Genomic DNA, 72089 nt, shown 5'->3' with positions numbered 1-72089 from the left:
TCTAGCAACAATCAGTCAATGCTACTATGCAAGTTCCTAATTGCAAATAAAAGGCAGGCAATGAACACCTACTTGGATTCCAACGCTACTGTTTGATGAAGAGACGTCGTTCTTGCTCCTTCGCTTTGGCCGGTCACGATCTTCCACGATCCCCGTAGATAGATACCTGCACACACGAAGAGAAACACAAACACAAGCGTGAAATCTAATAAATGCAATTATACATCAGTCAGAAAGGATGTAATTCACATTAACCATTACAAAGGCAAATGAGAATGGAACCATAATAGTAGTCATCTATTATTAATCAATAACAGAGAAGAGTACAACCAAAGTTCTGACGTTGAATCCTTCTCAAGAGGGTCCAGCCAGCAAGTCTCTTAAGCATTCACCCTTGGAGGTAGATCTCCCAAGACAAAAACTCTCTCTCACACAAGCAATACTTCACAACCTTCCTTAAACTCCCTAGCAAATCCACACTTGTCACACCAACTACCTACTAGCAGCAGCACTCTAAGCACTATCAATTCCACACTATCCAAACTAGCTGCTCATGGCAATGGTAGAGGCTTAAATAGGAGAAGGAGTCTCCATGAATGGTGGGAGGATGAGCTTATCTCCAAGGAAGGTGGCTCAAATGACGAAACAGACATGCCAGAGAAGGGAGGGCGACATTTACAAGGCCAACAACCAGGTCTGGAGTCATCTGGAAGGCCGGCTGTTAGAACAAACTCGCCCAAACTGGATCAGCGCGGGTGTATAACTGAACTGGAGCGCTGACGTCGCATCTGAATAACAGGGAAGGTTATGTCAGCGCGACTCAATATAAATAGAAGATGCGCTGGTTCATGAAATTCGACCAGCGCGGAAAACACGTGTGCTTCCGCGCTGGCAGCGCATTCGTTGTATTATGAGGCGCCAGTCAGCGCGGTTATTTTAATAACAGTCGCGATGATGGGAAAAACTTTGGCAAAGTGGGTCATTTGGCCACATTAGAGAACATGAGCATGATTGATTTGAACTCATGACACAGTAGGAAGACTGACAGGGAGACAGTGACAAATTACTGTGTAACAGATGCCCCCTAAAGCATGAAGCCCGAGAGAGTGGGAGGGGTGAAATGCTTTACAAAACTCGCTGAACTGGAACACCACCAGGAAGAACCTGCACGTATGTACAACTGATATCTCTATTACATGTAGTCTAGGCATGGACGCAGCCCTCCAAAAGACATAAGAAGAAGGTTTGTGGTATGGACGCAGCCACCCAGCTGAAGAGACCATGGTGATAATAAGGTATGGTCGCAGCCATCCCAAAAGACTCAGGTATGGGCGCAGCCATCCATCAATGAGTCATGTAATAATAATCCACAAAATCGCAACCTGGTTTGCAACAGACAAAAACCAGGGTCTTGCGCTCCAACCCGACCCGAACAAAGTACAAGTCCAAGCATGTGAATACATGAGCTGAAGTCGAACATGCATGAACATCGTCTGATTACCAGCCAATAATAAAAACTATTAACAGATGCGAGAGGTACCACCCATAATGACAATGGTCCTCAAGGTACTTATAGGTACAATCCGCGGCGTGTGAATCAATGAGCTGGTGTCGAACACCTGCAGAATCATTCGATCGGAGGCCAATGATGAAAACCTCACGTCGAACACGAAGAACCTGCCATTGAGGCATGCAGGCTCTAAGGCACCTAAAGGGAGTCTCTAAGTCACCTTCCTGGATAATGAGCTGAAGTCGACAGGAGGTAACCTTGATCGAAGGTAGGCCATAATGTTTCCCACATCATCGACACGAGACAGAGAAGGATAAATATTTTGTGCGAGGTATCAAAAGGAGGTTGCAAGCATGCAGAGGTCAACTTCTCTTGAACATATCGGCGGCACGACAGTGGATTTGGCAGTATCTGACGTCAAATGAGCAGAGGTCATGGTGACAAGGCAATGAGCAGATGAGAGGTCAAATAGGATAACCCAAACCCATGGAGGCTAGTGTAAAACAAGATGAGAAATCCCCACCCAGACATGAATGCAGACTAGTGCCATGTTCAAGAGCGACATACTGCCGACACGACAATTATTATAGTTCCATTTTCCCCACCATTTCCGGCAGGTACCCCGATTATTTTTGGATGACAAGCTTGACGGGGATAGCATATGCTTGGAAAGCATCATTTCGATGGTGTCCAATGTCATTAAGTTTTAACGAGTCTGACAAAGGAAGAACTCGGCGTCTTTTCTTAGTTAGAGAGTCTGAAAAGACAGCGAAAAAGAAAACTCCAGGGGGGTCCTTTTTCGTAAAGTTGTGTCTCTCGAGCCCGAAAAAGTATAAAACAATGCTCGAAAGAACCGTCCGACCAGTATGATCGAGGAGTACTTTTCGCAAGTAGTGACTTTGACCCGAAAAAGTAGAAAAGCGGTCAGAAGTACGTCGTTTTGGAGCCAGTAACGAGTGCGAAACAACAAACACCCGGCAATCTTTTTAGTTTAAACGGTCGAAAAAAGAGCTTTAAAGGCGACCGCCTCTCATTCCCTTTAACGAGTCGAGAGGGAGCTCGGCCATCTTTTCTTGCTTTACATTGAAAAAGAGCTTAAAGATGACGTTTTGGGACCATGCGTGTATAGGATTGTCGTGACCCCACCAGTTATGAGAATCTGCACAAGAACACCGCATGCGTAAACCTGTTCGACATGTTAAAAACATAGTAAAACATGCATAAAAACATAGCACAACGACATTGGCACTAAGTACATGGTAAAAACATGACAAAAAACCCACATTTATGAAAAATCATAGTCAATTATAATTTTTTACCATAAATAGGGGGGTAAAAGAAGATTTTTACCATTGTTACCATTTTGAGCCGTGGAGAACGTTGTGGAGCTGCGAGGTTGACGGAGCAAATTCCATCTCGTGCGGACACCAACCACCCTGCAATCTGTTCCAGGTAGGTTCTCCTTCTCCTGCGCTTCATTTTGAGTCATTTTAGCAGCATTTCCACGGTGGGAAGTGGTATTTTGGGCGAATTTTGTGAACTTCAATTCGCTCTCGGTCAGCGCGGATTTCCTCATCGGGTCCGCGCTGATCAAATGATATTTACACATGCCACCCCGGGATCAGCGCGGAAAACACGTGTGCTTCCGCGCTGACCCAAGGAAAAAAACACAGGGCGCCATTATCAGCGCGACTGTTTTAAAAACAATCGCGCTGACGCCGTGAAACTCAATTTTTAACAATTTGAACGTATAAATTTCAACGGTCAGGGCTCTAATGATTTTTTGTGGCCATGCAGGACAAAATGGCATTTGTTTGGCAAGAGAGAGCTCACGATAATGAGGATATAGCGGCATTCGCCGATGCTGGGTGCCGTAATGCAATGCGGGCATGCGGGTTACTCAAATTCTTCCTCACTCCGCGCCTGCGAGCACAGCCCGATCTCCTCGAGTTCCTAATCAGAGCCTGGAATCCTGTTGATGGAAAGTTTACGATTCGAGGCCGTGATATCGAGTTCGATCACACGGATATCTATTTTTTGACCGGGTTATCACGTCGAGGTGAGATGCCCATTCTGGAGGGGCAGCGACCCAGTGGTGAAACCCTAGATACGCTGATGGCTCGGGTGTGCCCACAGGCACGCAAAACACGGAGTGGGAAGGTAGGTATTCCCACGGTGGAGGACATCGTCCTTCGAACCATACTCTTCCTGGTGACCCGGGCAGCGGGTTCTTTGGCCAACCACGAGGCTTCGAAGACCAATCTCTTATTAGCTCTCGAGTGTTTGAATCCCACGGTATTCAACTGGGCAGCAGCAGTAACAACCAGCATGAAGAGACAGTTGAGCAACTGCCGACGCGGTGAGTCGAAGCAGTTTGGCTATGGGTCCATTTTAGTCCCGCTCATGCTGGAGCGGGTACCGGCATTACAGCTACAGGACATGGTCGTGGATCCACCCAGAGGTCCCCGAGAGACGAGGGCTAGTCGATGGGGCCATGTCATGCCGCGAGGAGGTGGCGGCCGACCAGTGGCATGGGGAGTGTATTTCCGAGAGTGGCTGGATCGGCAGGTTATTTTTGTAGAGGACTGGCCATATGCTGGCATAGACTTCCGCGGAGATCCAGACATGCCACTGCCTGCGGGAGAGCATTGGGACGATGGTGGTAAGCCACTTGATCTCTTTTTAATTTTTTATTTTTTGTAATGTTTTTTAATTTTTCATGTACATGTCTTTACGATGAATGCTATGGTATGCAGATGTAGGACCAACGAGACCCCTCGGTCTGGCCCCAGAGGCGCGGAGAGAGGCACAAGGCGCTGGAGTCCTGGCCCTGGCTCCTCCAGGAGTCAATACGACGGAGACTGTGATACAGAACCTCGAGGGCTTACTGGCGGGGGTTCCAGATTACCAGGGGATAGAGGAGGTCCCCATAGCATCTCAGATCCACACAGTGGGGGTAGAACCCAGGATGCACCGCCTTTTGAGGCGGGTGGCATGGGCAGTTGTATGCTACAGAGAGCATAACCCACCACAGTAGACATCTAGGTCTTATTTCCCACTGATGTTTTTTGAGAGACACGCGTCTCAGATGTACTGAGGACACCGGCCTTATCTAGACATATACACTTATTTTTGAGCGCCTTGGTGCGCCACACGATATATATATATACCGATTTTGGATGGATCTTTTACATATGATGATGTTTTTATATGCTATGCAAATGTCTAACACAAATGTAATCTAATGTATCAGTTGCATAACATACGACCCACATATTTAAATTATGCAAGCTTAAAAGCACACATGACAACACACATGCAAACTATGCTTGGAAAAGGATTTTATATATACACATGCTTATCCTATGGTCTTATTATGTTTTCTATGTCTTCTCGTATAATGTTTATCTGTTACGCAAATGTCTGTCTAATACATGGTTTGCCAATGCATCAGTTAATGTGTTTAATCGTCTCGGAATGTGTTGATATGTGATGTAATCAAAATTCCTTTCTAACAATCTTACACGTAAATACAACCTTAGAATGCGTTGGTCTCTGACGGAATATCGCCCGTTGAGTTGATGGACAACAAGTTGAGAGTCCAGGTTCACCACCAATGCATGAATGCCGAGATCAACTGCTTCGGCTAATAACTCAATTACAGCACTGTATTCGGCAACATTGTTAGTGGTACGACCCAAGCACACGCCTTGAAGATCTAGCAACTCGCCGTGAGGATCATAGATCGCCCACGCTGCAGAAGACAAATTGCAAGTGCTACGGCAGGCACCATCAGCGAAACCAACATAAGGTGCACTAGACATCTGCACAAGAAGCAGAAAACACAATAAGAGGCAAACACGCCTTCACACCAAAGCAAAACGTGAAATCATACACACATAACACACTTGCTAAAAACACACGTATGTACAAACTAGGTGCACGAAATCATGCATAGTATTTTTTCAAATAAAGCCCGTTACGGGGCTTATCGAGAGGATTTCCTTCATAGTCGATCAGCTCATATGCCCCCTTCTGCAAAACTCTCTTCACAATATAGGGGCCTAGCCACATGGATTCGAGTTTACCTACCCCTAGCTTATCCTTAGCTTGATCATAGAGCAGTACTAGATCTCCCTCAACAAAGGAACGAGGTTGAATGGTATTGTCGAAGTGAGCCTTAACTCTCTTCTTCTGTGCTTCGATAGCTAGAGAAGCTAAGCGACGGGTCTCGTCTAGCCGTTCTAAATAAAGAAGTCGTTCCTCCACCGGAGTGGTGTTGGGAAGCAACTCGACAGCTAACTTTAACGAAGGAATCTCACATTCAACAGGAAGGGTGGCCTCCAGTCCATAAACTAGCTGAAAAGGAGTGAAACCGGTGGCGTCCTTCACAGAGGTCCGGTAAGCCCACAAGGCAGGGAACAGCATCAGATGCCAATTAGACTTGTGTGTACCAACGGTACGTTGGAGCATTGTGATCAAAACTTTGTTCACAGCTTCAACTTGGCCATTGGATTGAGGGTAGTACGGCGTCGAACTATCTTGACGCAAGCCTAGTTGGGTCATTAGTTCTGTCATCATGTGATTACGGAAATGTTTTCCGTGATCCGTGACGATAGCCTGAGGGACTCCAAACCGAGTAATGACATGATTAAACAAAAACTGCGCCGCTATGTGACCGTCTTCATTCAATGTAGGCATCGCTTCGGCCCATTTGATGAAATAATACACGGAAACGATGATATACCCATGCCCCCCGGCCGAACGAGGGTTACAGGATGTATAATCGATGCCCCATTTGGGAAAAGGACCTACGGTAACAACAGGGTGTAGTGGTGCAGGAGGTGCACGCATTTTCCGGTGGTAGATCTGGCATTCATGGCATGAACGGATGGCAAGGATGCAATCTTTGAAGATGGAAGGCCAGAAATAACCAGCCCGGAGGATTTTCTGGGCGGTGGCATATCCAGACATGTGGCTGCCACAAGCACCGGAGTGGCAGTCATTCAACACCCGCTCAGCCTCCTCGAGAGTCAAACATCTGCGGAGAACAGAATCAACGCCGAGGCGGTACAGGGTATCGCCAATAATGCGATAGGGTTGAGATTGATGACGAATCCTCCGTCGAGCATCTTTCGATACATTGGGACAGAAGGAAGACGTCTGCAAATATACTATGATGTCCCCATACCAAGGGTCGAGGGTGCTGATTAGAAACAACGTTTCGTCCGGGATATGCTCTTCCGAAAGAGATGGTGCAGAAGGAGATGGCAAAGAACAGAGCAATTCAGCAAAGACCAGAGACTTCTTAGACTTGGCAGCAGTAAATTCCAAGTCAAACTCTTGGAGGATTACGATCCATTTCGAGTATTTGCCCCCCAGCAACTGACGTGACAAAATGTATGTCATGGGGTTGCAGTCAGAAATCACGGTCGTGGCGCGCAACAGGATATAATGCCGGAAACGTTGGACGGCGCAGACAGCAGCCAATGCCAACTTCTCGACATAAGCGTAGCGAGTTTCCGTATCCAAAAGGTTGCGGCTAAGGTAATAGATAACGTGCTCATTGCCGTCATCATCATCCTGCACTAGAACCATGCCGATAGTGGTATCGGCGGCAGCCAGATAGAGAGTGTAATCACGGTGGTAGTTCGGAGGTCTTAATAACGGAGCCGAGACAAGGAGGCCCTTGAGTCGCTCGAAAGACTCCTGAGCGATAGCATCCCAATGAAAGGGTGTGTCTCGCTTCAATAACCGTGTGAAACCCTTAGCCACCTCGGCATAATTCGGAATGAATCGTCTAAGGAAATTCGCTTTGCCCTGCAAGCTCTGCAACTGCTGCAAAGAAGCAGGGGGAGGAAGATTCAGGATGGCCTCGACTTTGAGGGGATCCAGATGGATGCCCTCTCGGGAGACGATAAACCCGAGTAGTCGGCCTGATTCCACGCAAAAGACACACTTATGAGGATTGAGCCTAATACGGTAGTGTCGACAACGGAGAAAAATTTCGCGAAGATGAGAGGGATGGTCCTGACACCTGACTGAATGAGCTGGGAGGTCATCCAGGTACGGCTGTACAATGTGACGAATATCATGAAAGGCATAAGACATTGCATGTTGGAATGTAGTGCCGGCATTCTTTAAACCGAAAGGGAGCTTCTTATAAGCAAAAGTGCCCCAAGGGTAGATAAAAGCCGTCTTATGTTGATCAGCGGGGGCAATGTTGATCTGGTTATACCCAGAGAAGCCGTCCATGAACGAGTAAATTTCGCTTCCTGCACACTCATCGATAAGCTGATCGATGAAGGGTGTAGGGAAGTTATCCTTAGGACAGGCACGATTGATATCTCGGTAATCAACACAGACTCGGATAGTGCCCTGTTTTTTGTTCACAGGGACTATATTAGAAACCCAATCCGTCAGTGGAATGGGGTAAATGAAACCAGCCTTGAGAAGCTTTTCGACTTCTGCTTTGATAGCTGCGGCCTTTCGGGGGTGCACAGGGCGTAAGCGCTGACGAACAGGCTTAGCACCTGGATACGTAGGTATTTCGTGCACCACTATACTAGGGTCGATGCCAGGCATTTCTTCATAGGACCATGCGAAGACATCACGAAATTCGCGAAATAAGTCAGTGTAGAGTTGAACTTCCTCTGGAGTGCAAGTGACTCCGATATGAATGTGCTCGACAATCCCCGGTTTCACAGAGATGTCGATGGGTTGGGTTTGCGTGATGTTTCCCATATTGCCCTCAGAAGACACTTGATAAAGCTGAATAGGTGTTTGAAGGGGCGGGGATGGGACACACGAAGCAAACCGCTCGAGACATGCGATCATTTCCGGATGGGGAGGGAGAAACGAAGAGCGGTGGTGATGATCTGACCAAGGGAGCTCTTCGAGAGACATGGTCTCTATGATGGCTTCATCGGAAGGAAATATTTCCTTTAATGGATCCGACGTAGCCTCATCTCCAAGCCAAGGGAAATGAACATATGAATCGGGAACACTGCTCGGAAGAGCAGGTTCAGTAGGGGGAGCCGATGCAGCGACGATTTCGACGTAGTTGAGCTTGGCAGGACTCAACGGCATCATATCACCCCAAGAGTCTATCTGATTAGCGGGAGGAAGGACCCACGGATCAGAACGTACAGAGATCATGTTGATAGGGGCGAGATTCGGAGGTGGGAGGGGAAAGACTCCCATTAAAGCGAGATCTTTGAAAAGTCCGGCACCCACGCTCTCGAATGACTTAGAGGTATGCTCCACAAACGGCACATTCCCTTCTGAAGAAGAGGCGAAGAAGGAGAGCTGGTCCACCGTGACAATCTTCCCCTGGTGGGGGAAGCGAATGACACGGAAAAGGGAGGAAGCCACGGCTTGCATGGCATATGTCCAGCTACGTCCGAGAAGGAGGTTGTAGGTAAGATTGGCGTCGACAACTTCGACCTCTACTTCCACCATCTTCCCTTCCAAAGAGATGGGCAAGCGTTGGAGGATACCGTAAGGACGTGACTCTCTTCCATCAAAGGCTTCTAACGTCATAGGAGACTGACTCAACGTAGGAGAACCAATAGCCTTCCAGCAAGCAACAGACATGATGCAAGTTGAGGCACCTTCATCAATGACTGTACGATGGATCGTTTTGCCACTGATGATGACTTGTATAAGGAAAGCGACTTGGTGAGGCAGTCTCAGTGTAAAGCCCTCGAGATCAAAAGAAATCAAATCTGAATCCGTCGGGTCTATGCCACCGATGGTCGATAGCAAGGACTTCCTCTAGGAGGGGCAGCTCTGGAGGACTTCTAGAGCGGACATAGCAGATGGAGCCTGAGCTAAGTCCTCAACAATGCTATAATGTTGGGCAGCACGAGCATTAGGGTTGTAAGATGACTTCCGGAGTACACTTTTCGGAGGGGGTCGGGGGATCGTCTCAGTGCTGGGCCTTTCGATGTGGAGAGGACCAGAACTGGACGGAGGAGCACTGGAGGGGACCTCCGGCTCTTTCCCGGCATGAGATGGATATTCTTTTGCTCGAGTAGAAACATGGATGGGAATTGTTCCAGCCATGAACACTTGAGAGCCAAACGAGGAAGAGGGTTGAGATGGCTCTACCACCATTTGAGTTTGCTGGGAAGGGAAAGGTTCTTTAAGCACGGCAGGAGTCCCAGGAGCACCTTTCAATAATCGACTAACTTCGGATCGCCTTGGGCAGTCCTTAGTGTAGTGATCCTCATCACAGATGAGACAAGGATACTTAGGTTTTCGTTTAGCTCCTTCCTCGGGTGGAGGCTTAGGGGAATCCTGCTTGGGCTGTCCGGATTTATCCTTAGCTTTCCCTTTCTTTTTCCCTTTTGAGGATTTATCTGCCGCGGTGGACTGAACAGCATTTACCTCGGAGGTACTCCCAAAATTAGATTGGCCCTGAGAAGCGTTTCCATTAGAAGCGTTCTGTTTTTGCTTCCCAGGGTTCGCGGCCGATTTCTTTGATGACGAGTTTACAGAGCCAATGACTCCGTCAACAGATGGTTTTGGCGGAGCCTTGGACTGTCCAGGCCTCGGGGCGTCTGGAAAATAATCATATAAAGTACCCGACTGAGAGTATACTAAGTCAAGGTACTAAGCACGCGCGATAGCTTGCTCTTCAGTTACACAAGCTCCCATGGCGATGTCTCGCGCAATCACAGGGACAAAGGAAGTCGTGAACCAATCGGTCAGGAGTTGATCAGGAATCCAGAATTTGATCAAGTGATGACGCCTTCTCCATTCGTGTATATGATTAGATATATGCGTAGCCGTGTCCTATTTAAGAGACGTGAGGAGGTGTGTCCCTGTCTCATACCGAATGGGTAACTGAAAATGAGTTAAGAATGCCATAGCCAGCGAGTTGAAATCTTGAAACGTGCCACGATTCAGCTCAATATACCACTTAGCGGCTGAGCCGGTGAGAGTTCTTTGAAAGAGGCGGAGCCGGATAGAGTCATCAAGCCATGAGTTCGATGAACACCAAAGGTGATAGGTCATGACATGGGCTTGAGGGTCTTCGCCAGCTTTGCCATCAAATTTCGGGCAATCACCGGGTATTTTAGTCGGAACTGGTGGCCAGTACGGATTATGAAGAATGGGATCATTCGTTAACTTGGACACATCTGGAAGTTCCAACGTCGCTAAGAAAGGCAACTGAGGGTTAAAGGACATTTGTCGCTGTGCAGTACCAGGGTTCCAACCAGGTGGTGGTTGCCCCCATGGACTCTGTCCAGACGGGCCTGGCCCATAGGGACTTTGCTCGTAGGGGTTCTGTCCATACGCAGACATTTGACCCTGGGTCTAGCCCCCGACACCCCATGGATTAGCAACTTGACCTGCAGGTGCAGCGTACTGATAATTCTGGTAAGGAGTGACCTGCATCTGTTGATAATTTTGATAAGGGGTAAACTGAGTTTGCCCCTAGGGTTGCTGGTAGCCATACATTTGCTGAGCTCCATACTGAGCCTGATAAGAAGGCTGCACTTGGTAAGAAGGTTGGGGCCGTGGCCCGCCTTGCATTTGATAACCCATTTGAGTTTGGGGCCCAGAAAAATGTCCTTGAACAGGTTGGGCTTGGACCATCTGGCCGGAAGGTTGGCCTGGTTGGGTTTGGGATAGACCTGTTTGCCTAGAAGGATGTACTTGCTGGGTGCCAGGTTGTCCTTGAGCAACCAAGGGTTGTCCTTGCGGAACAGACGGTCGAGCGGGCTGGACGGCCGGTTGACCTTGAGGTTGGCCAGCCTGTCCAGAAGGATGATTAAGGCGGGCAGTGGGTTGGCTTTGCTGCGTAGAAAGCTGGCCCATTTGCCCGGAAGGATGCATAGGCTGAGCAATGGGTTGGCCCTACTGTACATAGGGTTTCCCCCCTTGCCCAGAAGGATGCATAGGCTGAGCAGTGGGTTGGCCCTGCTGTACGTAGGGTTGCCCCCCTTGCCCAGAAGGATGCATAGGCTGAGCAGTGGGTTGGCCCTGCTGTACGTAAGGCTGCCCCCCTTGCCCAGAAGGATACCCCTGCTGGACTGCCGGTTGACCTTGTGGAATATAAGTTTGTCCAGCTTGTCCAGAGGGATAACCCTGCTGGAGACCAGGTTGGCCTTGTTGGATGTAAGGCTGTCCTGGTTGTCCAGACGGGTAACCTTGCTGGGTACCAGGTTGCCCCGGATAACCAGAAGGTTGACTCTGATAGGTAAACGATGGACCACCAACGGCCGAAGGTTGTCCCTGATAGGGTTGTCCTTGTGGGCCCCCAGATTGTCCTGGGTAAGACTGGCCATAAAGTGGCTGCCCTTGGGGGGCTTGCACATAAGGTGGCTGGCCTTGATTAGGCAGTCCTTGAGGCTGTGCAGGGATTGCTTGGCCTCCATGAAAAGAGTGAGTACTAGAGTCCCAAGCAATGGATAACGGTACCGAAACCTCAACGAAAGGTTGAAGAGGCAAGGTTTGAGAGAATTGGAGGTATTGACCAGTAGAATCGTAATAAAAAAGTGGACCTTGCGCGTTCGGATCCTGAACAGCTTGCCCATAGGCATCATATGGCCCCCCTCCTGGAACAGGACCAGAAGAGGGTGGAGCACTTTGTGCAGGGTGGACAACTCTAGGCGAGAGTTCCGGCTGGCCACTACTCACTTGACCGTGAGGGGGACCAGCACCAGTGTTCAAAGATGAGGATGCTGTTACGGCGCTAACGACCGGAGTTGAATGTGCTACACAAACAGTTGGATTTGTCGGAACTGAAGTAACAGGTGTGGTATGGGGTTGTGAAACAAAAGGTCCCGAGGTGGGAGTGACATGAGGATCCCACATGGTCGAAGTAGAAGTCCTGGCAGCTACCCTATCCCTCAACGACTGATAGCGTGGGGGAAGTGGAGAAGTAGCTGGGATGGGAGTGTCGATATTCGACACCACAGGTGTTTCACTCATGCTAGGAGATGTCTCATCCATGTGGGAGGTAGACATTGAAGACGAAACACCAGGGGGGGTAACAGGAATATCGTCGTCGTCAGGCTCCCAAATCGGGTTCCAATGAATTTCTTAACCTTCGTCGTCCGGAGTGCAAGAGTTGATCGGTTGGATACTCGGGATAACAGGAAGAGTATCACTTACAACTGGTACCTCGGGAGCAACGGAAGACGGAGACCCTTGATCACTTAGAACGGGAGTCGACGGTTCAGCCAGGATGACAAACTTCAAACAAGACCTAAGGGAGTCTAATGATAAAGGACCCTACTCAACTAACGCACACAAGATCTAACCAGGTGATGTTAACGTGGCCGAATAAATTTTTAAGACACAGGAACTAAACTTGAGCTTTTCATGTTTTAAGAGTCGAGAAAAGGATGAAAAGATGACTCTAGTCTCCTTTGAATGTTTAATGAGCACGAAGTGACAAGACGCTCACTGGCACCTTTTCTTTTAAGGAGTCCGAAAAGGATCAAAAGTCACTGCTCTGGAGACTCTAGGCAAAGGGTTTACCAAGCACTCCGTAAAACTGCTTATACACCTTGGCAATCGTATGAGAACCAAGGACTTTCCGTACTGCAGTCAATCTTCCCGAATGTTGTGTTCGGTGCGTTACGGTTCGCAAGGCGGCAGACTCGGCTTCCTATGGATCAAGGATAAAAGCCTAGTGGGGTCTCCCTATATACGCGACGGTACGTGGGAGCACAATCCGTGTTAGACCACTATCGAGTCACAGAAGGAGGAATCACCCAACCATAATGTGAAACAATAGTGACTATGTTTAAAGACGCCGGAACATGTCTCTAGCTTAGACCTCTAGATGTTTGCGTTAAGTTCCAATGCGTTTTTAGGTTTATTCAGTTTATTTTATGGTTGATCTTGAATTAAGTTTCGGTTTCAGGTCCTACCGTGTGATCTCTCACAATTGCCTAGATGCAAACTACATGCCAAAGAATACCATTTCGTTCGATGAATTCTAACTATGAGAGGGTTAAGAATTTTCAATCAAACAAAATGAACACAATCAATCAAACAATCTAATGCAGCTAATGGCAAGGAAATGAGACTTTTTCTTTTGAGAACACAAATCAATGAAATGCTCTTTTTCCCATTAACTATTGAATGCAAAAGATATTAGTTCAATTTCTTTTTCCAATGGCGTAATGCATTTAAAATGAATTTTGAGAGACACCAACACCGAGTAAAGAGAAATGAAATCACTCAATGAAAAACACAACAAATGTGAAAAGAACCGGTTGAGCCCAAACAACTGTAATCCGTGTCTGGGTAGTGAGAGGTAATCGAAACAATACAAAGACTGGTTCAATAACAATCACCTCAACAACCAAGCAAAGAAAGCAAAGAGGAAGGTTTTCGCAAAAGTAAAAGCAAGTAGTAACGAATCTTTGTGAACGAGTAACGAAACAAAGCCAATCCAATGAAATCGGGATGATAACACCAGGTCACAAGACACAAAAACAAGATCCGCCCAACAAGACTTCGCAAGCAAGTGCTTCAAAGTTCAAACAGTAGAGATCAAGTCGTAAACTAGGTGGAAAGAGCAGGGGATAGTCAAACCAACAGGCTCAGGAGGCAAAATTGAAAAAAATCAATTCTACAGGATCAGCGCGGGTGATACACAGCAACAAAGCGCTGACCAGAAACCACGTGTAGCAACAAAGCACTGTCAGTGCGGAAGTACACGGCTTAAGCGCACTGGTTCGATTTCAGAACTATCGCGACTGTTAAACGTACAAGCACGATGACCACGAAGTCAAAGAAACAGCTATGCGATGTCAGTGTGACTGTTTTGTTATAAACCGCGCTGAGGCTAAAAAACAGGCAGAATCAAGCCAAAAGCTCCCAAACCAAGGCAATAACTCTTTAAACAATCAAGGCACCTCCCAGACTGAACCAGGAAATCTAAAAGCAGAGAACTAATCCCCAATCTTTGAAAAGAGAGTAACAATCAAACTCAAAGCAAGAATGAACAAAAGGGACAAAGGCCGGCTCCCCAGCGGAGTCGCCAAATTGTTGGAGAGGTAAATCCCCTCTACGGATAGAGGCGATCCCTACTAGCCCAGAATGGGTCTAGCAACAATCATTCAATGCTACTATGCAAGTTCCTAATTGCAAATAAAAGGCAGGCAATGAACACCTACTTGGATTCCAACGCTACTGTTTGATGAAGAGATGTCGTTCTCGCTCCTTCGCTTTGGCCGGTCACGATCTTCCACGATCCCCGTAGATAGATACCTGCACACACGAAGAGAAACACAAACACAATCGTGAAATCTAATAAATGCAATTATACATCAGTCAGAAAGGACGTAATTCACATTAACCATTACAAAGGCAAATGAGAATGGAACCATAATAGTAGTCATCTATTATTAATCAATAACAGAGAAGAGTACAACCAAAGTTCTGACGTTGAATCCTTCTCAAGAGGGTCCAACCAGCAAGTCTCTTAAGCATTCACCCTTGGAGGTAGATCTCCCAAGACAAAAACTCTCTCTCACACAAGCAATACTTCACAACCTTCCTTAAACTCTCTAGCAAATCCACACTTGTCACACCAACTACCTACTAGCAGCAGCACTCTAAGCACTATCAATTCCACACTATCCAAACTAGCTGCTCATGGCAATGGTAGAGGCTTAAATAGGAGAAGGAGTCTCCATGAATGGTGGGAGGATGAGCTTATCTCCAAGGAAGGTGGCTCAAATGATGAAACGGACATGCTAGGGAAGGGAGGGCGACATTTACAAGGCCAACAACCATGTCTGGAGTCATCTGGAAGGCCGGCTGTTAGAACAAACTCGCCCAAACTGGATCAGCGCGGGTGTATAACTGAACTGGAGCGCTGATGTTGCATCTGAATAACAGGGAAGGGTATGTCAGCGTGACTCAATATGAATAGAAGATGCGCTGGTTCATGAAATTCGACCAGCGTGGAAAACACGTGTGCTTCCGCGCTGGCAGCGCATTCGTTGTATTATGAGGCGCCAGTCAGCGCGGTTATTTTAATAACAGTCGCGATGACGGGAAAAACTTTGGCAAAGTGGGTCATTTGGCCACATTAGAGAACATGAGCATGATTGATTTGAACTCATGACACAGTAGGAAGACTGACAGGGAGACAGTGACAAATTACTGTGTAACACCTATCTTGTTTCAAACTCTACACTTCCAGACACAAGTTTTTCAGTTGCGCGTGGATTTGTTGGACTCCCGGGCTAGGGTCTTGTATTAGGGTCTCGTGCAGTCTCATTGCAATCTCCAAAGCTTCAGCCTAGGTGGATAACTTCTACTATGACAACTCCATTCTAAGATGTGGCATTAGTGATGCTACAAACCATGCGTAGTGCTGTCCATCCGTCAAGGTTATGTTGGCTTCACAAATCACACTCTTCAATCTCTAATCCAACTCCCAGGGGGTCTTGCCTGGAACACTGGCAATTTTATCGCACTCGCCATATTGGACTGTGGTGGTGGCGGAGGTGGTTGATGATCAGTATGTATTACTGTCTCTTTGCCCATTAAGTAATGTTTCCACTTTTTCACACTCTGAACTAATACATACAATTCTTTATCATATGTAGGATAGTTTACTATTGCAGGATTAAAAGTCTCAGAATGATAAAATATGGGTTTCTTGTGCTGTGTCAACACTGCTCCCATGGCATAGCCACTGGCATCAGTTTGGATTTCAAACGGTCTTTGTAAATATGGCAGTGCTAGTATAGGTGTTGTACTAATTTTCTCTTTCGAGGTGTCGAAGGCTTTTTGATATTTGCCTCCCCACTGAAACACCTTATTCAATCCTGTTAAAGCATGTAAGGGAGCTGCAATTGAGGAAAAGTTAAAAATGAACTTCCTCCAATATTGTGCTGCTCCTAAGAAGCTTCTCACTTCTGTAGCAAACCTAGGTTTAGGCCAGTTCACAATGACTGCCACTTTAGAGGGATCTATTTTCAATCCACCTCCCCCTACTCCTTTGAACACCGGCAATTTTATCATGCCCACCATATTGAACTGTGGTGGTGGCGGAGGTGGTGTGGGCAGAGATGGGGGTGAAGAGGGTGAAACCGGTGGTGGTGTAGGTGGAGGTGGTATGTGCGGAATTTGCTTCCTTATCAGACTGATCCCACTTCTTGGTGAAACTTTCATTAGCTCTTCCTCGCTTTCCTGCCGAGGAAATATTAAGGGGTTAGTTTTTATTTCTGTTCTACCTTCATTTCTATATATCCTCCCACTTCGCATAGCCCCAAACATCAATTTATTTGTATAACCTGCTTTTCACACAATAGCATTTTAATCCAAGTGTTCAAAGATTTAATGTACTTACCTCGTGATCCTTTGAGGAAGCGTCATTCCACCTCATTGTAGCTGACTGAAGTATCAACCACGAATTTTGTGATAAACCCCCCATAATTCGATCGAGCCAATGGTCCACAGCACGCACGATCTTATCTTCTGATGCTTCTAGTATGTGCACCAATTCTAGAGTCCACACAATTGGTTTGTCGAGCCTACACCTTCCCTAACTGTCTGCTAGCTTCGCGATCCACTCATACAACTTAGAGGGGAAGGATGCAAAGAAAATTTCATGGATTTCCATATATAAGTAGTGCTCTAACCACTATTCCTTTAATACTTGTGGATTCCTATTATCCTGTGCTGTGAACTCGTGAATATTTCTGTCCAACCACCCTTCAATTTCTTTCTTCGTCAGATTCCAGTGACATAACATCAAACATCCCTTATGTAGAGCCCGGTCCTGGCAACGGAACCATTTGTTGGCTTGTTGCGGCCTGACCCAGGTTTAGAGGTGATTTGGCCAAACAAAGCCCGGTACTGCTGGCCCTTTCGGCAACAGTCCATGGAGCGCAGACTAAGTTCTCACCCGAAGTAGTATGAGAGGGTGCTATAACCAGGTTTCTGCACCCTGGAGATGTCTGATGAGTTCAAGTGTTCTGTGGTTCGATCCTGTGCGCATGTCGCTATGCACACTTACTTGTTCCTCGCAGCCTGAGGAGCTACCCTCGTGCAACCCTACTCGGGGGTCGAACAATGTTATTACCCAAGTCCTTACTAGTAATCTGATATTAGTTGATTAACTTAGCTTATTTGTATGCTTTCAGTTATACTTAACAATATTCACAATTCATACAAGTGCACGCAGTAAAGAAATAGTATATTCACGAATGATATCAAACATATAATAACCCAGAATAGATACACAGAATTGGTAACAAAACCTTTCTTTATTAATTTCTTCTCCGATTACAGACTTGACTCTACCCTATGCACTCAGCTGCAGGGGTCCGCGCACTCAACTGCGGACAACTAGGCCTCTGCGCACTCAGCTGCAGAGCCTTCTCCTACTCTACGACCCAAGATACACCTAGACGCTTGCTCTATGCTTCTACTTTTCTATCTCATACTTCCTCTAACTAACTCTCTTTTACACTTAGAGCCTCGCTCTATTTATACACTCCCATGGTCTGTGGACCATGGGTAGGCCGACATTACATTAAAAACTAGGGCAGACAACCCTATGACTCTAACGTACTTCCATGCCCACAATTCGCGGAGCTTTACAACAATATCAACTCAAAACTTGGGCTTTGAGCCCAAAAACATGCCGTGGGGGGAATTCCATGCCCAACAGTGTTCCCCCAAGGGGGAGGGTTCTGTAACAACCTTGGTTAAAAATCCATGTAAAAATATATAAGACCACGGTAATGGGACACATATTCCAAATTGAATGGTGGGGAAAACATCCTAGTGGGTGTTCATTTCAATTGTTGCGGCTAGAATTTGGCAAAGGCAATGGAAATGTCTTTGGAAAGGAAAAATGGAATTTTTGGCACATTTATTTATGAAAATAATGGAAATTATGAGGAAAGGAAGGTGAAAGGTCACAAGTTGCATGTGAGGAGGAAAATGAAGGAAAATAATGGAAATTGAAGAAAATAAAGGCCTCAATGATAAAAAGGCTTTTGAAGGTCTGTGGGTCAGGGTTAGGGTAGCTTTCTGTCAATTCAGTTTTGGAGCTCTCATTCTATTCTCTCTCTCTCATACTCTTGGACACGTATAGTTTTCTTGGTGCACTCTTGGAGAGTGTGGAAAACTTGGATGCTTGGAGCAAGAAGGCAAAGGAAGAGGTGGAAAGTGCAAGATGACATCAAGATTAGCGACTACAGGAGGATTCTTTGCAGGTATCGATTTGCATGTATGGTTTCATTGCTATATTTGGAATGTTTGTGTTGCATGTGTGTTCTTGGTTCTCTTTCTATCATTGGTATGGGTTTTTCCAAGTGTGACAACGTTTTCCAACCTAGCCTTGCCATTTCCGGAGAGCCATGGTGTGATGGGGTTCTAATGTTTTGGTTGAGATGGATTTCCAGATGGATTCAAGTTTGAGTAAGGTGGATAGCTGAATAAAAGAACACATGGCCCAGTAACCCTTGAACCAAAGTGTGGGTTGCGGTAAAGCCAAACTTTGTGTTGCCTCGGTGGGCCTATGAATCCTTGATTGATGAATGGTAGGATATATGGTAAAGCCTAGAGGTGGGTGCTCTCCATAAGACCTAATAATCCTGGGATGGGATATAAGGTAAAGCCTGGAGAGAGGAGTCTCGTTTAGGGCCTAGTGATCCAGTGTGGATTATGGTAAACCCTAGAGACTAGGAGATAAGAAAGTTCCTCATTGTGTAGGTGGAGAAATCTAGTGGCATCCATGCTTGTTTTGGCCTAGTGATATAGTGGAGATCATGGTAAATACTATTATTACATGTTTATTGTTTCATTCTAGTGATCTGGTGTGGATTGCAGTAAAGCCTAGTTTCTATTGATGAGGGTGAGGTTCTTTATCCTTGGGACGCCCTCATTAGTTCTTTTGGTTTGAGTCCCACATTCATGCTTGGAATATGGAATGAGGGTGATTGGCTGAAGAGAGATTTGGCTCAGCCAATGTATGGTCAAGTGGAACGTGGTAGTCCCATACCGTGTTGGATTTTATATTCATTAATAAGAGGTTCTTTCCTTGGTATATTATGTGTAAATTCACTAGTTTATATGTGGATTCTATGGCTGATGTTATATGTATCATGCTAAATTGGATTGACCTATCTAGATGGTTAGGGTTATGACATTTATGTATGAGTCGACATATTTGTGATATTGTGTTGTACTAATCTAGATTGACTTTTCATATGTGATTGTTATGAATGAATGATAATTATTTATGAGATTATAATGTGAACATTTTAGCTAGTTATTTTCATGGATATCATGACCTTATTTATGGTTGAGTTGATACGTTGTGAAATTATATCGTGCTAATCTAGCTTGATTGTGTAGACAATAGAGCCTCCCCTGAGATACAGTAAGGTATGAGTTTGCTTATGTCGTATATTTGGTGCTTGATTGTTTGATTATGTCATCTATTTGGTTTTTGATTGTTTGAGTGTTTTGTGTCTATTATGTCGTCTAGTTGATTTATCTAACATGATACATTTATAGTTTGTTTGAATGTTTGATTAATATACACGATGTCTTGATCTTTGGAACACGAGACTGACATGTGTGAGAAGTTGTAGAGAAACATGCTTGGTATTAGATTGAGAAGGTAATATTTGACATGGTTATATAATTAACATTTAGGTGATGTGACAGTGCATAGTAAGACTCAATTACAACAAAGAAAAGGTAAAATAAAGGAATTGAGTGAGAATTCCTCTGGCTATGTTTGGAAACCACAATTCCAAATGAATGAGTCCTTTGCATACAGGAAGTCTTCTTAAACCTAATTTGTCTGAAATAGCCCAGATATGTGCTATATTCATATACATATATTTGACAGGTATAACATCTAGTGTCTAGTTATAGCTAGATCTATGAAGGGAATCAGAGTCTCTTGAGACATGGCATAGATGTGTTCAACTACAAGGCAATGTGCTTGGGATAGAAAGGTAAGCCAACTGGTATATTGTTATATTTATTTATACATTGAAAATTATGTGCTTATGGTAGTTTGATGCAGGGAGTTGCATGGAAAGAGAGGTTGCCATGAAATCTTGAAGAAGGCTTGGGTTGAGATTTCCTTAGGAACCATGGGATTGAGTCATGGTGTCTATTGTTAGTCTTGTGCTTTCAAATTCTTTCAATTTGATGCTACTGAAAACAGCTCATCCAATGAAGCTCCATCCACTGAAGTTCCTGAGGAAGAAGTGGGTGAACCCCAATCCAAAGTAGACAATGATCTCATAGGTATGATAGATGAGCCAGTTATATCACTACATGCCCTAATTGGAATTTCTTCACCCCAAAATCTCAAAATCTAAGGTTTTATTAAACATCAACCAATAATGGTGTTGATTGATAGTGGAAACACACATAAATTTTTCCATAAGAGCATAGAAGAAGTTGTTCATTGTTTTCTACGGGTGGTATCTAATTTCCATGTCCTTATCGCTGATGGGGGGACCATAAAATATGAAGCATGCTGTGAAAATATTAAGCTATAGATGGGGGATTATCACCTCAAAACCTACATGTTTTCAATTAAAATGGGTGGTTACGACATTTCCTTAGTACTGAAGGGCTCCACACACTGGTCCGTATCACAATTGATTTCCAAGTGTTATATATGAGCATTAAGTAGAACAACCACACTCATACATTGAGGGGACTCCAAGAAGGTGCTCTTACTATCATTAGCTCGTGTTGAATGGAGAAACTTTAAAAAAGCGCCATAATGGGATAGTAGCCAAATTTAATTCCATTTAGGCCATTGAATCCACTCCTCCTCATATTCATCCTGATATGCAACAGGTATTAGATCGCCATCAATGGGTCTTTGACAAACCTAAGGAGCTCCCACCCTCTAGGGGTGAACATGATCATAACATCCCTTTGCTCCTGGGTGCCTAGCCACTAAATTTATACCCATATCAATATCCTTTTGCACAAAATAATGAAATTGAAAAAATCATCAAGGAACTCCTCGAAGCCAGTGTTATTCGTCCCAACACCAGCCCTTATTCATCTCTAGTGGTCATGGTTCTAAAGAAATATGGAGAATGGCGCATGTGTCCCAAATTTAGGGCCCTTAACAAGCTCACTATCAAGGACAAATTTCCTATTCTAGTAGTTGATGATATTCTTGATGAATTGCATGGTGCTAAATGTTTTACCAAGCTAGACCTCCGCTCGAGCTATCACCAAATATGCATGAAGGAAGTTGACATTCCCAAGACAACCTTTTGAACTCATGAAGGCCATTATGAATTCCTAGTCATGCCATTTGGTATCTATAATGCTCCATCCACTTTTCAGAGCCTCATGAACCACCTTCTGAAACCATATCTTAGAAAATTTGTCCTGGTATTTTTCATTGACATTCTCATCTACAACATAACATGGGATAAACACCTTCAACATGTTGACTAGATATGGTATTTTCTCCAAGATCACAAAGTATTTATCAAATTATCCTAGTGCTCCTTTGACATGGAATATGTAGAGTATTTGGGACACATTATGGGTCGTGACGGAGTAAGGGTTGATCCGAAAAAGATTTAGGAAACGTAAGACTGTCCCCAACCAAAAAAATTGAAGATTTTGCAGGGATTCTTAGTTTCCACAGGCTAATATCACAAAATTGTCTGCAATTATGGAAACATTCCCAGATCCCTCACTAATATTCTCAAGAAAAAAACATTTCTCTAGACTAACGCAACTCAGCAGGCCTTCTTGGCTCCCAAACATGCAATGTGCTCCACTCCAATATTGACCATACCAGACTTCGCCAAATATTTTGTGATTGAATGTGATGCTTCAGGTATGGGCATTGGTGAATTGTTAATGAAGGAAGGCAGGCCATTGGTTTTCACCAGTCAAAAAATAAGTGTAAAACATCTGGGTTAATGTACATAGGAGAAATAAATGATGGCCATCTTACATGAATTAGACACTTGGCAAATATACTTATTGGGGTATTGTTTCCAAATCCCTATTGACAATCATAGCCTAAAATACTTTTTAGAGTAGCATTAATCATCGCCACAACAAAATAAATGGCTTGCAAAAATGTTGGGATATGATTATGAGGTAATTTACAAGAAGAGGTGTGACAATGTAGTGGATGATGCCTTATAACACTAGTTTGAGGACGAGGGCACCCTGTTATCCCTCTCTACCCATACTATATTGGATTGAAGAAGCTCGTCATGAATAGTTCTCCCAACCTTATCTATCCTAGTTCACTAACATATTATGAGTAGATCCTAATTCCTTAAAGGGTTACTCTTGGAAGGATGAGGTTCTCCACTATAAGGATAGGGTGGTGTTGGCCCCAACCTCCACCCTCAAACCCCACATCTTGGAAGAGTTTCACTCCTCTCCCATTGTTGGACATTCAGGCTTTCATAATACTTATGCACGTGCATGTTTCTATTTCTATTTGACTGACATGAAGCATGGAATTATTACTTTTGTAGCTGAATGTGAAGTATGCCAACAAAACAAGGGGGAAACGATCAAGCTATCGATCACCTTGCAACCCTTTCCACTCCTTGCTTCTGCCTAGACATATGTTTCCATGGATTTCATTATAGGTCTCCCAACGCTAGGCAAAAAATCTATCATCATGGTGGTTGTTTACCGAATTTACAAATATGCTCATTTTTGCACCCTCCGACACCCATTACCCCTACATTAGTGGGTCAGGTTTTCCTAGACCAAATATTTAAACTCCATGGTATGCTGACTTCCATTGTGTCAGATCGAGACCCCACTTTCACCAACTATTTTTGGCAGAAACTTTTGAAGCTACAGGGTACACACATCCAAATGAGTACAATCTATCATCCTCAAACTGATGGTCAAACAGAAGTTGTCAACAAATTTTTGGAGACCTATTTTTGGTGCTTCACCTCATACAAGTAGCAACAATGGGTACAGTGGTTACCTTTTGCAAAATGGTGGTATATTACTAACTAACATAAAGCCACCAAGATGACGCCATATGAGGCAGCGTATGGCCAACTACTACCTTCACCAGCTTCTTACATCCCTAGATCTTCCAAAGTATAGTCAGTTTATCAACTCTTGTAGAATTGTATCGCCATGACCGCTAATCTCAAATATAATCTACATCAAGCTTAGAATCAAATGAAGCAACAGGCTGACCAACACTGTTCAGAGATGTCATTTCAAGTAGGAAACTAGGTGTTCCTATGACTCAAACCTTATAAGTAGACCTCTCTCAAAGAAAAAGGTTGCCAAAAACTAGCCCCAAAATTCTATGGGAAATATCAGGTAGTTCAGTGTATATGAGCAATCGCTTACAAACTAACCCTGCCGACAACTTCAAAAATCCACCCAGTCTTCCATGTATCCTACCTCAAGAAAGTTGTGGGGAACAATTGTAGGGTTCAAACCATTCTGCTAGAATTGGATGAGGAAGGTTCACTGTGGCTCCAACGTGAATAGGTACTTGATACTCATGAAATAAATATCAATGTCCACATGATCAAGGAAGTCCTCATCAATTGGAAAGGCATCTCTCCAGAAGATGCGACATGGAAACCAACCAATATTCTTCAGCAGTTTCCACAACTTCAGCCTTGAGGACAAGGTTTCTTTTGATAGGGGAGGACATATTAAGGTCCTAAACTAACTCCCTTATTCATGTAATAAGTCTCATCAGAGTCACAGTTAGTTAGAGTAGTCAATAAATCCCACAAGTGGTTATCCGCATTAATAATAATTGTAAGTGGTTGACCGACATTATAGAAAAGGGACCACAATTAGTTATAAGTGGTCCATAGTTAATAAATAAATTGGTTAACCAATTTATGAAAGGGACCGCTAGTAGTTAGGGTTTTGGATGTCATAAAGCTATAAATAGTCTTAGATAGCAATGAAAGAATTATCACATCTTATTGTAATTGAGCTCTCCTCTGTTGGAGTTTGCCCCCCGAAGAGGAAAGTGAACATTAGATTTTTCTTTTGAATTATTAAAAAAATGAAGCAAATATAATCTACATCAAGCTTAGAATCAAATGAAGTAATAGCCTAACCAACATTGTTTAGAGAGGTCATTTCAAGTAGGAAACTGGGTGTTCCTTCGACTCCAACCTTATAAGTAAACCTCTCTCAAAGAAAAAGGTTTCCAAAAAATAGCCCCAAAATTCTATGGGAATTATCAAGTACTTCAGTGTATAGGAGCAGTTGCTTACAAACTGGCCCTGCCAACAACTTCAAAAATCCATGCAGTCTTCTATGTATCCTTCCTCAAGAAAGTTGTGGGAAACAATTGCAAGGTTCAAATGAGTCTGCTAGAATTGGATGAGGAAGGTTCACTGTGGCTCCAACCTCAATAGGTCCATGATACTCATGAAAGATATCTCGACAATAGCACAATCAAGGAAGTCCTCATCAAGTGGAAAGACACCTCTCTAAAAGATGTGACATGGAAATCGACTAATATTCTTCAGTAATTTCCACAACTTTAGCCTTGAGGATAAGGTTGCTTTTGATGGGGGAGGGCATATTAGGGTCAAAACCTAACTCTCTTATTCATGTAATAAGCCTCATCAGATTCACAGTTAGCTAGTGGAGTCAATAAAGCCCATAAGTGGTTATCCGCATTAATAATAATTGTAAGTGGTTGACCCAAATTATAGAAAAGGGACCACAATTAGTTATAAACAGGCCATAGTCAATAAATAAATCGATTGATCCGTTTATGAAAGGGACCACTAGTAGTTAGGGTTTTGGATGTCATAACACTATAAATAGTCATAGATAGCAAGGGAAGAAGTGTCGGGTCTTATTGTAATTAAGATCTCCTCTGTTGGAAGAGGAAAGTGAACATTATATTCTACTTCTTAATAATAAAAATACCTTTGCAGCTTGTCTCATTTCATGTGATATTTCTATATTTTGGGCCATATTAATTTGTATTTCTAGTATTTTGGTTTTCTCATAGGTCAAGTGCATCACAAATTATGCACCTATTATGAAATTGATTGTGGGGATACTTCTTGCGGGTTGTTCATCCTTACATTCGAAGCAGACATTAAATAATGGTATTACACATTTCTGACCGCCTCTGTTCACTCTTTCAAAGATCTTGTCAAGGAGCTTCATCGCACCTTTGACAGGTATGACTATGAAAATATTTACAAGAAAATCATTCATCTCAGAAAGGAACTTGATGAATCTCTTGAAGATTTTCACAATCGTTTTATTCATTTCTGTTATGAATTTTCTGAGGATGATATTGATTGGAATTTTATGAAAAAGAAGTTTAAGTATCTTGTTCTCATTTTTTTGAATCTGGCTGAATATGAATCCCTTAAAAGACTTCCAACATTTAATGTTCATGGAGATCTAAAATGTAAGAAAGAAGAAGTTGTTTTTCCAGGTAACTCTTTGTCTACTCCTCATCAAACAACCCATGAACACAAGTTGAGGTTTGAGAAGTTGAAAGTCAATTTGTTGATCTACCACCATGTTCTCCCACCCCACATGTTCAAAATTTGAATGCAATTTTCGATTGCAAATATGATTTGATCAGTGATATTATTTCTTGTCATCCTCCATCAATCAGTTCCTTTGATCCTTTTGATATTGAGTTGTCACATCAACCTGTTATAATTGCTTCTTCTAATTCTCAAGAGGATCAGATGCGAGATGGAGTTAATGATAACGAAGAAACTTGCAATATATTTCATAATGGATACGTGTGGGATTATAATTTTGAACAAGTATTTGCGATGAAAGATGTTCTTTCTTCTAATATCTCAAATTCTCCCCCATCTCTCACCCATTATCCTGACATTTTCCATGACCCTATCACAATTGTCACATATTTTGATGAGTAAGTCTTTGAGAATGTTAATTCTGATTATAGTTAGGAATTGAGGAATGTGTATTTTACATTAGAATAGGGTGAGGAAAAATCTTCTCTTTTTGATCCATATCATCTATATTTCTCTCAATCTCAAGAAACAAAGAGTGAAATTTCTTGTTTTCAATCAAACCTTATCTATGGTTCATCAAATACTAAGGATTCCTTTCTTTCTAACAAGGAACATTGTGATCATGGTTGTCTTGATATATTCATTTAGTCATCTAGTAACGGCTCTGTATCTTCAAATATCAATTATTCTAAGCCATCAATCTTTGATGACATATCTTCTAGTAGCTTGGAACTACCTTAAGGTGTCAAGACACTTTAGCCTACGTTGATGTTTATGTCAAGTTCTCATAGTATTGATGTGTGTTCCAAGCATGATCAAATTGACATTCTTTCTAGGAAGAATCCTCATTAGGTTATCATGAAAGCTATAATTGAACCTATCTCACAATCTTTATATCCTTTACTTATTTTTCATGATCCTATTTCTCAATGGTTGCATGAACCATACCTGGAAATCCCATTTGTGAAACACAAGTTTTTCACTTTCTTCATATTTTCCAAGTTTGAAAGTTAGAATGTTTCGATATGAGAGTTTGTTGCGATGTGTATAGCCACAAGAATGCATTAGCGGATTGTTTTGGGCATTCTTTCTTTTTGTATTTTTCTTCTTGCATTTTCTGTTTTCATATTTCTGAACATATCATACTTTATCTTCTTTTTTTTATGTGTTGTTCTTGAATATCTTTCTTGCCGATGATCCCATCACCAATGTAGGTCAGTAAATGATTCAGTGGTTGCAATTCAAGTTTCATTATAGGTGAGCCTAGCCTATCCTTTGTTAGTTTAGGAGTAGGGTTAGTTTAGTTAAGTTTGTTTCGCTTTCTGTTTTACTTTTTCCTTGCCCTTTTCTTTCCTTATAGTTGTAATAAGCTTTGCATGAGACTATGTTCTGCTTCTGGAAAAGGCATGGAAAATTTCAAGAGGACATTGTATGACTACCAATGCTTGGCTTTCTATTTATTCTTTCTCTTTGCAATGGCCTTTTATATTTTAGTTGATGATGCCCAGATGGAAAATATGTTCTTTCTCAAAGAGAACCTTAAAGTAATTGTGATGCTATATTCTATAACGAGTACCCTCTTCTCTGATCAGTTTTATGTTTGATCAGTTCTACCTTGTCAGCGAAGTCAAGTAAAGTAAGGAGGGGAGGAAACTTAAACAAGTGGATTGTATTTCATAAGTGTATAAATATTCTTCTATGAAGGGACAACTACTTCTGCTCTCAATAAGTCAGGATCCCTCTTCCGCCCCATGAAACAAACAAGTGGTGATACATAGTTCTACAAAACATAAAAAATGAATAAATGGTGAAAGAATAGAAAGGATTCCTACACAAGGAGGTGAAGCAAGCAACTCTGTTAGGGTACTTTCCAGGATTGCTAATAGCGGAGCAATGTTTGTGTCCCTGAAGTGACTCCGTCAGGGTACTGTGCAGGCTTTCTAGTAGCTGAGAAATGCTAGAGATGAAAACCAAGACTCTAATAATCCTTTTCGACTTGCATAACTATACTCCTCATCCCCAGTGGAAACAACTAAGTTTTAATTATTTTTCCTACTGTGTTGTCGATGTAAAGAACAAAGGTACTATATCTTTAATTCAAGAAAAGTATAGAAGATATGGTAATCAATGAAATGAAAAATACTTCCTGAAGAGCCAGAACTTTTTTATAGAGTTATATGCAAAGAGAGTTGGATTTCTACCACTGTGTCGCCAAGAGTTGTAGCTACTACAATCACCCTCCAAAATTTTTCCCATGCCTTGATTTTGGAGCCTACCTTCTATGCTTAGGAACCTATCTTTCACTGTCATCGAGTATTCCTCTTGATTTTGAAGACCTATATTTGCAGGTAATTCTTGTGTTGACTTGATTAACTTGTCCCTATCATGACTAAATATTATTAATGATAACTAAGAAATTTCTAACACAATCCATCTCTTGCCCTAATATTACACTTACTACCAGTCTTCACTCTAGGAATTGCACAAGCAAATGTATCTAGAAATTTCATTAGGCCTTGAGGATAAAAACTACGCATTTCTTAAAGACAGGAAGCCCTTGATCGCAAAAATTGCGCTGTCCCTCTTTCTCATTCAGAAACTTCGCAATTCACTGAGGTAGTGAACTATGTAATCACTTATTGTTGGGAATTTCGTAGTCCTTTCTACTAGTGTGAATATGTAGCTTCCCAGAAAAAGATAAGTGTTCACACCTAGAAGATAAGGAGTGCGTAATTAATGTCTAACAAGTGGCACAAAGTTTCCTTTTTCAATATTATGACAAGTGTCACTTTTTCCTTGCTTTCAGGCATACACATCAAAAATCCAAATTGGACTAGATCTATATAATAGAAACTCTTAGAGCTCATTTGCACACTAGACTTTGGATATCTAGCCTTCCCAATAAGATCAAGGATATTTCGACTCATTTGCAACAATTTTCTAGGTAAGTTTGCATGCGTTTCCTTTTGTCTCTTTTTCTATCGCTTTTGTCGCTTTTTCTTTTATGAGTGTTATGTTTCCTATTTATTTTCATAGTAGTTAGTGTTTTAATGGTTATTATCTTGTACAAGTGTTGTTTTAGTTTGTCGTACACTTTTACAAGTGTCACATCGACTTCTTGCTTTTTTCCTTTTAGCAGTTGTCGCTGTTGGGACATTTTTTGCATGCATGTTCTCTTGGATGCTTGTTTCTAACACTTGATTTTCATTTATCTAACTCTCTTGAGACCAATCTACATTGCTTCCTCCCCCAACACTCAAATATGAATATTTGCTCTCTCTTTCCCAAGTGGATCTTTGCAATCTTGACCAATTGTTACCCCTCCCAACTGCATAGTTCACAACCTAATGGCTCAAGCTTCACCCTTGGCCTCTTAGACTACACAATGCATAGCCATTGGCTTCCCTGATCCATATTTAAACAATATTGCAACAAATTACAGATATAACCATAAATACAGAGATGCAACAGAAATAATACTTCATTTCATTAATATCAAGTACTAAAATATGCTTACAAACAGAAATGGAAATAAAGTAGCTAGGGAGATGGTAGCTTGTCTCTGAGAAGAGATGTGGTAGATACATGCCTCTAAACTCTGTTACAATGAGGCTAGAAGGCCTATTTATTGTTGAGAAAAAATGGAAAACCCTAAATATTCCAAAAACCTAACCCTAGGAGATGAAACGCAAAACTGTGGGCGTCGTTTGGGTAAATTGGTACATCAACTTCCTAGGGTAGTAACTTTGGCATACGATCTCTATTTGACGTGCACAATACCTCGTTAGAAATATGTATCTAAGGAATACAAATTTTGAGTGAGAAACATTGGTTGAGGACCCATGTTACTCCCAGTTTTTCGAAAAAATGTCATTTAGGGCCTCAAAACAGCTCTGGATGTTTAGGACCTGAAAAAATGTTAAAAATAGTAAACTGTGCTACAGTTAAGGAAACTGAAAAACTGAAAGAGACAGTTGTGGGAGTCCAAATGGGATAGGTGGGTGGCCACCAACATCCATGTTGATCATTCCTCCCCCATTAGGAAGCAATGGTCCCCATTGCGTTGAGTTCCTCCATGAGATGAGGAAACTTCTGTGGAACTTGGTCCCTGGTGAGTTGTTCTGCAACCTCTGTTGTGTCTAGTAATGGTGGGAAGCATGCTCGATGATGGTCTACATTGAACACTTGGTGCAAGCAGAGGAACGGGGGAATGATTGCTCCAAAGCATTGTTTCCCATAGCCTTGGTACTGGTGTAAGGACCATATCAGAGTGGTCTGAGCTTCTGATGGGCTCTTGTAAGTCGTTCTTTCTGCAGATGCAATCAGACTTTTCCGCCCACTTGAAACTTGTGTGGTACCTGATGCTAATTATATCACTGCTTGTACTTGGAATTTTCCAAAATGGAGCGGCTATCTATCGACCCGTCGGGTAGAGGTGCTCTGGAAGTCAGATCGAATAAATGCTTGACCTGACATTGCAATGGTACCCTTGTGGGTGAGGAGAAGATGTTCCTATCTTCTTTCATGACCGTATCCATTTGCTACCATCGTTGTGTGGAGGAACCCTTTGCGGGGGTCATGGATGTGGCGATGATCTTCCCCTTACTTTGGGAGTGAACCAGACAGAAAATGAATTTCCTAGTTTGGGCGATGATCTTGCTACATTTCTTAGCAGAGATCAAAGAGTTGGCGGTAGGTGGGGCTACCTCTGGTATCTTGTATAATGAATTACCCAAAGAAATAATAACAATGCGAGGCCTTGACTCATACACAACATGTCACCTCAACAAGTATGGTTGGCCTAATAATACATCACAAACATCAAGAGGTGCAACGTCACACAATAACTAATCTATGAAGGGCTTGATGCTGTAGGGAAGGCAACACTATTGGCGAACTCAAAGATCTTGTCCTTCGTGAACCCACCCGATATTGTATGGCTACGGGTGTGATGTAGTCGGTAGGATAAACCGCTTCACAACCTCTACTGAAATGACGTTCTTTTGGCTCTCACTGTCAATAATGAATTGCAGCAGTGAACCCTTCACCCACATTTGTGAGTGGAAAGGGCGCTCCCCCTCCTCTAGATTTTCAAGCTCATTCTTCTGTACCTTGGTGGTGGCAACAATGGCGTTGGGCTCTGCATCAATGATTTTCTTCCCTTTCTCATTCCCCTTGTCGGGTTCTGACTTAGGGTCGGAACATGCATCTGATTGTGAAGCCTTCAACTCGGCCACCAGCGACTGTTTGGTCCGACACTCACTTTTGTTATGAATGGGGCTCTTATGGAACTCACACCACTTTCCTGTGTCCTTCTTTGACTTCGTGGTGTTATTCTTTCCTTGCAGCTTTGACGGTTTGTCTTGGGTCACCCTGCCTTGGCTTTACCCTTTGTTCTTTGGATTCATAGATCCAAAGTCTTGCTTCTTTTGTTTAAACTTTTGCTCAATCTTAACAGTGTATTGGTATTCCATGCTGAGCAAGGAGATGTTCAAGAACTCCATCTCATCCTAGATGTAACTATGTAGGCAGCCGCGGTATTTGAGTACCAAATGTAGCTCAGAATCCTTGATACCCAAATTTGTGCGAAGGGTATGAAAAATAGTTTTGAACTCCGACACATCTTGGTCCCTTCCCTACCACAGCATGGTCCACTTGACGTATCTGTCCTCATAGCTCTTGACAGGGTAGTACTGCTCCTTGATGGCATCCTGGAATGAATTCCAAGTGGGTGCGGCTAGAAACAATGAGCTCGTACTTTCATCCTTCTGCTCGCAATAGGTTTCCCACCAGTCTTTGACGTGGGGGGTTGCTTTGAGAAGAGAGAAAGTAATCTTTTCCCGACTGTAAAAATCATGAACATAAAAATACCCTTCTAACAGATTTAACATTTATCTACGACATCTGCATCTATCTGACCCTTGAATATGGGGATTTCAATGTTAACATGTACCTTAAAGGGTGTGGTGTTTCCAGAGTAGCTGTTGGAGGTACATGTGTTGCCCATGGGTAGCTGCTGAAGGATCTAGGCAAAGTTTTCCATCATCGCATTCCTTTGTTGCTCGAGGGCTTCTTCGAGCAATATTTTGATAGGATCTCCTACCCCCTCGTCTTTCTTTTCATCTGCTATGGGAGGTCGTCGGGGTTTGCGAGGCTAGTCTTGCAAAGGTTTGACCAACTCAAGCCCTAACTCCTTATATCCCGACCTCGTTGGGGACATGCGAAGAAAAATAGAGAAAACGGAGACCACTCTGATACAATTGATATAGATTTAAATAGGAACACAACAAATTACAGATATAACCATAAATACAGAGATGTAGCATAAATAATACTTCATTTCATTAATATCAAGTACTGAAATATGCTTACAAACAGAAATGGAAATAAAGTAGCTATGGCAATGGTAGCTTATCTCTGAGAAGAGATGTGGCAGCTACATGCCTCTGAACTCTGTTACAATGAGGCTCGAAAGCCTGTTTATTGTTGAGAAATAATAACATCCAAAAACCTAACCCTAAGAGATGAAATGTCAAACTGTGGGCCCCGTTTGGGTAAATTGGTACATCAACTTCCTGGGGTCATAACTTTGACATACAATCTTCGTTTGACGTGCACAATACCTCATTGGAAAGATCTATCCGAGGAATACAACTTTTGAGTGAGAAACATTGGTTGAAGACCCATGTTTCTCCCGTTTTTCCCAGAAAATGTCGTTTAGGGCCTCAAAATGGCTCTGGAAGTTCAAGACACGAAAAACTACTAAAAATAGTAAACTGTGCTACAATTAAGGGAACTGAAAAACTGAAAGAGACAGCTATGGGGGTCCAAGTGGGATAGGTCGATGGCCACCAACATCCACCTGGATCATTCCCAATCTATGTGTTACATAGTGCAGGGCCTCAAGCCTCATCCTGGGCCACTGAGACTGCACAATACACAGTCTCTTCACTCAGTCTTCCCAGCTCAGACAACACATTGCGCAGTCTCAAGCTTCAAGATCCTCCCTTTCCTATTCAGACTACGTGGTGTGTTGTTCATGAGCTAAACCTACCTCCTTAAGCCCAGAAACTACATAATCCTTATCTGTAGTGGCTGAGTTTCTACCTTAGTTTTGATGAATGAATTGATTTTCATAATCTGATTTGTCTTCGACATGAGTGCATCTTGTGATACAGGTACTGCAAGTTTTTGAGCTCATATCTCTTTTATCAGTTGTTTTCATAATTCTTCCAAAGAGATCAATCTTGAAAGACACTATAGAGAGAAGCACTGGTGAACTAGTTGAGAGCACCCCTATCACCATGCCTATTATGTCAGACACCTGACTCTTTATCGAGAAATATTTAGATATCACTTGGCACATAGTTAAAGATGCATTCACAAACACCAGTTTCAAAGAAGATCTAAAAGGCATACATTTTTATATAAATGTCGAGAGCTCACGCATTCAAAAGTTTCATGCAGGTATCTTACTTTCCCTTATGCAGATATCATCAGGTGGATCATGCCGCACATTGATCTAAAGAGAATGACCCTAAGTAGTGTTAGTGGATAGCAGATTGTTTCATATCTGGTGCATGGAATTCATCCTATGTGTCATTTTCCCAAGCTGGAAGGATACATGGATTCCCATTTCTATGTAGTCACCAGTTATTTGAGCACCAAGGATGTTGTCAAATCTTGGGTGAAAGAGCCATCCAAGTTTTGTCAAACACCCAACAACATATACAATATTAAATCTCTTAATAAATTGTGTTCCAGCACATAATTGTACTATGCTTCCAGATCTATGGTCAGAAGAGTATTGAAATATTTCCTAAATGTTGGGCATATATTTTGCATCATATTGTCAATGAAGGAAAGATATTCAATAGGTAATATTTGTTGGCCTAACAACTATTGATCAATGTGATCAATGCAAATAATCCTCCCAAGGGAAGGCATCCCAAATTTTATATGTTTGCATACTTGTTATAGGAAGTTGAAGAATACTTGGACTAGTTTAGGCAGATTTCTAGCAAATGGGAGTTGGAAATCAACATACATGACATGCATAAGTATATTGGTGGCCCTGCCAAGATGAACATCTTGTTCTTCTTGTTGAAGAAAGAAACACAAACTGGCTCCAATACTATATACCTAGATACAATCTAGGCTAGAGTCCACTCTCATCCTAATCCTATCAAAAATTTTGAGGGAATCATCGCAAAATACAAAGCTTGGCATTGCTATGTGATCGAAGATCTACAAGTTGAAGCTGTTGAGCTAGAGTTTCCCAAAACTCAAGCTTGATATCTTGTTTTGTCTTATTATGCTTGTTTTATTAGACTCTACCCAATTTTTTCTTATATGGGTATTTATAATATTGTATTTGAAATAAATTTGTAAGTGGAAGTCCAAGTGTCAATTGTGGAATATGAAAAGTCATTAGTTAGAAACAAGACAAAAGAAATCAAAGAGTCATTAGGGGAGTCTAAAGGTCACAAAGGGAGATGGATAGTCATCTCATAGGTTATAAATATACCCTCATAACTAATGTAAATGGTTTTTGGCTAGGAATCGAAGGATTGGGAGCATTTTTTAGAGCCTTGAATTCTCCTTTTTATAATAGAAGGATTATATTTCTTTGGAGAAGAAAGTGTTGGCTTTATGTTCCACTATTGGGACTACTGCCTTGTCAATTGTAAATGTATGTCTGGAACTTTTACTTTTAATAAGACTTGGAGCCGACATGTATTCATGATATGTCACGGATGTAGTAAGACTATTCTTGTTATGTTTACGATATGTGTTATTTTATTTACGCTAATGCTTATGAACTAATTCATTTTCTTTTGTATGAATCTTGTTGAATGCATGTTGTTATGTTATTTCGATCATGGTTATCTTGTGAATTATTTTTCAGGTTAACTTATGATTATTTTACTATTCATGCGTCTCTTTTAAGATAAGTACTATTACATGCTTCTAAGGGGCTCACTTTCTTTCCCTTTGGTGTGATGGAATCTCTCATGCATTACACTTTAAACTTCACAAATTTCATACACTTTTTTCCACCAAAGTCATGTATACATCATTTTGTGCAATTATTGCAACTAAGGCATGTTATTAAAACCCACCACTTTAGCAATCGGTCATATTCCAATTTTTGGATCCTACTCCCAATGGCATGGGGTCTGTTTGGAACTTCACATCAGAGAGACGCCCTTCCCTCTTGGCGGCTTCCAACACCATCAACAACACCTAAACATTAATTTAGTCAAATTTCTAAAAATAATTATGAGACTCCCTTGTGGGAACTATTATCTTGGGAAGTCATTGTGTTGAGATGGGGTACCTGGGGTAAATTTTGGTAAATTTTGTAATTTCTTTTCGTTTAAATGTAAAGTCTCCATGAAATTTGGAAGCAGAGCACGAAGATAGTTAGAGTCAAAGGGGCTTTAGTCCCTTAGGTGAGTAGACGATAGGAAGGTTTTGAGAGCTACCCATGGTTTGCGGACCATGGTATTGTAAAAGAAAGGCTATAAATAGAAGAGTCATAGCGAGTCTAAGGGGGAGGTCTAATAGAAAATAATATTTTGTAAGGTCAAGTAAGCTAAGGCAGGAAAGGTTTGCTTCCTGCACTTAGAAGAAGAGGAAGGCTCCTGCAATTGAGTGTGAAGAGACCTTTGTAAGTCCGCGGTCTGAGTGCACAGGCCCTTGTAGCTGAGTGCGTAGGGAAAAGGAGTCTGTAATTGAAAGATTATACTTAATAAAGATAGTTTTGAGCCAATTCTTGTGCATCTGTGTATTATTTCTTACTTCTGCAAGTTTTTATATTTTCACTTTGTAATGTAAATTATCTGAATTAATGGTTATCTTGTGCATGAAAGTAGTAGATCAATGTTATTTATGCATGTTATGAATGATTAAAGGCCTTCGCGAAGATCTAGATACTGTTTAAGAGAATTTACTCTAACTATATGTTTTGGAAGGATTAGGGTTCACGAAGATAGAAACAAGCCCTAGGAGCCACAGGAACCCATCACACAGGCCTATGGATGCAGAAAACTAGTTTTTTTTATCCACCAATACAGTTTTAGGTGAGACTGCATCCTGCACTATGTGGGTTGTTACCAAAAGGGCCAGCAGTTTAGAGTTTTGTTGGTTGGCTCAGATAACGTTGAACTTGGGTCAAGCCCCATCAAGCTAAAACTTGTTCTGTTGTCAGGATAGAGATCTTGCTGAAGGGATGTTTGATAAGTGGTTCCCTACTAAGAAAGAAATTAAGAAGTGGATCGATTAGAAACTACATGTGTTTGCATCCCTGAAAAATAAAAATTCGTGCTTGTCGAAGGATGGTTGAATAAGTACCTATATAAAGACAAACATGAAATATTCTTATGCTCTTTCCCCTATGAATTATATGAGTGGCTGTCCAAATTAGCAGATAGTCACGGTACGTGGAAACTTGATGACCATATTGTGCAGATCCCTAAACTGGTAAAGCACTTGGAAGCTTCAGAAGAAAAAAAAAATCACGTGGGTCGTCGATCACTGGATTGACCATATTCTGGGATGATTCATAACTGAATTCATGATTGATACATTCATTAGCTACAGTCAAGCAGAACACAGGTTCTTCAAAAGCCCAAGAGGTAAGTACTTGAAATCTCTGAAGACTTTAATTAAGATGCTATTGTGCAAAATGCAAGTTATACCTTTAAATTGATGTTTGGGACTATGCGAAGTGGAAGATCATTAAGAAGAAATGAAGAATCATGATTTGAATACAGTATGCTATTAAGATATTTTTATAGTGACGAAGAAGGTAATATTTTGAGAACACCGTGAAGTGTGCTACAACTTGTAAGTCTGGGTATTGCAGGAATACCTCGTCCATCCTCTTCACCTTTGCCTCCACCTTCGCCTCACACACCTAAAACTACACCTCCACCTCCACCTCCACCCTCGCCTCCACCTGCACCTCCATCATTTAATATGGAGAATACAATGAAGTTTCCTGTGTTTAAGGGTGTGGGAACTGAAGACCCCTAAACATTTTGGTTTGTCGCAGATGTTGTATGGACAACACAACAAATCACTGATGATAATATGAAGAAAGCACAGCTATTCACAACGCTACAAGACAGAGTGTTGAGTTGGTACATGAAGTTCTGCACATATAAGCCCATTGTGACTATGCTAGAGACCCAACAAGCACTGAATAGTGAATTCAAGAAGCCCAAATCTCAGGCTCAGTCTGTAACAGAGTTCAAGGAGATTAAGAAGAGGGTAGCTGAGTATGCATGGGACTTTGATCAAATATTAAAATGTTTTATTCAAAAGGCTAATATGAAAATTACAAATGCTCAGCATAGAGACTAGTATATTGCTTCACTCCTACTGCATCTGAGAGTGCCATTGTCACAACAGAAAATAGGAACACAAGCAGAAGCAATGGAGATCACTATGAGATTAGAAGCTTCACCAGTGTAGGATACGAATATAGGGGTACAACAAATTCAATCACAGTCGGCAAGCCTACACATGGGATTGCAGAGCCTGAAGAAGGGAAAGGAAGTGCAACCTGAGGTGCGCGCATAAGTTTGGTGCCTGAAGTGTAAAGTACAGGGTCATGCAAAGGACCATTGTTCTGTTTATCAAAACTACCTCATTGGGGGAGGTCCTGTCCCTATAAAACTAGAAAATATTGTTCGATTGTGCATGGTAGTACCCTTATGGTGTGCTATCTATCAAGTAGTTGGCAAGCACGTGACTAATAACTATCATCTCCTACAAAAAATTGTGCAGACACTGCAACAATTATTATGTACTTTTTGTAAGTCAGTTAGGCATGATGAGTGCAGTTTCTGGAGCTATGAACTAATGATGGAGTGGACCCTATGTATATAATGTTGAAAGAAAATCAGCTTCAGGATTAGAGCGTAGGTGCAGTTTGTGGAGGATTCCTAGGCCAAGGAAGAGGACGAGGAGGAGGGGTTGGCAGGGGTTGTGGAAAAGTCATTTACTATAATTATGGAGTGGCCAACCATTTTGCATGTGACTCATAGAACTCAACACATCAATCCTGCTAGTATTGCTGACAGTTTGATCATGAAATAAAATATTAGCCGGGTATTAATAGCCAAGATGTAGGAAAAGAAGATGTAGACACCTACATACAACATTCAGATGATGAGAACGAAGCCTCGCAAAGAAGAGCCTATTATTAATATCATAATGTGAAGTGGTGTTTCTACAGGAGAGGATAAGGGAAAGCCGTCGAAAATTGAAGGATGGGTGCGCAAGGCTACTAAGAAGGAAGTTGGCTTCAATCTAAACCATGCTAAAGAGACCTTTATGGAATCCAAAAATAGCTTCACTAAAGCCTCTACCTAAAAAGTCAAGAGAAGTTTGGCAGAACCAGCAAAGCATAGAACGTAGATCCATTGCTATTAGCTACCTTCCTGAAGACGTGTATGAAGCTATTACGAGATAGAAAGGCGGTAGAAGGGCTTCAAGAGTTGATTGATAATTGTATAGGGAAGGTCAAGCCTCCTCTAGAGTAGTGCACTATACGAAAATTGTGCAAAATCAAGAAATGAATAGGTCATGGAATGAGGCTAATAACGCAAATCAGAGAGTATGAAATGGAGCAAGTAATCCTCGATCTAGGATTAGATGCGAATGTGCTACCAAAACAAACTTGGGAAAGAATGGGGAGACCTGTGCTACAGTGGTCTCCTATCTAGCTTCGTATGGCCAATCAATAGAAAATCATTCCTATGGGGTGCTTGTATGGGGTAACGGTCGATATTGAAGGAGCAAGCGCTTTGGCCGATTTTGAAGTGATAGAGATAGTGGATGATAGTAATCCTTACCCTGTGCTATTGGGCATTGATTGGGCCTTCGATATGGATGCAGTCATTAATCTTAAGAAGCACATAATAATCTTTGAGTAGAAAGAGCTCTGGGTAATTGTCCCTTAGATCCATATGAAGGTGCGCGATACACTGAACTAGTCTGTGATTATGAGGAGGAGGACGATCTGGATCAGATATATAAGATCACTGTGTGTGATGAGGAATAGATAAATCCTACATCAGATGGATGAATTACATGGGATAGAGATAGCTCCTGCACCTCAGATTCTGATGAAGAGCTTGAGCATTGGCAGAACATATTACATGAAGTCTCTTCACTGTGCTACAACATGTTGAAAAAATCGCTTCGATGCATATCCACAGAGGTAAGAAATCTTCCTCATTATGATGGTTTAGATGATGTTAATTTGTTTTTGGATAAGTTTGAAAGGGAGGTACTAGAAGAGCATCGGTTCTAGGCATTAGATTTGGCACTGCGTGCTACACCTTCCCATTGGTGGGGTATGCATAAGGATGGCTTCAGTGATTGGAAAGAATATAAGAATGATGAAGTTGAGGTTCGAGTATGCCAATACCCATATGATAGAGAAAAACAGTGGAAAAGACGATCTGCGAGAGAATCTGGCGCGATGGACTAAAGCTTGGGGAGAGGAACCTCACCCTCATTGGGTGCACATCTTTTGTCATACTTTGGATACCATTCCGATGAATTGGTATCTAGAAACGGAGTTATGTCATAGAATAGCTGAGTCAGATATTTGCAGGAAAAGTTTTTATTAACCGTTAACTTTGAGGATGGATTTGAATGTATTGATGAGGTTCTCCAAGAAACTAATGTTGCAATGTTTCAAATGCCTGAGGAACTGGTATAATGGGTTCAACCAGACTGGAATACATAGCTGCATCATGCACTAAATGATATAATGTGACTATAGAAGAAGAATAAGATGATCCTAGAAATATCACCATTTTGGAATCTGAGGGACAATGCGAAGTTGAAGGAACCAAAGAAACAATCTCGGAAATAGCAAAACTTTTGAAGAATATACAGGTAAACATTCGAACAGACACACAGTTGAAGTTTACTAAAATATGCAACTATTGGGATGAGGATACAATTGATAAGGTCACGGAACTGCTACACGAATACCAAGACTTATTTCCCACCAAGTTCTCAGATCTGAAGGAGATAGTAGGGGATATGGGGGTTATGAAGATTACTTTGAAGCTCAATGCAAAGCTTGTAAAACAACGACCCTACCATTTCAATCCCAAGTATAATAAAAAGGTGCGCAAGGAGTTTGAAAAAATGCTAGAAGATGGGATCATTGATTTAATGGAAGAATCAGACCAGGTAAGGCCTATGTCAGTCTAGGAAAAGAAGCAACAGGATGAAAGCCAGCTATACGTAGATCTAAGGAAGCTCAATGATGCATGTGTTCATGACTTGGTTCCAACGCCATTTACAGATGAAGTCTTGGAGAATGTTGGAGGGAAGGAAGCCTATTCATTCACTGATGGGTTCTCGAGGTACCATCTCATCACGATCACGTCGGAGAATCGCAACAAGACCACCCTCATGATAGAGTGGGGATGTTTTCAATATACGGTTATTCCTTTTGTATTGAAGAATGCCCTTGCAATATTCTCACGAGTTGTAATTACAACCTTTAAGGAATTCATCCAAAAGTTCCTTGAAGTATACTTTGATGATTGGACTGTATTTAGGTTGGTAAAGCGCCATGTTGCAATTCTACACCTTATGTTGGATGCCTATCACAAACATTAAATAGCCCTGAATTTAAAGAAATTTATTTTCGGTGTTCCTTATGGAATATTTCTAGGACATGTGGTTTACAAGCAAGGGTTGATGGTAGATCCTACAAAGACAGAAGTTATTGTCAAGTTGGAGGCCTCAAAGAACGTAAAATGGTTGTGCGTGACAATCGGCCATCTGGGGTATTATAGAAATTTTATTAAGGTGTTGTGCAAATCACTACGCCCATGGAGAAACTGTTGAAAAAAGATGCGACATTATGTTGGGGTGAAGAATGTTAGAACAACTAAGACATTCTAAATGAAAAAATGGTCACCACACCCATCCTAGTATTCTCGCATTGGAAGAAGGAGCTTCATGTGCATGTGGATACTTCTTGTATTGCACTAGGTGCGATGCTGACCCAACCAAGATAAGGCAATATTGATCATCCTATAGAGTTTTCAAGTAGTAATTTGTCTAAGGGTGAAAATAACTATTCAACTACAGAGCATGAAGGACTAGCTATGGTGTATGCACTATAGAAATTCTGGCACTAGCTATTTAGAGCACACTTCAAAATGTATACTGACCTTTCTGCTCTCAAATACTTGGTCAATAAGCCTGTGTTGTGGGGGAAGATGTGCAAATGGTTGTTTCTCTTTCAGGAGTATGATTTTGAGTTTATTGTGAAGCCTAGACGATTGAATGTTGGTCTTGATCATCTCTCCCAGATTGAGTCTGGATAAGAGTGTACTAGTTCGGAAGAAGGATTGCCGATGTGTAGCTCTTTGTTGTTTGTGTTGTAGATGATCACTTTGCTGATATAATCCAGTTTTTAACAACTGGCACAAACCCATAGGGATATTCTGTGCAGCAAAAGAAGGAATTGGGGGTTCACATAGCTGCCTTTTCTATGATCACTCGACACATATATAAAATGGGTTGCGATGAGATACTGTGCTAATATGTCCCAGAGTTTGAACGACGAAGCATCCTTGTCGAGGCACATGGAGGAGTGGCAGGAGGCCACTACGCAAGGAGAGAAACTGCACAGAAGATCATTCATGTAGGACTTTTGTGGCCAATGGTACATAGGGATGCAAAGGTCTACTGTAGGGCATGCGATGCTTGCCAAAGGATAGGGAGACCATCGTGGAGGGATGAATTTCCTTTGAATCTACAGATAAATTTGCAGGCATTTGATAAGTGGGTGATTGATTTTGTGGGCCTGATCTAGTCGCCAAGGAAGAAGATTGGAGCACGATATATTATTACAGTGACTGAATACTTGACGTGATGGGCATAAGTGCAACCGGTAAAGGAATGTACTGTGTCTACCACTGCGAATTTTATATTTTAGTATATCCTATCCTGATTTGGATGTCCTAAGATATTAATGAGAGATAGGGGTACACACTTGTTAAACGAAATGATTTCCGTGATGCTTTAAGAATTCCAGGTGTATCATTAGAAACGTACGCCCTATCATCTTCAAGATAATGGTACAGTTGAATCTTTCAACAAAATTCTAAAGGGCACTCTAATGAAGGTTTGCAACGTGAAGAGAAATGACTGGGATGTGTGCATACCAGCGGTCTTGTGGGCGTATAGAACTACTTGTAAAAATATGATAGGCCAAAACCCCTTCCGGTTGGTCTATTGGTAGGAGGTTGTGATTCCCATGGAATATATTATGTTGAGTCTAAGGATTACAGTGCTGACCGATATGGTTGATCGCAAGACTATGGAGGAGTGCCTCGCTCAACTGATGAAATTGGAGGAGGATCAGATTTTAGTAGGATTTCACCAACAAGTACAAAAGGAGTGCGAGAAGGCATGGAACAATCAGCATATAAAGTAGCACACCTTCCAAGTTAATGATTTTGTCTTATTATATGACATTACATTTTTGAAATTCCCTAGAAAGTTTCAAATGCATTGGCTGGGACCATATGTGGTGAAGGAAATGATAGATGGTGGTGCAGTCCATCTTGCGAAGCTGAATGGATAATTGTTTCTAAGAAGAGTTAACGACAATCAATTGAAGTTGTACAATGGTGATCCCACCCCTACGCAATGACTATATGATGGTGAGATAGTCTTAGTACTCTAGGAAACTGCAAGGGAGTACGAGACTATAAACTACACTGCCCAAAATTTCAAAAGATGAAGTAAGGGTGTTCCGCGATGGAAGAAAGTAGGGCGCCGAGGAGAGCTGTGCTAAGAGAGTTGTGCCATAGAGGTTGGTGCCGTGCAACTGGGTAAAAGAGTAGCCATTGGGTGCACTGTAGATGAGTGGATGGTAAAATTTCCGTTAGGATAAGTGGGGAGGGCACATTTATGGAGAAAATATTTGGAAATCTACCTCCAAATATGCATTAATGATAGAAAATTGAAGGGAATGGCTGGATTTGAATTCAAATTTGCCTGTATCTGGCAGTCTGACTAGCATTGGAACACTTCGCTTTCAACTAGTTTGCCTTAATCTTTGCTACCAGAGAGATTTTTGTATGCATGAGAAGATTTGGGAAGCCTTTTTAGCATGGCCACTTCCCCCACAACCGATGTCACACCATCTGAAGTCACACCGTCCGCTGAAGTACCACCCCTTTTTCCTACGAGAGTTTCAGTGCCTAGGTGTCATCGACCTAAGCCCTCTGTAGCTACTAAGAAATAAACGAAGCCACAGTAACTTTCGGTGAGGCAATCACCATGGAAAAACCCCACAGAGATTCATCAAAAGGGGAAAATGGACAAGTCAAATCAGCCACATGATCCCCTTGATCTCAATGAAGAAGATCTTCGCAGAGGCATTGAGGAAATGGATGTCGAAGAGAATGAGCCTATGACTTGGCTATGAAGTATATTCCAACTTGAAAAGGAAAGGCCAAGGTGCCTAAGGACGAAGACACTGCCAAATTCATGATTTCTACACCATTATTGCCAGAGAAGGTGGTTTTTGAGGGTGCACTATTAGGACGCATTCCATCGCTCAAGCTGGAGGATTGGGACTTGGAAGACCATGAGAATTTCTTGCAGCTTGTGAAAAATAAATATTTAGTGAAAATTTACTATGATGAAACTGAAGTAACACAATTGGAGCTGATGAAGTGGGTCATAGGAATTGATAAAGTAGGTCTCATGAAGATGCTCTAGGTGCTACATTTTAGCCAGACGAATATTGACACAGTGTGTATTAGGAAAATTGCTCACCCTGGTGCATGATGGGTGTCTCTAGTTGGGAGAACCTATCCCTATTATTAACATGTGGATCCACAGGATCAATTCGATACCCTATCGAGGTGTGGATCCAACAGAGGCATTTGGAGGAAAATCAAAATAAAAGTAGCTCACGGACCAGATGAAGAGTGAGTTTGGCTTGGTGAAGAAGTAATGCGCATATTCTATCCACTCCATTATAGACAAGTGGTGAAATTTTCCATGCAGATCTTGGCAAGATCATATGAAAGTGTTGGGCAGATGAGGTTCCAACACTGGTGATTTCATTAGCTACACAATGTGCAAAAGATATCTAGTATAACTGGGCACAATACCTCTATAAAGTGTTTTTAGCAAACTGTCACGAAGCTCGTGATGAGGGTAAGGCCTTCCATTATGCCTGGTTATTGTTGTTGATAGTATTGGTAGCATGGAGGATGCCAAAGGACAACTAGTTTCCTCCACAAGACTGAGACCTTCCGGAGGTAGCGAAGTTCGCTTCGCTTTGGGTGACCAAAGATACAACACGGGTCACGGAGACCAAAATGTTTTGGGTGCTTGTAGAGCTGGATCTCCGCACGGTGATCTACCAGAGGCCGAGGTTGTCACCTACTTTATATGAATAATTGGAGCCTTATGCAAAATTCAAGGCAGATTTCCACAATGCCTCAATCTATGCTTGATGGGATCCAAATAAGACGTGGTATAGGCTACCCTACCCTGTGGGTGAGGTAGATGTATAAGAGATCATTGGTAAATGGCTAGGGGACTGGCTGGTTCCATCACATCTAGGTGTGGGCACAAGAAAGGCTGGGGAAAGTACCTCCGTTTAGACCACAACAACACAAAAAAAGATGTGTAGCAGAAGGAAGTTGTTGCCAAGGAAGCTTCTGTTAAGGTAGTTGCTGAAAAAAATCGGGCGGACAAAGGAAACCACCATCAAAATTGAGGGGTCTGACTCCCAGCATACTCCAGACCAGGAGGAGTCAGATGTCGAAGGAGGCAGGGGTGAAGAGCTAGAAACCCCTTTGAGCACAAGAAGAGGCTGAAGCAGACAACATCAGTGTTGCGAAAGAAGCAGATGTCCACCAGATTCTCCCAAGTAGATCTAATAGTCCTCACTCAGGGGGACTTAGATGAGATTGGAGATAAGTTCTGTGACACGAAAAGAGGACTATGGATGCATTCGAGCAGAAGTACAAGCATGTGTTGGGAAATGTGCAAAAAGATATGTGTGGTCTGCAAATCTAGACGGGGTGACTGCAAGCGAGCATTGGCCAGGCAAGCAAGATTCAGGTGAGCTTGCACCAAGTGAGTGCGACTATGCTAGATAAATATTGGACTCTGGATCTCAGAGTCATTCAATTGTTGCACGGGGCCCTACGCACCCAATCAGAGGAAGCAAACACCCAATTGGAACATATCAAGGATTTGGTTGTCAATCACGTGACACTCCCTATCCAGACCCTCCACGAATTGCATCAAGGTGTATCCGCCGAGCTGAGGGTAAGGGAGAAGCATGCACTGTTGGTAATCAACGAAGTCAGAACCAACAACCCATAGATCTTTGAAGAAAAGGCACAAGCATTGAAAGAAAAGGAATAACTCGCTTCCTGAAAGCATTAGTTAGAAGTAATGCTTACACAAGCATGTAATGTGCTGCCTGAACTCAATATTTATGCAAAAGAAGAATCAATAGAGAAGATACAAAAGTTGGTTGTGGCAGTCAGGGAATCCTAGGTTGAAATCGATTGAGTCTGATTTGAACTACAACTACAGATTTCGGAGCTGCAGTTGAAGCTCCAACCGAAAACTCTGCCAAAATTTTGGGAGAAATGTGAAGGATCGATCAAGGAAGGAATGGCCACGTTAGATGCAACAATCAAGGACTGCAACGAATTATTTAAGTAGGACATGGAGCTTTGGACATCTCTGCAAAAGATCAACATAGACCTTAGGGAAAAGCAGCAACAATTTGACGAAATAAGGTTGATTGTGCATGCTTTGGCACTAGTATAGCGGTTCTCATGGGTATAGGAAGGAAAGCAGTTGCAAACAGAAATTGAAGAGCTTCCCCAGAAAGAGATCATCTTGAGGGCCATAACAAAGCCTTGGATAGAGGAAGCAATCCAACTCACTTTGTTAGATCAGAACAAGTTAAAGGGCATCCAACGGACACAAAGAATAATGGGCCTCACGATGGATGGACCTACAATAGAGAAGCTCGTCGAGGAAGTACAATAGGTGGCTATGTAGGGTACAACTACTCTACAGGTTCTGAATATGGAATTCCATGAACTCCATGACAAGATTGCAGTGCTAGCCAAGTGACTCGAAGGCGAGTCACCAAATTATGTTGGGGGCCCATTGGGATGGGGTCCCTGGGGTAAATTTTGGTAAATATTTTAATTTGTTTTGTTTAAATGTAAAGTCTCTGTGAAATGTGGAAGTGGTGATAGTCATATTCAAAGGGGCTTTAGTCCCTTAAGTGGGTAGGTGATAAGAAGGTTTTGAGACTCATCCATGTTCTACAGACCATGGTATTGTAAAAGCAAGCCTATAAATAGAAGAGTCATAGTGAGTCTAAGGGGGAGATCTAATAGAATATAATATTTTGTAAGGGAAAGTATGCTAAGGCAGGAAAGGTCCATTTCCTGTACTTAGGTGAAGGGGAAGGTTCCTAGAGCTGAGTGCACGGAGACCTTGGTAAGTCTGCAGGCTGAGTGAGTAGGCCCCTGTAGCTAAGTGCACCGGGAAAAGGAGTCTATACTTGAAGGATTATACTTAATAAAGACAATTTTGTGCAAATTCTTCTGTATATAAGTATTATTTCTTACTTCTGCAAGTTTCTGTATTTTCACTCTGTAATGTAAATTATTTGAATTAATGCTTATCTTGTGCATGAAAGTAGTAGATCAATGTTATTTATGCATGTTATGAATTATTAAAGGCCTTCATGAAGATCTAGATACTATTTAAGAGAATTTACTGTAATTATCTGTTTTGGAAGGGTTAGGGTTCACAAAGATAGAAACAAGCCCTAAAAACTATAGGAACCTATCACACAGGCCTCTATATGTAGAAACCTGGTTCTATCATCCCCCAATACTTCTTCGAGTGAGACTTCAGTCTACGCTACGTGGGCTATTTCTCAAAGGGCCAAAAATTTAGGGTTTTGTTGGTTGGCATAGATAACATTGAACCTGGGTCAGGCCCCATCAAGCGAACACATTGTTCAACCTTACTTCTTTTATGTGGGTGCTCCTTGCCAATTCTTGCCAACCCACCAACTCATCGCATGTGTGCCCCTGCCGAGTGGGATCCCTGGTGTATGCATTGCACGACTATTAAAATTTTACAGCTTAGGGGTGAATTTCTCCTAGAAGAAATCATAGTTTTTAGCTATTTTTGAACCACCTTCAATAAAATTTCATTTTTGACAATTCTAATATGACTTTCCAAAAGTAGTAAGTCACATCTCAATTTGGAAGTGACTTTCCAAAAATAGAAATCCATGTCTAAATGATCAAGGATGATATTGACATGTGGAATCCACTTTAAAATCAATTCAATAATGATTATACAAGTCAAGAATTAATATTTTTCCTTACTAGTACTATTATTATTATGATGATATTATTTATAAAATAATCTAAAGTCATTCACCTTTAATGGATTAATAAAAATGAATTCTATGATGGAATAAGTAAATTAAATTGAGAATCTCTTACATGGAAAATCGAATCTCTCTCTTGGAATAAAATAATATCTCCACACTTAAGAGAATGTAACTCTCCCTCACTAATTCAATGTACGGGAAAAGTATAACTCCTCATTAAATGCACTTGTAACTCCCTCATTCAATTAGATTTGTAACTCTCACCAAATATCCTCTCATGTCTAAGTGTAACTCTCTCTCTCCCTAATTTGAATTGTAACTCCTGAAGACAAGTGTACCTCTCTCTCTATTCCTGGTATGAGTTACACTTCTCCTCATGTAACGCCTTCCTCATGGAATTCGATTCTCCTATTAATGGCTCAAGGCATGAATTCATTTTGTAACTCCTATCCTTTCTCATCTATTCAATCATGAACACTTGAGAGTTGATAGTAGCATGTTCATTGTGAGGAATGAGAGAAATTGTTGAGTGTGTTCAAGAGAAGTGTGAGAACTAGTGAAGAGAAAGAGCAAGGGAAGAGCTAGAGAAAGTTTGAAGGACATCATCTAATCAAGAGAAAGATAATATCTTCAAGCAAAGAAAAAGTGCACTTAAACGACAAGTTTATTAGGCATTGGTGACTTTATTCATTCTCATTCTCTTGCTCTCTCTCTCTCTTTCTCTCTCTCTCTCTACTTTTCTAAAAATTTGAATAGCTCTAATGGAATAAGAATCATTTAGGTTATCTCCCCTGAGGGATTTTTCCCTGGTCATTGGACCAAAATATTAGTGTCTCATATTTGTGCTTGACTATCCTCATATAATCCTTAATTTTATGTTCTATTTACAATTGATGATATGAAAAGTTTTGATGAAGAAATTTTCAGTCTAATTAATTGCAACAACATAGAACATTTAGTTTTCTGCAAATTACATTCAATTTTTTGCATATAAGTTTCAAGTTTCTGCCAATTAATTGTTAAATTTCTACATAGAACTTTCAAATTTTAACATGGTACCAGAGCCTTGTTGAAGAAAATTATAAGGAGACCAGGGATCACCTGAAGAGACCCCACTTGCTGCCAATTTTTTTTATCAAGATGACTTCTCCCTACGTCAAGGTAGAGGAGAAGCTAAATGATGCTTCAAACTTTGATCCATTGAAAGAAAGACTAGATATTACTCTTGAAGAATGCGAAGTTCTGGATTATGTTGAAGGAACAATAACGAATCCACCAGAGAATTCAAGTGTTGTTGTCAAATCCAAACATTAAAATGGTGAAATGAAAGCTAGAAAAATTTGATTCTCTTACTGATCATCTCATTACTTATGTTTTTGCTTTGAACAACGCTAAATAAATGTATGAAAAAATAATTGGCATGTTTGAAATTAGTACATGAAGATAAAGGAACAAAAGTTGCTTTTATTAATGGAGAATTTCTAATTGGCCTTTGAGCTCAATTATGAGAAAAGCCTTCACTCTTGGATCAACATGTGAAGGGATTTACAAAGTCAATGGTAAACCCATTCATGCACTGGTCCATGATATTGATATACTATGTGAGCTATGGTGCAAAATATTCGCTCACCTACACTGCAAAACCTTACCTCATGTAAGGAGGATGGTTTCTAGAATGCCTGAGATCATAATGGATCATCAAGGATTTCTTCTAGGATTTGCAAGTGGAAAGCATATAAAGGGACCATTCCCTTCAAGCAAAACAAAAACTAGTTAGGTGCTTTAGTTCATACATTATGATTTATGTGGAACTATTCATGTTACTTCTCTTGGTGGCTACTTGTACTTCATGATTTTCATTGATGATTTTTCTCACAAGACATGGATATTATTTTTAAAAAAGAAAGGGGAAGCATTTGACATGTTCATAGATTTCAAGGTTCTAATTGAAAATCAAACTGGAAAGTTGATTAAAACTTTCAGATCTGATAATGGGGGAGAGTTCACCTCTAATGATTTTAAGTATCTTTGCAAAGACATCTAAATAAAGAAAGAAACCATTGTGTCATACAGTCCACAACAAAATGGTGTGGCTGAGGGGAATAATAGAAACAATATGGAAGTAGTTAGAGCCATGTTGCATGATAAAAAGCTATGAAAGTTTTTGTGGGGAGAAGCTGTGAATACTATTGTTTATGTGTAAAATAGTACTCCTCATCGGGCCTTAGATAGTAATACTCCTAAAGAAGTCTTCACTCGCAAAAGGTGTGAAGTGAGTCAATTGAGAATCTTTGGTTGTCCTATGTACTTCCATGTGCCAAAAGAGAAAAGGAACAAATTGGAAGCTTAAGGTAAAATATGTATGTTTATTGGTTATTATGATAATTCAAAATATTATATATTTTATGTACCCGGTCAAAGAAATATAGATTTTAGCAAAGATGTAACATTTGATAAAGATGAAACTCTTAGAAAAGAAAGAGACTCTCCTCCTCCCATCATTGTTGAAAGACAAGATATTAATTAAAAAGAGTCTGCATCTGAGTGTGAACCAAAACCTGAGAATGAACTTGTTCATAATCCAATGGTTTCCATGGATCCTCTAGATCCTCCACCTCATGATCCTCATACTAGAAAGAGACCACTATGGCTGTGAGATACCTTGCAATATGTTGAACAACATGCTTCACCAAGAGGAATGTTAAGAGAAAGTAAGAAGCCAAGTTGGTTTCAAGGGTATGTTGTTGCAATAAGAAACATCATTCAGGAAGAACCATCATCTTTGAAGAAGCCACAAAAGAACAAATCTAGAAATATGCCATGATTGAAGAATATGAGTCCATCATCCAGAATTATGTCTGGGAAGTGGTTCCTATACCTCAAGTTAAATCTGTTGTCACTTCTAAACGGTTGTTTAAGATTAAACATGGTGAAAATGGTAGTATTGAAAAATATAAGGCTAGATTTTTAGCTAGAGGTTTCTTTCAGAAATACATAATATATTAGGGTGATATTTTTATAGCTATATCTTGATATACAACTATTCAATCTGTTGTTTCCTTAGCTACTAGCAAGGGATGGAATCTTCACCAAACAGATGTGAAAATTGCTTTCTTAAATGAATTCATCAAGGAAGAGGTATTTGTGGAAAAACCACAAGGATTTGAAGGGCGTGACATGGAAACTCATGTATGCGGAGTGAAGAAATCCTTGTATTGGCTAAAGAAAGCTCTAAGATCTTGGTATGATCACATTGGTAGCTACTCGATAAAGCTTGGTTTCATAAGAAGCTTTTCAAACCCAAACCTATACTTCAATAGAGTCCAAGGTATACCTTTGATTTTGGTATTATATGTTGATAATTTATTATTTATTGGAGGAGAACCTCTTATCCTCCAGTGTAAGAGGGAGTTATCTTATGAATTTGAAATGAAATACCTTGGTTTGATGCATTACTTTTTGGGTCTAGACATCTAGGAAACACCTAGTTAAATTTATCTTTCTCAAGGAAAATATGTTGTTAATATTATTGAAATAGTTTTTATGGTAGAATGTAAGTCCATGCATACTCCTGTGGAAATGAACTTTAAGAAATAATCTGGCAAAGTTGCAAGACCTAGTCTAGAAAATCTCATAGAGTATAGATAGCTCATTGATGCTTTGATGTTTTTGGTAAACACTAGGCTTGACATATGATTTGTTGTAAACACTTTAAGTCAACATATTATCAATTCCTTTCATTCCCATTGGATTATTGCAAAACATGTACCCAGATACTTGTATGGAACTATAAATCTAGGATTGAAATACACTACTAAAAATGTAAGATCATGGATATACTGATGTTGATTGAGTTGGTAACTCTATTCATAGAAAGAGAACCTTTCAATGCTACTTTAGCTTGGGATCTGCCAGGATGTCTTGGATGAGTAGAAAGCAAAAGTCTGTTGCACTGAGTACAACTGAATTTGAGTAGATTGCAACTAGCATGGCTAGTTGTGAGGTATTTTGGCTAAGAAATTCTTTGGGGAACTATTTGATCAAGTTCCAGAAACAACAACTATATATTGTAACAATAAGAGTGGGATTCGTCTTATATAAAATATTGTGTTTCATGATAAGTCTAGGCATATTGAGATCAAGTATCACTTTATACAAGATATGGTGCAGAGGGGAGAAGTGAGGCTCCATCACATATCCACTTGTGATTAGATAACTGAAATTATTACCAAGCCTTTAATGGAAGCAAAGTTCTTGGTTTTTAGAGAGAAACTCAGACTTATTAACATGAACCTTCCAGGAAGTGGTCACAGTTGATCAAGAATACTGAGCTTCCTTTCCCCCCTGCTAGAGCTCACATGATTAGGTAATGATGCTAGAAATATCCTGAGGATGAGAGACTTCTTGTGTAGTATGTGCCACAATAATAAGCCTCACTATGCATCCAACCCATAGTTTGGGACATGGGAAGAGCCACTTATCTGGAAAATAGGTGTAGTGAGACTTGTCTAGGATGCAAGTGTTCCACCACTTATCGTTTAATGAAACTTGGTTGTGTTTGATTCTTGTCTTGTCCATGTGATGATCCTTTCCTTTCTAAATTTTGTCAAGTGGATGAATCTTCTTTAGATTTCGACTTCATTGTTATAGATGTTATAGAGTAGAGTTGAAATGAGATGAATGAAAGAGAACATAGGAAGCAAACATCTTTGATGCAGAAATAAATTCCTCTCTAGCTAGGAGGGAGTGTTAAAATTTGGCAGTTCAGGGATGAATTTCTCCTAAAAGAAATCATATCTTTCAGTTGTGTTTTAACCACTTTCAATATAATTTAATTTCTAACAATTCTGATATGAATTTCCAAAAATAGAAAGTCACATCTCAATTTGGAAGTGACTTTCCAAAAATATAAATTCATGTCTTAATGATCAAGGATGATCACGATGTATGGAATCCAATTTAAAATCAAATTAATCATGATTATACAAGTCAAAAATTCCCCGGATGCGGGTGTTCCCACGGCAGAAGGTGTGAGGCCACATGGCCAACATGTGACGCCTCGCGTTGATATATGGGAGGACACTCTGATCGCCGCCGAGGAATTAAATTCCGAGGCATTAACTCAGGGCCTTTAATGAGATCTGAGACGAATTGGGGAAGTTGCAGTGCGCATTTATGGCGCCCAAGGTTCAAGAGAATGTTGAGAGGGTTAAAGCGGAGGTTTGTATGGGGAAGAACCATATTCAGAGTGAGAGGCACGCTGCGCAGGCTGGTGTGGGCAATTTCTTCCTTCTGGCAGACGCTGCGGCTGGTTCAGACAGTGAACAAGAGGTCACGGAATATCTCGTGCTGTTTCTCCCTGTTGAAAGAATTGCGGGCATCACTGTGCTACTGCCAAGAGCCGAGGAGAGAGTCCTTAGCTTCGTTGGGAAGAGACTCGAGCAGGGGCTGCCAGCAATTGAAGCTCTATTCCGCACCTCTAGCTCCACTGTCGAAATGGTCAAGCCAAGGGAAAGAATGCCATGTAGACGCGCCTCTGGTCGAGGGAGCTCCTCACGCCATCCAGCAGCGGATGCCCACCACCATTGCTGCTGTTGCTACTGTCACAGGAGAGCCGGGGCTACCCAATTCATGGATGCGGGCAGCCCCACAACAGAACCACCCTCCCTTCCAGCATTTGGCACAGCAGTTTTTACTTTTGGAAGCATTAGTGCACACCTCTCCGTCTTATTCATCAAGGATACCAAGGAAAATGAAGACGGTGACGGTAGCAGGGCGATGCTATACGCTGAACAACCGACAATTGCTGAGGAAAAGGCAGAGGGAACTATGGAGTAGGCTCCCACCCAATCTCAGAAGCCGGAGGCGTCGTCCTCGAAGAACACTGCAGGAGAAGAAGGGGATGGCCTCCCTGAGTACTATGGATGGGTTCCGATTGTTGAGGAGAAGCCTGAGGAGTAGCACTCAGTGGCAGGCTCCGTCGACCATCTTTTTGTTCAGGTTCTGTTTAAGTTTTCTGTCTCGGTTACCACCTGTGTCTGGGTATGGGATAAGCTATATGTTTATGTCTGGATCTTTAAAGTTTATGTCCAGTTTTTTATATGCTTTGGTTCAGCTAGTTGGTCGCCCCTGCGCAGGCAGTTTTTGCTTAAAGGCCCCTGCGTGGGTGATTATGGTCTGGAATGAAAACTATGATGTGTTTTGCTGTACTGGTCACAACTCCAGATGGAAATGTCGCCCCTGTAAGGGCTGTTATGGAGTTGCAAGACGCCAACCCACAGTGCCACAATAGGCCTTGGGCATCATGCTTTTCTGTCTGTAATGTTTTTATGTACATAATATAATAGAATAGAATAGTTTCACTGAGAAAAAAGATTATACAAGTCAAGAATTAATATTTTTATCCTTACTAGTATTATTATTATGACACTATTATTTATAAAATAGTCTAAAGTCATTCACCTTTAATGGATTAATAAAATGAATTCTCTCATGGAATAACTAAATTAAATTGAGAATCTCTTACTTGGCAAATCGAACCTCTCTCTTGGAATAAAATAGTAACTCCACACATAAGAGAATGTAAATCTTCCTCACTAATTCAATGTATGGAAAAGTGTAATTATTCCTCATTAAATGCACTTGTTACTCTCTCATTCAATTCAATTTGTAACTTTCACCAAATATTCTCTCATGTCTAAGTGTAACTCTCTCTCTCCCTAATTCGAATTGTAATTCCTCAAGACAAGTGTACCTCTCTCTCTATTCTTGGGATGAGTTACACGTCTCCTCAAGTAACTCCACCCTCATGGAATTCAACTCTTTTATTATTGGCTCAAGGCATGGATTCGTTTTGTCACTCCTCTCCTTTCTCATCTATTTAAGAAAGAACGAGTGAGAGTTGAGAGTAACATGTTCACTCTGAAGAAGGAGAGTATGTATTGAATATGTGTAAGATAAGTGTGAGAACTAGTGAAGAGCAAGAGAAGGGCAAGAGATGGAGAAAGTGTGAAGGATATGATCTGATAAAGAGATGGAGAATATATTCAAGAAAAGAGAAAGTGCACTTCAATTTCAAGTTGATCAGACATTAGTGACTTTATTCACTCTCATTCTCTCCCTTTCTTTGTACTTGCTAAACAATTAAAGAAATTTAAAAGAAGAATAATCATTTGGATTTTCCCTCTTGAGGGGTTTTCCATGGTCATTGGAACAAAATCTCAGTGTCTCATATTTGTGCTTGAGTCTCTTCATATGATCCTTAAGTTTATGTTATATATACAATTACAGATATGAAAAGTTTTGATGAAGAAATTTTCATTCTAAGTAATCGCAACAAAATAGAACACTCAGTTTTTTGCAAAGTACATTCAAATTTGTGCAAAGTACATTTAGTTCCATTTAGTTTTATGCAAAGAAAATTCAATTTCCTGCATATAACTTTCATGTTTCTACAAATAATTTTAGAATTTTTTCATAGAACTTTCATATTTTAATAGTGACACCCCCATCGCCACCTAGGTGCCCAGCTTTCATGCGGGCATTTGCACTGTCGTGTAGATCATTCAACACAAATCCTTAGCTCATCAATGACAAAAAAATATTATCGTTTGTTAATACCATGCTACATAATCAATCAATTATAAACCAAATTTTAACACATAAACATTAATTTAGTTCAATTTTCTAAAAATCATTATGATATCGTCTTGTGGGAACTATGTTCATTGGAAGTCATGGGATAACCTTACCTCTTTTGCATGGGTCCCCCTTGCCAAGTTGGGTCGACCCACCAAATAGTCACATGGGTGCCCTTGCTAGACAGGTGCCCTATTGTGCTCAACGCATGATGCCCCCATGGGTGCCCGGGTGCCCCACTTTCATGTGGGTGTAGGCATTCGCCCAACTGTGTAAATTAGTTAACAAAAATAATTAGCTCATGAGGGATAAAAAATATTATCATTTGTTAGTTTCACGCTACATAATCAATCAATTATAAACTGACTTTTAACACCTAAACATTAATTTAGTCAATTTTCTAAAAATCGTTATGAGACCCCCTTGTGGGAACTTTGTTCATGGGTAGCCATGGGCCAATGTTACTTATTTTTTGTTGGTTCCCCTTGCCAAGTTGGTCGACCCACCAACTTGTTGCACTAGTGCTCCTGTTAGGCAGGTGCCTTGGTGTGCCTAGCACGCAATTCCCCCATGGGCTTTGAGGTGCCCCGCTTTCGTGTGGGCACACCCAGGTTTCAAGCGTTCGCCCTACCATGAAAATCAATCAACAAAAATCATTATCTCATCAACGACAACAAAATATTATCAATTTTTAGTACCATGTTGCATAATCAATTAATTATAAACCAAATTTTAACACCTAAACATTAATTTAGTCAATTTTCTAGTAAAGGTATTCATAGTTGGACTAAATTGACCCCTCAGACATCTCCAGGGTGCGGAAACTTGGTTTCATCATCCCCCAATACTACTTCGGGTGAGACTTCAATCTGTGCACCGCGGGCTAATGCCAAAAGGGCCAGTAGTGTAGGGATTTGTTTAGCTAATTAACTCCGAACCTGGCTCAAGCTCCTTCATGCCAACAAGATCATTATTTAAGAAGGCAATTTTTGCTTCCATGTGATGTATTTTCCATTATTTTTGAGTTGCAAGAGAAAATAAAGTTATAATAGTGCCCCATTTAGTTGTTGGAGAAAATGTTTATGTATAACCAACACCTTTTGTTTGTGCATACATTTTCTACTAGTCTTTCTTTGTGCTTGTCAATTGAACCATCTGCCTTATATTTAATTTTATAAACCCACTTACAACCAATTGGTTCGATGCCAATACGAGGATCTACCAACTTCCAGTTGTCGTTTATAATAAGTGCATCATACCCTTTTCGAATTACATCTTTCCATTCATTACAACTAGCAGCTTCTTCAAAGGTAGCAAGTTTAATAACAACTAAAGAATAAATTCACAATCATAAGAACAATGGGAATCGTTACCTGATTTTGAAGTAATATCCCCTTATTTTCCTTCATTTTTTTAGCACAAATTCTTATAACAAATTCATTGTATCTTCTTGCAAATGTCCCCATTCGTGTCGATCTATGTACTGATCTCTGTGGTGTTTGCTTATTCTAAAGGACAGGTTCTTCATAAGGAGTTTTTGATTTCATAGAGACATTACTATCGTCCAAACTTTCTTCTGTAGAAACATTATTATTATCATCCAATTTTCCTTTTGTAGAAACATTATCATCTAATGTTTCTTCATTCTCAATTGAAGAAGGAAAATTTATTGAAGGAAAATCCATTGACCTATCTAGAATAGGAACTCCCCTTTCAATATGTGGAATATCATTTTCACATTTGTAATAAAACTTATTGGAAGTGGATATATCCAAATGTTTGAGTTGTTTATCAATAGTGGAAGCATCTTTATCAAATTAAAGAAAAAATACATCTCTTGAAATAATATGTTTCTTGTTCTCTTCATCATGCAAACTATAAGCTTTAGAAATATTGGAATACTCCAAAAAATACATTTGTGACTCTTGGCACCCAATTTGTTTTGTTGTTGTTTAGGAATCAAATCATATCATGGAGAACCAAAAACTCTAAAATGTTGAACAACACGAAGACGATTTTACCACATTTCATAAGGGGGCTTATTATTGATCATAGTAGAAGGACATTGATTGCGAATATAAACAACACAAAGTACCACTTCTCCCCAAAATATGAACTTAACATTATTAAAAAACATCATTCATCTCACTATATTTAGCAATGTCATACACTCTGCAACACCATTTTGTTGCAGATTAAAAGGAACTGTAGTTTGATGTTTCATGCCATTATCTTGCAAATACTTTTCAAAATCATTAGATGTGTATTCACCAACATTATTAGTTCGTACGGTGACAATATGAAGTTGAGTATAATTTGTAGTCAATAAATGAAAATTCTTAAAAGTCGCAAAAACTTGAGACTTTTCTTTCAACAAATAAACCCAACACATCCTCCTATGGTCATCAATAAAATTCAGCAAATACTTATTACCATTGGAAAATTGAATAGGCATAGGACCCCATAAATTGGAATGTATGAGACCAAACTTCGTTGAAGCTCTAGAAGTAGAGTTATAAAACTGCTTCTTAGAATTCTTACCCAAAATACAAGCATCACATTGAGAAAGTTTTCTTGGAATTGTAGGAAGCCCTTGAACTCCTCTATGTTTAATAATCCTTATACTATCATAATTGATATGATGAATATGAGAATGCTATAAGACGTTAGAAGAGAGAGTATCATGTTGCTAAATTAAATGAGAAGAATTTGTTGTAAAAGATGATGTTCCTTTGAGTTTCAAAAGTTTGTCTTCCTCAACACTACTCATAACAATCACATTATCAAATGCTCTTGGAATTTCAATTATACGGTCAAATATACATACATAATTTCATTGCTTCCTGATAGGTTTTGGGATTCGAAATGTAATAAGATGTATATAATATTGTGGATAATTCGAAGTATCTCTTTCCAAGTATAAAGAACATCATGTGAAATATAATCAGCAAGTCCTAGTAATTGAAGCCGGACATATCCAATTTCTAAAGGCTTGATTTGTGACTTATCATCAAAATAAACTACTCAATCAATATGATGACTCAATGTTTCAAAAAAATCCCTTCTAAAGGGTATATGACAAGTAGCTTGAGTGTCTAATATCCAAGTGTATTTCAAAGAGGAAAAGGTAGTGCTAAGAACAAGTACATTGAAATTACAATGTGAAAAAATATACTGAGTAGATTGAGGTGGGTTTCCTTTGTATGGTGGTTGTTTCTCTTTATTTGCACTCATATTTTCCCAAGGATTACAACATTGAGAGGAATTATGACAAAGTTTACCACACCTATAGCACTTAATAGTATGTCTATCATTTTGAAAATATTTTTGTTGTTTGCCTCCTTGATGTATTATTACCACCCCCAACCCCCCTCCTTTAGGGAGTTTCTTCTCACAACCTTTGAGGCTATTGTCATATCTAGCCTACTCTTTTTGAGACTTCCATTCTTTCTATGCAAGACACAAAGTCTCAACATTAGAATTGGGAAGTGACTTCTTCTACCAAAAGCTTTATCTCTCTCTATGCAATTTTCTCTACAAGTTTATCAAATGTTATACCTTTCATTTGTTCACTAGATGAAAAAGACTCTAGTGTGAATAAGTAGAGTATAGGACTTTAATGAATGGACTGAGTTGCAGATTAACACTAGTGACTTCAATATCATAAAAAAAATTCTCTAATTTCTGAAGCTAACTTCATTGGATCATTATCTTTCAATTACTTCATTAATAATGGTATGATTTCCAACTTTGAATGAGCTCCTCATAAAGTTCTTTTAATTTTTTTAATGTTGCAATTGTTGTGGTGTTGGAAAGAATGTGTAAAGTTACCTCTTTTGTACGGAATGTAGCTTCCACCAGAAACACAATTTAAAGCATATCACAGAATCAAACATTCTGCCACCTGAGACCGATTTGCCCCCACACACCATGGTTTATCTGGAAAGAAAGCTCTCGTTTCCCAAGAGATTGAATCTTACGAACGGCGACATACTACCAAATCTTACAATTATTTGTCAGCGGACTCATCTCTACTATAAAACACCTGTTATTTCAAAATTTTGATTAGTTGGTCATTGTATTATTAACACCACCTTTAAAAGGAATTATGTAGAGTTAAAAAAAAAAAATAAAGACACTTTTCTTAATTACGCCGTAAGGTGTTTTTTCTGAGAAAGACATCCCTAAAATGTGTGACTGTGTGCCATCCTCAGCCATTGATTCTGTGTTAGACTATTTGGGTGTTTTCCCCATTGGTTTAATATGTTTTTTATTCATGGAAAAATGACTTGAAGACAGAGAGGGAGGATCTGGCTATGGGCTACAGAGAGGGAGGATCTGGCTATGGGCTATGAAAGGCTAGGCCTCCTGGGGATGAGACTCTTGGCCATCACTGAAAAGACAAGGGCCACAGGAAAGGTGTCTTTCTTCCCTGGTATCCTGTCTTTCTTCCCTGCAGGAGGGCCGCGTAGCCCTGTGCTTCCTACCAGAAGTTTATATAAGCATACAATCTGGCGTAAATAGGCACAGATTTTCATCCGGAGGTACCTTTGATTTGGGATATAAGCAGAATAGAAATTTGCATGCTATGTACACATTAAGCCATGTCCAAGAGTGCTGGTGAAGACGTGGGGCTTTGCAGAGACAAAGGAACAGACAATCAAAATTCTCATTAGTGGGATTTATTATTTCCTTCTGTTATGTACTGTCAAAATCCTTATATCCTATTCTTTGTGTTGGAAACGTAAAACATCTTTGTTGTTTTTTAAAGTAGAATTTGTTATAGAAATTAAAACAGGTTATTGCTAAGTCTCACAATGTTTTCTACACAGATTAACCGTCAAGGGTAACCAGCTCCACACAAGAACAGGTAATTCTTTGTTCAGTTCTTACCGGAGAGGGTGATCGAGGATGAAAAGTAGATGTCGGTGAAAATGAAATGCTTTTCCTAAATGGGTATTTCTTCAAATGCCTCTTCCTCTCCTCCCGCGCATTGAATAGGTAATTTTCTGTAACGCTTTAATTCATAAAAGTATTTTTGTGCTGTTCTTCTTTTACTTTGTATTCCCGTAATTCTTTTGACACTCAAACTGAGCAAAGAGGATAATTTATGCAGAGCATAGCACAGAGGCTAATGGGTTGTTTCTTCAGTGTTTTTGGTTCTTCGTCTCTTTAGTTTTTTGTTGCTTTTACTGATTTTGCTTTTCAATACTTTAATAGTTTTTACCCATATGAGTTGAGAGTCATGTCATGAGTATTCTATTTTTCTTCTATGCTTATAATGCATTTTTTCGTTTTTGGGTTTTCCGTTTGGTGACCTCGTTGAAACCCTATGCAGAGTCTGCCATGGGTGGAAATCAAAGGGTGATGGAAGAGGTGTGCAAGGCTTTCTTTCTGAGGTATTTTAATCTCTGTTGTTGTGTTGCTATTGGGTGCTTTATGTTTTTCAATAGTTTTAATATTATGTATGTGCAGGGTTAGGGATATTTTGGAGGAGTGCTGGTGAAGACGTGGGGCTTTGCAGAGACAAAGGAACAGACAATCAAAATTCTCATTAGTGGTATTTATTATTTCCTTCCTGTTATGTACTGTCAAAATCCTTATATCCTATTCTTTGGGCTGGAAACGTAAAACATCTTTGTTGTTTTTTAAAGTAGAATTTGTTATAGAAATTAAAATAAGAAGATAGGTCGTTTTTCTTTCTTTAATGGCTTTTCTAATCCATCACTCTCATTAGTGTTTGGTTTTGTGAAATTGTAATTAATCCCATGCTCACCATTATTCTAACAACATTTCATCATTATTTTGTAACAAAGATATGATAGTCAATTTCCTCTCAAACAAAGAATCATAATTCACATTGAGTATAAATTTATAGTATTAGCTTTTAAGAGGAAGGAAGCGACTAAAGATCAAGGGTGAGCTTTTACATACCTCTACAATATTTATAAATCAATTGCGTAATTCATCCTCTTAAAAATCATGCTTTATTTGCTCTACTTATAAATTAATTGTATAATTCATCCTCTCTTTAAAATTATGATTTATTTGCTCTTAAGTTGATGTAGTTTAACTTTTCCAATCAATTATTGATATTACAGGGTAAATATTCATTTCAAGTGAATATCACTTGTTCTCGATGTCCTCATCACTTAATGGATAGTAAATAGGAAATGAGTAGCTCAACTCTTCCGATAAATTATTGATATTACATAATAGATATTCATTGATTCCAGATGTCCTCATTAGGATAGTCGAGATATTGAATAAAAAAGCCATGCTCTTAGTAAGAAAAAAAACTTAGCCTTGTATCTTTGTTCATCTTACTCCTAATACTATGGGCTCTAGGTCCCTGCTCACCTTACTCCTAGTACCGTGGATTTGTTGTAAGGTGCATTTTATATATATTTATATAGTTTTATTATATGTTATTAGTTTAATATTATAATAATAATAATCTAAATTTAAGGTTGTGGTATGATATTTTTTTGTTTGCGGAACAAGTCTCTTGTTTATGGGACAAGGGATCCTCCTTCATGTAGAAGTTTATGGAGGTGTGCATATTCCACCCCCTCTAGATTTGAATCTATGACCTCTTACATAGAAACACATCTTCTTAAACTTCAAGCTTGCCCAAGTTCTACTATAGACATAAACTTTAATTGTTTTTCCCTCATTTAGTATGTTGTTTTGTAATTTTTTCATCTACAAATTGTTGATTTTTCTAGTGCAATTAGGGTTAGCACAATATTTATGAAATTCTGATAATTACTTTTGATGTAGATATTCTTTTAACTTTTTTCAATACATCATTCAATAATTATACTTCAGAAATTCAACAATGAAGAACAATAGAGATATTTCTCTTATTAAATAAGATACACACCTAAACTTATGGTCTAATCTGGTTTTCTCCTCCAAGTCAAGTCACTCAAACTTCGTTCTGCTTGTCTGATCTAGAAATTTTAGCCTCCTAACAACTATCTAGTAGCCCAGAATTTTGCCCCCCAATAATTGCCCAGTAACCCATAAAATTCTGACGCTCCAACAACAATTGCCCCAGAAAGATGTCAATCACAGAGAAAGAGACTAGACCACACTTGCAAGATGCTAGCTAGAGAGAAGATTTTGTCCTCCTTTTTTTCGTCCGTCACTCCCTTTGCCCAGAAACTGTCTTGAGTGAGAGACGGCCCTTTAGCTCCAATTCTTTCATCAAGGGAATCTTCTCTGGGAGGAGGCTCTGCCCGCAGGATCCAATCCCTCAGGTCCAGCTCCGGAGGCTCTAATTAAAGGCAACCCATTACAATCAATGAGCACTAATTGGTATGGGATTAACCCTTACCAGTTCGTAAGGAGCATCGATGATTCAAGAGAGAATCCAAAGTTCAAATGTCATGGAACCCTTCCCATTTTAAAGCGCGTTAGTCTACTCTGTTAATTCAAAGATGGGGTTCATAGCTACCCGTAGATTAAACACAAAAATGTTTAAATATAATTTTTATTTTTAAAAGGAATGAGCACTGAGAACCATATGAAACTGGACTTTAGTAATAAAAATAAAAGCAGTAAGTTCTTACCAGAGGGTAAGGATAGACCTGGGGTATCAGAAACCTAGCCATTCAAAAACAGGTGCAGTGGGTTAGAGAGATCTGTATTAAAGTGGAAAAGAGAAAAGAAAAGACCAGAGGAAGGGGTTAATATAAAAATACAGACCCCAGTCTCCGTCTCATCCGAGATGCCAAGAGCAAAACCCTGAGAGTCCCATGGTAATCCCGAAGAAATGTTTGAAGAATCGGATAAGCATAAGGGCAAAGCACCATCACACCCAGTAGAATCGTGCAGGCTTGAAAGAGATGAATGGGATTCACTGAAATATAAAATGGTGCCAGAACCACATTTAGCTGGAATTCATTGGCAAGCACTGTCAAAGAAACCTCAAGTCTTCTCTTTCTCTATCTTTGGGGTTTTTAAAATTCTTTGAGCTTTGACATTTTCAGGCTTCATTTGTCCTTGTACCTGGTGATAAGGATTGTCCTTTCTACCCATAACCCCCTGCAGACAAATCATGGCAAAGCTCTATGGGAAACAATTCATTTATCCTTGTACTTGGCGAGTCATCACACCTCATATCCACATGGATATGTTGAATTTAGGGTCTTCTTAGGGAACACTAATTTCCTCACACACAACAAAGTGATAGCCTATTGCCTCAAAAACAGGTGCATTTGCTCCCATTAGTTAACCAACAACTTTGATTGAATTAACCCGTTGTGATCTTTGATGATACAAATGTAAATCTAAATAGTTTTCAACCTATGAAAAGATCAATTCATGCCAAAACTCTAGGGGTAAGCTAGGGAGTCTAAACTGTGCTAGATTAGATGATGGCTATGCTTCAAAGGGATTGGCACAGTTTGCCATATCATCCATAAACCTCCTCCAAACACGGTGTCTGTATTCAGGAATCAAGAAGAATACCATGATAAATCCTTTTGATTGGAGTGTTATGGCTTTAAACCATTCTGGGTCCCAGTCTCCCAATTAAACTTGATCCATTTGGATATAGTATCAGTGGATCACCAAATTGTTGCAGGAGCAAACAAAGAGATCCATTGTTTTGTTAAGTACAAATATTATACATTATTGCATGACTTTAATGCTAGCGACCACTTTAGTGTTCAAGTCATATTAATGTTGGTAAATGTGACTGACATGTAACATCAAAAGCACAGGTTAGTGCAAGGTAGTTAAACAACCATAACTTCCTAAGGGTGTCTTATGTGAGAGAGTATGATTTTTCTGTCTTGTATAATTTCTGTAATATCATCCATAAAAATAATGTTATATGTTCTGTCCATTATCATATTGACTCTTATTTATGTGTTTGCATTCCAAAGTTAACATCAGAGCATGTTAAATGAGGATCCAAGCATAGTTTTGTGCATGTATGCAGCTGAGTTCAAGACAACGAGATTTTTTAATAGGCATCAAGTTAGGTCAGAATGAAGCAATTGTTGAGATCATAAATGAATAATGAAGAAGAGATGCCGGGAGGTTATATGAGTTTGTGCCTGAAAAGGATCCCTTTTTTATTCACGAAAAAAACATTATAATATGTTATAGGAGAAATCAAAATATACATTTTCATTTTTTTTATTGACACTTTCAGAACTGTAGGTCTCTGTGACCTTCTGTCCAGAAGACCCCAAAAGGGTTTTTTATAACCTAATTTTTGCAGTCATCTGTAGGCATTTTTTGCCTCAGCTTTTCTAGAAAGCACCAAATTTACATTCAAATTTGCCTGAAATTAGGCCATTACATAAAGTTATAAACAATTCACAAGATTAACTTCTAGAGCAGAATATCTGATTTTTTTTTGTGAAAATCAGTGTAGGGAAGGAACTGATGCTGGAAGGAAAAATTCATCGGTAACTTTGTAGACATTGCCCTTCCTGCAGTGATAATACTTCTTTAGGTAATTTGTTTTCTTGTTTATTGAATTCTCTATAGATGCACAAGAAAAAGATTTCAGAAAACTTCACTATGACCTCAGAAACCCTGTCCTCGTTCATGGTTGTGCTCAACACCATATTTTCTGTCCAATCCATAATCAATTTAGAATCTTCCATTACTTGGAGCCTCGCATTATCTTTATGAACTGCATGTTGCAGCAATAATCTTAAGTCACAAAATTCTACTCTACTATCTATCCCGTGGCCTATAGCATACTTGAGAGAGATGAATGGGATTCACTGAAATATAAAATGCTGCCAGAACCACATTTAGCTGGAATTCATTGGCAAGCACTGTCAAAGAAACCTCAAGTCTTGTCTTTCTCTATCTCTGGGGTTTTTAAAATTCTTTGAGCTTTGACATTTTCAGGCTTCATTTGTCCTTGTACCTGGTGATAAGGATTGTCCTTTCTACCCATAACCCTCTGTAGACAAATCATGGCAAAGCCCTATGGGAAACAATTCATTTATCCTTGTACCTGGTCAGTCATCACACCTCATATCCACATGGATATGTTGAATTTAGGGTCTTCTTAGGGAACACTAATTTCCTCACAGACAGCAAAGTGATAGCCTATTGCCTCAAAAACAGGTGCATTTGCTCCCATTAGTTAACCAACAACTTTGATTGAATTAACCCGTTGTGATCTTTGATGATACAAATGTAAATCTAAATAGTTTTCAACCTATGAAAAGATCAATTCATGCCAAAACTCTAGGGGTAAGCCAGTGAGTCTGACTCTAAACTGCGCTAGATTAGAATATGGCTATGCTTCAAAGGGATTGGCACAGTTTGCATAGGGGGCATATCTTGCCTGCCCTGGGTACGAAGTGTCTAGTGTGGCTGGGGAACTAGCTAACGGGATGTGATTCCTGGGGAACAAGCTACTGTGCTGTAAGTTGATCAACATATTGAAATGAAAAACCTTCTCTATATTTGGAATGCCTTATCCTTCACCATATTTGAAATGCCTTACTTGCCCTATCCATGAAATTCAATATGCGTTACAATCTAATATCTATTAGCAAGTGTTTGTTCATGAGTCCCAATCTATGAAGAAATCATGCTGTGTTAAGCTGAGTAGAAATAGATGAGAAGGAAGCATCCTCCCAGTAGCGTGTGTGAGGTGGTAGGATTGTTTCTTGGGAGAGTAATCAGCTAAAAGAGTTTATAGCTTTAAAAGATCACAGGTGTATCAGAATGTCTTCCATTAGATCATGGCCTCGTATAGCCTTAAAAGATTGGAGGTGTATCAATGTCTTTCAGAGGAATATAAACACTGTTGTCATATTTTTTCTTCCATTAGATCATGGCCTCTTGTAGCCTTAAAAGATCACAGGTGTATCAATGTCTTTCAGAGAAATATAAACTCCGGTATATCTTTTCTTTATTTTAGATGATTCTTAAAGTAGCAATATATCGTTATTCAATATAATAGACAAATTAGACAAATTGAGACTCGTTGGTCCCTACCTAGGTTTCCAAGTGTTTGTACCTTGCAACATGTTTTGCTTCATGGCGTTTGTTAACTATTAGGGAAGAGTTTATATGCTTATTTGCTAGGACACCCACATTAGCTTAGGATTTTATAACATAAGAAAACTTTTAAATTCTTGCAAAACCCTGAGTTTTACAGTGACGATATACACAACAGTCAAGAACCCCAACATTGAGAGATTCAAATATGACAACAACACAATTGTGTTCTATTACTATGGTACGCAGATTGGAAATATCAATTCAGTTCTGGGAGGATGGATAGTGGCAAAGGAAACAGAGTATCTTTCTGCAGCCCTAACAGTTCGACCCTTTCCTTTCATTCCTGCTTCTCAGAATCCAGATTTCTTCTCTGATGCCAATTCCTCCAAGATTATTCCCATAGACTTCACAGTATACATGGGTGGAGATGCTAGAGTGTTATATTTCTTCACTTCTTATGTTAAATCTATTGTTTATTGCAACTTTGTGATTGATATCAAGCGGGGGAAAAATCTTAGAATGGAATGTTCGTAGATTTATGAGTCCATTTTTTTGCATGTCAATAATCGCTTCGAGTATGGAACAAAAATAATGGGTTCCAGTATGTAACAAATAATTATTTTCATATTCAATTCTCACCAGTGATATGATGATATTTGATTGATAATTGGCCAGAAGAGAAGCATACCAGAGATTTCACATCTCTCAAATATTGTTGTGAGTTATGCTTAAGTTATTCAATGAAATAAAGCCATTTGTGAACCATCCATTAGATCATGGTCTGTTGTAACCTTCAAATATCACAGGTGTATCATAATGTTTTGTTGCCTGGATCCATTAGAGCATGGCCTGTTATAGCTTTAAAAGATCACAGGTGTATCAGAATGTCTTCCATTAGATCACGGCCTTGTATAGCCTTAAGAGATCACAGGTGTATCAATGTCTTTCAGAGGAATATAAACATTGTTGTCATATTTTTTCTTCCATTAGATCATGGCCTCTTGTAGCCTTAAAAGATCACAGGTGTATCAATGTCTTTCAGAGAAATATAAACTCCAGTATATCTTTTCTTTATTTTGGATGATTATTAAAGTAGCAATATATCGTTATTCAATATAATAGACAAATTAGACAAATTGAGACTCGTTGGTCCCTACCTAGGTTTCTAAGTGTTTGTACCTTGCAACATGTTTTGCTTCATGGCGTTTTTTAACTATTAGGAAGAGTTTATATGCTTATTTGCTAGGACACCCACATTAGCTTAGGATTTTATAACATAAGAAAACTTTTAAATTCCTGCAAAACCTTGAGTTTTACAGTGACAATATACACAGCAGTCAGGAACCCCAACATTGAGAGATTCAAATATGACAACAACACAATTGTGTTCTATTACTATGGTACACAGATTGGAATTATCAATTCAGTTCCGGGAGGATGGATAGTGGCAGAGGAAACAGAGTATCTTTTTGCAACCCTAACAGTTCAACCGTTTCCTTTCATTCCTGCTTCTCAGAATCCAGATTTCTTCTCTGATGCCAATTCCTCCAAGATTATTCCCATAGACTTCACAGTATACATGGGTGGAGATGCCAGAGTGTTATATTTCTTCACTTCTTATGTTAAATCTATTGTTTACTGCAACTTTGTGATTGATATCAAGCAGGGGAAAAATCTTAGAATGGAATGTTCGTAGATTTATCAGTCCATTTTTTTGCATGTCAATAATGGGTTCGAGTATGGAACAAAAATAATGGGTTCCAGTATGTAACAAATAATTATTTTCAGATTCAATTCTCGCCAGTGATATGATGATATTTGATTGATAATTGGCCAGAAGAGAAGCATACCAGAGATTTCACATCTCTCAAATACTGCTGCGAGTTATACTTAAGTTATTCAATGAAATAAAGCCAGTTGTGAACCATCCATTAGATCATGGTCTGTTGTAGCCTTCAAAGATCACGGGTGTATCAGAATGTTTTGTTGCCTGGATCCATTAGAGCATGGCCTATTATAGCTTTAAAATATCATAGGTGTATCAGAATGTCTTCCATTAGATCATGGCCTCGTATAGCCTTAAAAGATCACAGGTGTATCAATGTCTTTCAGAGGAATATAAACATTGTTGTCATATTTTTTCTTCCATTAGATCATGGCCTCTTGTAGCCTTAAAAGATCATAGGTGTATCAATGTCTTTCAGAGAAATATAAACTCTGGTATATCTTTTCTTTATTTTGGATGATTCTTAAAGTAGCAATATATCGTTATTCAATATAATAGACAAATTAGATAAATTGAGACTGGTTGGTCCCTACCTAGGTTTCCAAGTGTTTGTACCTTGCAACATGTTTTGCTTCATGGTGTTTGTTAACTATTAGGGAAGAGGTTATATGCTTATTTGCTAGGACACCCACATTAGCTTAGGATTTTATAACATAAGAAAACCTTTAAATTCCTGCAAAACCTTGAGTTTTACAGTGACGATATACACAGCAGTCAAGAACCCCAACATTGAGAGATTCAAATATGACAACAACACAATTGTGTTCTATTACTATGGTACGCAGATTGGAATTATCAATTCAGTTCCGGGAGGACGGATAGTGGTAGAGGAAACAGAGTATCTTTCTGCAACCCTAACAGTTCAACCGTTTCCTTTCATTCCTGCTTCTCAGAATCTAGATTTCTTCTCTGATGCCAATTCCTCCAAGATTATTCCCATAGACTTCACAGTATACATGGGTGGAGATGCCAGAGTGTTATATTTCTTCACTTCTTATGTTAAATCGATTGTTTACTGCAACTTTGTGATTGATATCAAGTAGGGGACAAATCTTAGAATGGAATGTTCGTAGATTTATCAGTCCATTTTTTTGCATGTCAATAATCGGTTCGAGTATGGAACAAAAATAATGTGTTCCAGTATGTAACAAATAATTATTTTCAGATTCAATTCTCGCGAGTGATATGATGATATTTGATTGATAATTGGCCAGAAGAGAAGCATACCAGAGATTTCACATCTCTCAAATACTGCTGCGAGTTATACTTAAGTTATTCAATGAAATAAAGCCAATTGTGAACCATCCATTAGATCATGGTCTGTTGTAGCCTTCAAAGATCGCAGGTGTATCAGAATTTTTTGTTTCCTAGAGCCATTAGAGCATGGCCTGTTATAGCTTTAAAAGATCACAGGTGTATCAGAATTTCTTCCATTAGATCATGGCCTCGTATAGCCTTAAAAGATCACAGGTGTATCAATGTCTTTCAGAGGAATATAAACACTGTTGTCATATTTTTTCTTCCATTAGATCATGGCCTCTTGTAGCCTTAAAAGATCACAGGTGTATCAATTTCTTTTAGAGAAATATAAACTCTGGTATATATTTTCTTTATTTTGGATGATTCTTAAAGTAGCAATATATCGTTATTCAATGTAATAGACAAATTAGACAAATTGAGACTAGTTGGTCCCTACCTAGGTTTCCAAGTGTTTGTACCTTGCAACATGTTTTGCTTCATGGCGTTTGTTAACTATTAGGGAAGAGGTTATATGCTTATTTGCTAGGACACCCACATTAGCTTAGGATTTTATAACATAAGAAAACCTTTAAATTCCTGCAAAACCTTCCCCATGAGGATTAGATTGTGTGGATTATATTAGGTTTTTTTCCCGTAGAGACTACTAATTTACATAGCACTGTACGAATTATGTTGGTTACTCACACAACAATGTTAAATACAGATACTTTGCATCACTTCCTAAAAAAATCCTTGGCCTACTCTGTTTTAATTTTTTTTGCAAAGAGAGTCTGTTAAATAAATTAACGAAACATACAAATCAGAAACAAAATATAGTCAATTTCCAAACAAAATATTTCCAAACATCTTTTTCCTAGAATCTTGTACACTGTCATCACACCTCATATCCACATGGATATGTTGAATTTAGGGTCTTGTTAGGGATTTTTGACTAAAACTTGGGTTTGTTTCCCTACAGATACATTGGGATTGCCTAAGGCTCTATTGCCATTATCCCATACACCCTTTTTTTTCTTTTATTGTATAATATATTGATTCCTATCTATTCTTTGATTACTGTTTAGATTGTATGCTTAATAGTAAGTGGGTATTACGGTGTTGCATTTATTCATTCTAAACTGGAGGGTCAACCTCTCAGTAAATGCCAAGGATTAACACCATAACAAAATTAGACTTAGAATTTTGGAGGCACTTTAAAAACAATTATTGCAAGTCATTCAAATGCTTATTTTCCTTGAAAATTCAAGACTATTTGGGGGCCATGTTGGAGTTTTAGATTTCAATTAACAAGTTATTGAAAAACTGGAAATGCTAATCTGTAAGAATACTTGATACAACCCACTGTTATCTGTCTAATTACGTAGTCTGAAACAACATCATTCATAAACAAAGGGATTTGACCATCATATAAAAATTTTAGTTATTTATTTATAGAATAATCGGAAATTCCCATCTAGAAGAAGGGTTTGTACAGTTCATAACCTCTCTCTTGTATCCCTGTCAGGCTATTAATTTTTCTTCCATTTCGTCTACAATTTTACATTTTGTGATCATTACTGTCGCTTTGAAAGAAAAATAGTTGAGATCTGTACTTAACATTCTTTTTGTCATTCACAGATTAAAAAAGTGGAAAACAAATACATGCATGTGCATTTGCATTTAGAATGCATGCGGAAATTGATTTAGGAAAATGCATCTACGTGTGTGCTCCTTGCTCTATGTTGAAACAATTTCACTTCTCTTTCCTTATTAGCTAGGATTTTCATTGCAAAAAGAAATTAAACGGCTGTTTATCATCTTAGATTGCATATTTAGGAATTGTAAATCTACATCACGCGGTCAACCTTAAAAGCAAACTTCTTAAGAAAGATCAACTGTAAAATAAATTTCAATAAACATAAAAATGCTTTGGAACCCAACGCACAACATTTAGAAGTCTAGGTTAGAGACGTATTCCGGCGTCGTAAAGCCTGGTAACTATCACTTTCATCATAGGTTGGGTGATTCCTACTCTTTAAGACGACAAGTGCCAGTACGGACTTGTGCTCCCACGTACCGTTGAGTATATATTGGGAGATCACAATAGGCTATATCCTTTATCCTTAGGAAGCCGTGTCTACTGCCCTATTGGTCGCAATGCACTAAACACAACATTCAGGAAGATTGACTGCCGTACCATAAAAGGTATTCTACAATTTTGCGATTGGTTTGGTAATCCCCCTATCTAGATTTCCAGAGTGGTCACTTTCATTCCTTTTCAGACTCCTTAAAAGAAAAGGTCCATCTGAGCACTTATCACTTCAAGCTCATTAAAAATCGAAGGCGACTAGAGTCATCTTTAGCTTTTTCTTGACTCTTAAAAATTGAAAAAGCAAGTTGTGTCAAAGCGTCATAAAATTTATTTAAATCGGAATAACATCACTATTCCCTCGTTGGTCTTAGGTTGAGAAAATGGAGTCCACCAATCAAGGATTTCCCCTCAGGGGAATCCTACTCCCTTTTCCTCTAGGGGAGATGTTGGTGCACCTCATATGGCTACATTGTCCCTTCCAGGGCTTGCAATTGGCCCGCGAGTATGGCTTTTCTTGACCTCTGTCATTCAAAACACCGTGATTCTTGAGCAATCAAATTAGCACCCAAATGATACTAGAGTTACCCAAATCGAAGGCATCTAGAGTCATCTTTAGCTTTTTTCTCGACTCTTAAAAATTGAAAAAGCAAGTTGTGTCAAAGCGTCATAAAATTTATTTAAATCGGAATAACATCATTGTTCCCTCATTTGTCTTAGGTTGAGAAAATGGAGTCCACCAATCAAGGATTTCCCCTTGGGGGAATCCTACTCCCTTTTCCTCCAGGGGAGATGTTGGTGCACCTCATATGGCTACATTGTCCCTTCCAAGGCTTGCAATTGGCCCACCGGTATGGCTTTTATCAACCTCTGTCGCTCAAAAC

The 72089-nt window shown here is 40.0% G+C and overlaps 1 long non-coding RNA gene across 10 annotated transcripts; it reads left to right on the top strand.

Moving 5' to 3' along the window:
- Positions 1-59298: 59298 nt before the first annotated feature.
- Positions 59299-67735, top strand: LOC149235591 (uncharacterized). 10 transcript variants are annotated; one of them, XR_016246178.1, is made up of 5 exons: positions 59299-59796; positions 59932-60100; positions 60438-60475; positions 60575-60659; positions 66249-66573. It is a non-coding gene; the product is annotated as an uncharacterized LOC149235591 (long non-coding RNA). The 10 variants fall into 10 exon arrangements; XR_016246177.1 differs by lacking the exon at positions 66249-66573 and adding an exon at positions 67500-67735 and having other exon boundaries at positions 59303-59801; XR_016246176.1 differs by lacking the exon at positions 66249-66573 and adding an exon at positions 67411-67735 and having other exon boundaries at positions 59303-59801.
- The last annotated feature ends 4354 nt before the right edge of the window (positions 67736-72089 follow it).

Source organism: Pinus tabuliformis, chromosome 8 (assembly GCF_031772625.1).
Source record: "Pinus tabuliformis cultivar Carrire ecotype Pingquan chromosome 8, CPIR1, whole genome shotgun sequence".
Taxonomy (NCBI): Eukaryota; Viridiplantae; Streptophyta; class Pinopsida; order Pinales; family Pinaceae; genus Pinus; species Pinus tabuliformis.
This window is presented reverse-complemented; position numbering and strand designations above follow the sequence as displayed.